Source organism: Copidosoma floridanum, unplaced genomic scaffold, assembly GCF_036245765.1.
Source record: "Copidosoma floridanum isolate Cflo_tuat_1 unplaced genomic scaffold, Cflo_Japanese_pri ptg000033l, whole genome shotgun sequence".
Taxonomy (NCBI): Eukaryota; Metazoa; Arthropoda; class Insecta; order Hymenoptera; family Encyrtidae; genus Copidosoma; species Copidosoma floridanum.
In genome coordinates, this window is record NW_028321910.1 from 1,019,415 (window position 1) to 1,091,503 (window position 72,089).

Sequence of the window (72,089 nt, forward strand, 5' to 3'; positions counted from 1 at the left end):
TTTATTATATTAAAAAACAAAGCGGCCAGTAAGCGCTTCGGGTTGTGTGGGGATTGGCGCTTCTTCTATTTTATTTATTATATAAAAAAACAAAGCAGCCAGTAAGCGCCCCGGGTTTCGTGGGGATTGGCGCTTCTAATATTTTATTTATTATATTAAAAAACGATGCCGCCAGTAAGTGCACCGGGTTGTGTGGGGATTGGCGCTTTTGTTATTTTATTCATTATATCAAAAAACAAAGCAGCCAGTAAGCGCCCCGGGTTGTGTGGGGATTGGCGCTTCTGTTATTTTATTTATTATATTAAAAAACGATGCCGCCAGTAAGTGCCCCGGGTTGTGTGAGGATTAGCGCTTTTGTTATTTTATTCATTATATTAAAAAACAAAGCAGCCAGTAAGCGCCCTGGGTTGTGTGGGGATTGGCGCTTTTGTTATTTTATTCATTATATTAAAAAACAAAGCAGCCAGTAAGCGCCCCGGGTTGTGTTGAGATTGGTGCTTCTGTTATTTTATTCATCATATTAAAAAACGAAGCGGCCAGTGAGTGCCATGGGTTGTGTGGGGATTGGCGCTTTTGTTATTTTATTCATTGTATTAATTAACAAAGCAAATAGTAAGCGCTCCGGATTGTGTGGTGATTGGTACTTGCGTTTACTATTTTTTTAAATAATAAACAAAGCGGCCAGTAAGCAATCCGGGTTGTGTGGTGATTGGTGCTTCTGTTATTTTATTTATTATATTAAAAAACAAAGCGGCCAGTAAGTGCCCCGGGTTGTGTGGGGATTGGCGCTTCTGTTATTTTATTTATTATATTAAAAAACAAAGCAGCCAGTAAGCGCCCCGGGTTGTGTGGGGATTGGCTCTTCTGTTATTTTATTTATTATATTAATAAACAAAGCGGCCAGTAAGCGCCCCGGGTTGTGTGGGGATTGGCGCTTCTGTTATTTTATTTATTATATTAAAAAACAACGCAGCCAGTAGGCGCCTCGGGGTGTGTGGGGATTGGTGCTTTTGTTATTTTATTTATTATATTAAAAAACAAAGCGGCCAGTAAGTGCCCTGGGTTGTGTGGGGATTGGCGCTTCTGTTATTCTATTTATTATATTAATTAACAAAGCAAATAGTAAGCGCTCCGGGTTGTGTGGTGATTGGTACTTGCGTTAATTATTTTTTTAAATAATAAACAAAGCGGCCAGTAAGCACTCCGGGTTGTGTGGTGATTGGCGCTTTATTTATTTTATTTATTATATTAATTAACAAAGCCGCCAGTAAGCGCCCCAGGTTGTGTGGGGATTGGCGCTTCTGTTGTTTTATTTATAATATTAAAAAACAAAGCGGCCAGTAAGCGTCCCGGGTTGTCTGGGGATTGGCGCTTTTGTTATTTTATCCATTACATTAGAAAACAGAGCAGCCAGTAAGCGCCCCGGATTGTGTGGGGATCGGCGCTACTGTTATTTTATTTATTATATTAAAAAACGAAGCGGCCAGTAAGTGCCCCGGGTTGTGTGGGGATTGGCGCTTATGTTATTTTATTCATTATATTAATTAACAAAGCAAATAGTACGCGCTCCGGGATGTGTGGTGATTGGTACTTGCGTTTATTATTTTTTTAAATAATAAACAAAGCGGCCAGTTAGCGCCCGGGGTTGTGTAGGGATTGGCGCTTCTGTCATTTTATTCATTATATTAATTAACAAAGCAAATAGTAAGCGCTCCGGGTTGTTTGGTGATTGGTACTTGCGTTTATTTTTTTTTTAAATAATGAACAAAGCGGCCAGTAAGCGCCCCGGGTTGTGTAGAGATTGGCGCTTCTATTATTTTATTTATAATATTAATTAACAAAGCGGTCAGTAAGCGCCCCGGGTTGTGTGGGGATTGGCGCTTCTGTTATTTTATTTATTATATTAAAAAACAAAGTGGCCAGTAAGCGCTTCGGGTTGTGTGGGGATTGGCGCTTCTTCTATTTTATTTATTATATAAAAAAACAAAGCAGCCAGTAAGCGCCCCGGGTTTCGTGGGGATTGGCGCTTCTGTTATTTTATTTATTATATTAGAAAACGATGCCGCCAGTAAGTGCCCCGGGTTGTGTGGGGATTGGCGCTTTTGTTATTTTATTCATTATATTAAAAAACAAAGCAGCCAGTAAGCGCCCCGGGTTGTGTGGGGTTTGGCGCTTCTGTTATTTTATTTATGATATTAAAAAACGATGCCGCCAGTAAGTGCCCCGGGTTGTGTGGGGATTGGCGCTTCTGTTATTTTATTTATTATATTAAAAAACGATGCCGCCAGTAAGTGCCCCGGGTTGTGTGGGGATTAGCGCTTTTGTTATTTTATTCATTATATTAAAAAACAAAGCAGCCAGTAAGCGCCCTGGGTTGTGTGGGGATTGGCGCTTTTGTTATTTTATTCATTATATTAAAAAACAAAGCAGCCAGTAAGCGCCCCGGGTTGTGCGGGGATTGGCGCTTCTGTTATTTTATTTATTATATTGAAAAACGAAGCGGCCAGTAAGCGCCCCGGGGTGTGTTGAGATTGGTGCTTCTGTTATTTTATTTATCATATCAAAAAACGAAGCGGCCAGTGAGTGCCATGGGTTGTGTGGGGATTGGCACTTTTGTTATTTTATTCATTGTATTAATTAACAAAGCAAATAGTAAGCGGTCCGGATTGTGTGGTGATTGGTACTTGCGTTTACTATTTTTTTAAATAATAAACAAAGCGGCCAGTAAGCACTCCGGGTTGTGTGGTGATTGGTGCTTCTGTTATTTTATTTATTATATTAAAAAACAAAGCGGCCAGTAAGTGCCCCGGGTTGTGTGGGGATTGGCGCTTCTGTTATTTTATTTATTATATTAAAAAACAAAGCAGCCAGTAAGCGCCCCGGGTTGTGTGGGGATTGGCTCTTCTGTTATTTTATTTATTATATTAATAAACAAAGCGGCCAGTAAGCGCCCCGGGTTGTGTGGGGATTGGCGCTTCTGTTATTTTATTTATTATATTAAAAAACAACGCAGCCAGTAGGCGCCTCGGGGTGTGTGGGGATTGGTGCTTTTGTTATTTTATTTATTATATTAAAAAACAAAGCGGCCAGTAAGTGCCCTGGGTTGTGTGGGGATTGGCGCTTCTGTTATTTTATTTATTATATTAATTAACAAAGCAAATAGTAAGCGCTCCGGGTTGTGTGGTGATTGGTACTTGCGTTAATTATTTTTTTAAATAATAAACAAAGCGGCCAGCAAGCACTCCGGGTTGTGTGGTGATTGGCAATTTATTTATTTTATTTATTATATTAATTAACAAAGCCGCCAGTAAGCGCCCCAGGTTGTGTGGGGATTGGCGCTTCTGTTGTTTTATTTATAATATTAAAAAACAAAGCGGCCAGTAAGCGTCCCGGGTTGTCTGGGGATTGGCGCTTTTGTTATTTTATCCATTATATTAGAAAACAGAGCAGCCAGTAAGCGCCCCGGATTGTGTGGGGATCGGCGCTACTGTTATTTTATTTATTATATTAAAAAACGAAGCGGCCAGTAAGTGCCCCGGGTTGTGTGGGGATTGGCGCTTATGTTATTTTATTCATTATATTAATTAACAAAGCAAATAGTACGCGCTCCGGGATGTGTGGTGATTGGTACTTGCGTTTATTATTTTTTTAAATAATAAACAAAGCGGCCAGTTAGCGCCCGGGGTTGTGTAGGGATTGGCGCTTCTGTCATTTTATTCATTATATTAATTAACAAAGCAAATAGTAAGCGCTCCGGGTTGTTTGGTGATTGGTACTTGCGTTTATTTTTTTTTTAAATAATGAACAAAGCGGCCAGTAAGCGCCCCGGGTTGTGTAGGGATTGGCGCTTCTATTATTTTATTTATAATATTAATTAACAAAGCGGTCAGTAAGCGCCCCGGGTTGTGTGGGGATTGGCGCTTCTGTTATTTTATTTATTATATTAAAAAACAAAGCGGCCAGTAAGCGTTTCGGGTTGTGTGGGGATTGGCGCTTCTTCTATTTTATTTATTATATAAAAAAACAAAGCAGCCAGTAAGCGCCCCGGGTTTCGTGGGGATTGGCGCTTCTGTTATTTTATTTATTATATTAGAAAACGATGCCGCCAGTAAGTGCCCCGGGTTGTGTGGGGATTGGCGCTTTTGTTATTTTATTCATTATATTAAAAAACAAAGCAGCCAGTAAGCGCCCCGGGTTGTGTGGGGATTGGCGCTTCTGTTATTTTATTTATGATATTAAAAAACGATGCCGCCAGTAAGTGCCCTGGGTTGTGTGGGGATTAGCGCTTTTGTTATTTTATTCATTATATTAAAAAACAAAGCAGCCAGTAAGCGCCCTGGGTTGTGTGGGGATTGGCGCTTTTGTTATTTTATTCATTATATTAAAAAACAAAGCAGCCAGTAAGCGCCCCGGGTTGTGTGGGGATTGGCGCTTCTGTTATTTTATTTATTATATTGAAAAACGAAGCGGCCAGTAAGCGCCCCGGGGTGTGTTGAGATTGGTGCTTCTGTTATTTTATTTATCATATTAAAAAACGAAGCGGCCAGTGAGTGCCATGGGTTGTGTGGGGATTGGCGCTTTTGTTATTTTATTCATTGTATTAATTAACAAAGCAAATAGTAAGCGCTCCGGATTGTGTGGTGATTGGTACTTGCGTTTACTATTTTTTTAAATAATAAACAAAGCGGCCAGTAAGCACTCCGGGTTGTGTGGTGATTGGTGCTTCTGTTATTTTATTTATTATATTAAAAAACAAAGCGGCCAGTAAGTGCCCCGGGTTGTGTGGGGATTGGCGCTTCTGTTATTTTATTTATTATATTAAAAAACAAAGCAGCCAGTAAGCGCCCTGGGTTGTGTGGGGATTGGCTCTTCTGTTATTTTATTTATTATATTAATAAACAAAGCGGCCAGTAAGCGCCCTGGGTTGTGTGGGGATTGGCGCTTCTGTTATTTTATTTATTATATTAAAAAACAACGCAGCCAGTAGGCGCCTCGGGGTGTGTGGGGATTGGTGCTTTAGTTATTTTATTTATTATATTAAAAAACAAAGCGGCCAGTAAGTGCCCTGGGTTGTGTGGGGATTGGCGCTTCTGTTATTTTATTTATTATATTAATTAACAAAGCAAATAGTAAGCGCTCCGGGTTGTGTGGTGATTGGTACTTGCGTTAATTATTTTTTTGAATAATAAACAAAGCGGCCAGTAAGCACTCCGGGTTGTGTGGTGATTGGCGCTTTATTTATTTTATTTATTATATTAATTAACAAAGCCGCCAGTAAGCGCCCCAGGTTGTGTGGGGATTGGCGCTTCTGTTGTTTTATTTATTATATTAAAAAACAAAGCGGCCAGTAAGCGCCCCGGGTTGTGTGATGATTGGCGCTTATGTTATTTTATTTATTATATTAAAAAACAAAGCAGCCAGTAAGCGTCCCGTGTTGTGTGGGGATTGGCGCTTCTGTCATTTTATTTATTTTATTAAAAAACAAAGCGGCCAGTAAGCGCCCCGGGTTGTGAGGGGATTGGCGCTTCTGTTATTTTATTTATTATATTAAAAAACGAAGCTGCCAGTAAGTGCCCCGGGTTGTGTGGGGATTGGCGCTTCTGTTATTTTATTTATTATATTAAAAAACAAAGCAGCCAGTAAGCGCCCCGGGTTGTGTGGGGATTGGTGCTTCTGTTATTTTATTTATTATATTAATTAACAAAGCAAATAGTAAGCGCTCCAGGTTGTGTGGAAATTGGTACTTAAGTTTATTATTTATTTAAATAATAAACAAAGCGGCCAGTAAGCACCCTGGGTTGTGTAGGTTTTGGCGCTTCTGTTATTTTATTTATAATATTAATTAACAAAGCGGCCAGTAAGCACTCCGGGTTGTGTGGTGATTGGTGCTTCTGTTATTTTATTTATTATATTAAAAAACAAAGCGGCCAGTAAGTGCCCCGGGTTGTGTGGGGATTGGCGCTTCTGTTATTTTATTTATTATATTAAAAAACAAAGCAGCCAGTAAGCGCCCCGGGTTGTGTGGGGATTGGCTCTTCTGTTATTTTATTTATTATATTAATAAACAAAGCGGCCAGTAAGCGCCCCGGGTTGTGTGGGGATTGGCGCTTCTGTTATTTTATTTATTATATTAAAAAACAACGCAGCCAGTAGGCGCCTCGGGGTGTGTGGGGATTGGTGCTTTTGTTATTTTATTTATTATATTAAAAAACAAAGCGGCCAGTAAGTGCCCTGGGTTGTGTGGGGATTGGCGCTTCTGTTATTTTATTTATTATATTAATTAACAAAGCAAATAGTAAGCGCTCCGGGTTGTGTGGTGATTGGTACTTGCGTTAATTATTTTTTTAAATAATAAACAAAGTGGCCAGTAAGAGCCCCAGGTTGTGTAGGGATTGGCGATTCTGTTATTTCATTTATAATATTAAAAAACAAAGCGGCCAGTGAGCGCCCCGGGTTGTGTGGGGATTGGCGCTTCTGTTATTTTATTTATTATATTAAAAAACAAAGCGGCCAGTAAGTGCCCCGGGTTGTGTGGGGATTGTCGCTTCTGTCATTTCGTTCATTATATTAATTAACAAAGCAAATAGTAAGCGCTCCGGGTTGTTTGGTGATTGGTACTTGCGTTTATTATTTTTTTAAATAATAAACAAAGCGGCCAGTAAGAGCCCCAGGTTGTGTAGGGATTGGCGCTTCTGTTATTTTATTTATAATATTAATTAACAAAGCGGTCAGTAAGCGCCCCGGGTTGTGGGGGGATTGGCGGTTCTGTTATTTTATTTATTATATAAAAAAACAAAGCAGCCAGTAAGCGCCCCGGGTTGTGTTGGGATTGGCGCTTCTGTTATTTATTTAATATATTAAAAAACGATGCCGCCAGTAAGTGCCCCGGAATGTGTGGGGATTGGCGCTTTTGTTATTTTATTCATTATATTAAAAAACAAAGCAGCCAGTAAGCGCCCCGGGTTGTGTGGGGATGGCGCTTCTGTTATTTTATTTATTATATTAAAAAACGATGCCGCCAGTAAGTGCCCCGGGTTGTGTGGGGATTGGCGCTTTTGTTATTTTATTCATTATATTAAAAACAAAGCAGCCAGTAAGCGCCCCGGGTTGTGTGGGGATTAGCGCTTCTGTTATTTTATTTATTATATTAAAAAACGAAGCGGCCAGTAAGTGCCCCGGGTTGTGTGGGGATTGGCGCTTTTGTCATTTTATTTATTATATTAATCAACAAAGCAAATAGTAAGCGCTCCAGGTTGTTTGGTAATTAGTACTTGCGTTTATTATTTTTTTAAATAATAAACAAAGCAGCCAGTAAGCGCCCCAGGTTGTGTAGGGATTGGCGCTTCTGTTATTTTAATTATGATATTAATTAACAAAGCGACCAGTAAGCGCCCCGGGTTGTGTGAGGATTGGCACTTTTCTTATTTTATTTATTATATTAAAAAACAAAGCAGCCAGTAAGCGCCCCGGGTTGTGTGGGGATTGGCGCTTCTGTTATGTCATTTATCATATTAAAAAACAAAGCGGCCAGTAAGCGCCCCGGGTTTCGTGGGGATTGGCGCTTCTGTTATTTTATTTATTATATAAGAAAACGATGCCGCCAGTAAGTGCCCCGGGTTGTGTGGGGATTGGCGCTTTTGTTATTTTTTTCATTATATTAAAAAACAAAGCAGCCAGTAAGCGCCCCGGGTTGTGTGGGGATTGGCGCTTCTGTTATTTTATTTATGATATTAAAAAACGATGCCGCCAGTAAGTGCCCCGGGTTGTGTGGGGATTAGCGCTTTTGTTATTTTATTCATTATATCAAAAAACAAAGCAGCCAGTAAGCGCCCCGGGTTGTGTGGGGATTGGCGCTTCTGTTATTTTATTTATTATATTGAAAAACGAAGCGGCCAGTAAGCGCCCCGGGGTGTGTTGAGATTGGTACTTCTGTTATTTTATTTATCATATTAAAAAACAAAGCGGCCAGTAAGTGCCCCGGGTTGTGTGGGGATTGGCGCTTTTGTTATTTTATCCATTATATTAAAAAACAAAGCAGCCAGTAAGCGCCCTGGGTTGTATGGGGATTGGCGCTTTTGTTATTTTATTCATTATATTAAAAAACAAAGCAGCCAGTAAGCGCCCCGGGTTGTGTGGGGATTGGCGCTTCTGTTATTTTATTTATTATATTGAAAAACGAAGCGGCCAGTAAGCGCCCCGGGGTGTGTTGAGATTGGTGCTTCTGTTATTTTATTTATCATATTAAAAAACAAAGCGGCCAGTAAGTGCCCCGGGTTGTGTGGGGATTGGCGCTTTTGTTATTTTATTTATTATATTAAAAAATAACGCAGCCAGTAGGCGCCTCGGGATGTGTGGGGATTGGCTCTTCTGTTATTTTATTTATTATATTAATAAACAAAGCGGCCAGTAAGCGCCCCGGGTTGTGTGGGGATTGGTGCTTCTGTTATTTTATTTATTATATTAAAAAACAACGCAGCCAGTAGGCGCCTCGGGATGTGTGGGGATTGGCTCTTCTGTTATTTTATTTATTATATTAATAAACAAAGCGGCCAGTAAGCGCCCCGGGTTGTGTGGGGATTGGCGCTTTTGTTATTTTATTTATTATATTAAAAAATAACGCAGCCAGTAGGCGCCTCGGGATGTGTGGGGATTGGCTCTTCTGTTATTTTATTTATTATATTAATAAACAAAGCGGCCAGTAAGCACTCCGGGTGGTGTGGTGATTGGCGCTTTATTTATTTTATTTATTATATTAATTAACAAAGCCGCCAGTAAGCGCCCCGGGTTGTGTGGGGATTGGCGCTTTTGTTATTTTATTTATTATATTAAAAAATAACGCAGCCAGTAGGCGCCTCGGGATGTGTGGGGATTGGCTCTTCTGTTATTTTATTTATTATATTAATAAACAAAGCGGCCAGTAAGCGCCCCGGGTTGTGTGGGGATTGGTGCTTCTGTTATTTTATTTATTATATTAAAAAACAACGCAGCCAGTAGGCGCCTCGGGATGTGTGGGGATTGGCTCTTCTGTTATTTTATTTATTATATTAATAAACAAAGCGGCCAGTAAGCGCCCCGGGTTGTGTGGGGATTGGCGCTTTTGTTATTTTATTTATTATATTAAAAAATAACGCAGCCAGTAGGCGCCTCGGGATGTGTGGGGATTGGCTCTTCTGTTGTTTTATTTATTATATTAAAAAACAAAGCGGCCAGTAAGCACCCCGGGTTGTGTGGGGATTGGCGCTTCTGTTATTTCATTTATTATATTAAAAAACAAAGCAGCCAGTAAGCGTTCCGGGTTGTGTGGGGATTGGCGATTCTGTTATTTTATTCATTGTATTAATTAACAAAGCAAATAGTAAGCGCTCCGGATTGTGTGGTGATTGGTACTTGCGTTTACTATTTTTTTAAATAATAAACAAAGCGGCCAGTAAGCACTCCGGGTTGTGTGGTGATTGGTGCTTCTGTTATTTTATTTATTATATTAAAAAACAAAGCGGCCAGTAAGTGCCCCGGGTTGTGTGGGGATTGGCGCTTCTGTTATTTTATTTATTATATTAAAAAACAAAGCAGCCAGTAAGCGCCCCGGGTTGTGTGGGGATTGGCTCTTCTGTTATTTTATTTATTATATTAATAAACAAAGCGGCCAGTAAGCGCCCCGGGTTGTGTGGGGATTGGCGCTTCTGTTATTTTATTTATTATATTAAAAAACAACGCAGCCAGTAGGCGCCTCGGGGTGTGTGGGGATTGGTGCTTTTGTTATTTTATTTATTATATTAAAAAACAAAGCGGCCAGTAAGTGCCCTGGGTTGTGTGGGGATTGGCGCTTCTGTTATTTTATTTATTATATTAATTAACAAAGCAAATAGTAAGCGCTCCGGGTTGTGTGGTGATTGGTACTTGCGTTAATTATTTTTTTAAATAATAAACAAAGCGGCCAGTAAGCACTCCGGGTTGTGTGGTGATTGGCGCTTTATTTATTTTATTTATTATATTAATTAACAAAGCCGCCAGTAAGCGCCCCAGGTTGTGTGGGGATTGGCGCTTCTGTTGTTTTATTTATAATATTAAAAACAAAGCGGCCAGTAAGCGTCCCGGGTTGTCTGGGGATTGGCGCTTTTGTTATTTTATCCATTATATTAGAAAACAGAGCAGCCAGTAAGCGCCCCGGATTGTGTGGGGATCGGCGCTACTGTTATTTTATTTATTATATTAAAAAACGAAGCGGCCAGTAAGTGCCCCGGGTTGTGTGGGGATTGGCGCTTATGTTATTTTATTCATTATATTAATTAACAAAGCAAATAGAACGCGCTCCGGGATGTGTGGTGATTGGTACTTGCGTTTATTATTTTTTTAAATAATAAACAAAGCGGCCAGTTAGCGCCCGGGGTTGTGTAGGGATTGGCGCTTCTGTCATTTTATTCATTATATTAATTAACAAAGCAAATAGTAAGCGCTCCGGGTTGTTTGGTGATTGGTACTTGCGTTTATTTTCTTTTTAAATAATGAACAAAGCGGCCAGTAAGCGCCCCGGGTTGTGTAGGGATTGGCGCTTCTATTATTTTATTTATAATATTAATTAACAAAGCGGTCAGTAAGCGCCCCGGGTTGTGTGGGGATTGGCGCTTCTGTTATTTTATTTATTATATTAAAAAACAAATTGGCCAGTAAGCGCTTCGGGTTGTGTGGGGATTGGCGCTTCTTCTATTTTATTTATTATATAAAAAAACAAAGCAGCCAGTAAGCGCCCCGGGTTTCGTGGGGATTGGCGCTTCTGTTATTTTATTTATTATATTAGAAAACGATGCCGCCAGTAAGTTCCCCGGGTTGTGTGGGGATTGGCGCTTTTGTTATTTTATTCATTATATTAAAAAACAAAGCAGCCAGTAAGCGCCCCGGGTTGTGTGGGGATTGGCGCTTCTGTTATTTTATTTATGATATTAAAAAACGATGCCGCCAGTAAGTGCCCCGGGTTGTGTGGGGATTAGCGCTTTTGTTATTTTATTCATTATATTAAAAAACAAAGCAGCCAGTAAGCGCCCTGGGTTGTGTGGGGATTGGCGCTTTTGTTATTTTAATCATTATATTAAAAAACAAAGCAGCCAGTAAGCGCCCCGGGTTGTGTGGGGATATGCGCTTCTGTTATTTTATTTATTATATTGAAAAACGAAGCGGCCAGTAAGCGCCCCGGGGTGTGTTGAGATTGGTGCTTCTGTTATATTATTTATCATATTAAAAAACGAAGCGGCCAGTGAGTGCCATGGGTTGTGTGGGGATTGGCGCTTTTGTTATTTTATTCATTGTATTAATTAACAAAGCAAATAGTAAGCGCTCCGGATTGTGTGGTAATTGGTACTTGCGTTTACTATTTTTTTAAATAATAAACAAAGCGGCCAGTAAGCACTCCGGGTTGTGTGGTGATTGGTGCTTCTGTTATTTTATTTATTATATTAAAAAACAAAGCGGCCAGTAAGTGCCCCGGGTTGTGTGGGGATTGGCGCTTCTGTTATTTTATTTATTATATTAAAAAACAAAGCAGCCAGTAAGCGCCCCGGGTTGTGTGGGGATTGGCTCTTCTGTTATTTTATTTATTATATTAATAAACAAAGCGGCCAGTAAGCGCCCTGGGTTGTGTGGGGATTGGCGCTTCTGTTATTTTATTTATTATATTAAAAAACAACGCAGCCAGTAGGCGCCTCGGGGTGTGTGGGGATTGGTGCTTTAGTTATTTTATTTATTATATTAAAAAACAAAGCAGCCAGTAAGTGCCCTGGGTTGTGTGGGGATTGGCGCTTCTGTTATTTTATTTATTATATTAATTAACAAAGCAAATAGTAAGCGCTTCGGGTTGTGTGGTGATTGGTACTTGCGTTAATTATTTTTTTGAATAATAAACAAAGCGGCCAGTAAGCACTCCGGGTTGTGTGGTGATTGGCGCTTTATTTATTTTATTTATTATATTAATTAACAAAGCCGCCAGTAAGCGCCCCAGGTTGTGTGGGGATTGGCGCTTCTGTTGTTTTATTTATTATATTAAAAAACAAAGCGGCCAGTAAGCGCCCCGGGTTGTGTGATGATTGGCGCTTATGTTATTTTATTTATTATATTAAAAAACAAAGCAGCCAGTAAGTGTCCCGGGTTGTGTGGGGATTGGCGCTTCTGTCATTTTATTTATTTTATTAAAAAACAAAGCGGCCAGTAAGCGCCCCGGGTTGTGAGGGGATTGGCGCTTCTGTTATTTTATTTATTATATTAAAAAACGAAGCTGCCAGTAAGTGCCCCGGGTTGTGTGGGGATTGGCGCTTCTGTTATTTTATTTATTATATTAAAAAACAAAGCAGCCAGTAAGCGCCCCGGGTTGTGTGGGGATTGGTGCTTCTGTTATTTTATTTATTATATTAATTAACAAAGCAAATAGTAAGCGCTCCAGGTTGTGTGGAAATTGGTACTTAAGTTTATTATTTATTTAAATAATAAACAAAGCGGCCAGTAAGCACCCTGGGTTGTGTAGGTTTTGGCGCTTCTGTTATTTTATTTATAATATTAATTAACAAAGCGGCCAGTAAGCACTCCGGGTTGTGTGGTGATTGGTGCTTCTGTTATTTTATTTATTATATTAAAAAACAAAGCGGCCAGTAAGTGCCCCGGGTTGTGTGGGGATTGGCGCTTCTGTTATTTTATTTATTATATTAAAAAACAAAGCAGCCAGTAAGCGCCCCGGGTTGTGTGGGGATTGGCTCTTCTGTTATTTTATTTATTATATTAATAAACAAAGCGGCCAGTAAGCGCCCCGGGTTGTGTGGAGATTGGCGCTTCTGTTATTTTTTTTATTATATTAAAAAACAACGCAGCCAGTAGGCGCCTCGGGGTGTGTGGGGATTGGTGCTTTTGTTATTTTATTTATTATATTAAAAAACAAAGCGGCCAGTAAGTGCCCTGGGTTGTGTGGGGATTGGCGCTTCTGTTATTTTATTTATTATATTAATTAACAAAGCAAATAGTAAGCGCTCCGGGTTGTGTGGTGATTGGCGCTTTATTTAGTTTATTTATTATATTAATTAACAAAGCCGCCAGTAAGCGCCCCAGGTTGTGTGGGGATTGGCGCTTCTGTTGTTTTATTTATTATATTAAAAAACAAAGCGGCCAGTAAGCGCCCCGAATTGTGTGATTATTGGCACTTCTGTTATTTTATTTATTATATTAAAAAACAAAGCAGCCAGTAAGCGCCCCGGGTTGTGTGGAGATTGGCGCTTCTGTCATTTTATTTATTGTATTAAAAAACAAAGCGGCCAGTAAGCGCCCCGGGTTGTGTGGGGATTGTCGCTTCTGTTATTTTATTTATTATATTAAAAAACGAAGCTGCCAGTAAGTGCCCCGGGTTGTGTGGGGATTAGCGCTTTTGTTATTTTATTCATTATATTAATTAACAAAGCAAATAGTAAGCGCTCCAGGTTGTGTGGAAATTGGTACTTGAGTTTATTATTTATTTAAATAATAAACAAAGCGGCCAGTAAGCACCCTGGGTTGTGTAGGTTTTGGCGCTTCTGTTATTTATTTATAATATTAATTAACAAAGCGGCCAGTAAGCGTTCCGGGTTGTGTGGGGATTGGCGATTCTGTTATTTCATTTATAATATTAAAAAACAAAGCGGCCAGTGAGCGCCCCGGGTTGTGTGGGGATTGGCGCTTCTGTTATTTTATTTATTATATTAAAAAACAAAGCGGCCAGTAAGTGCCCCGGGTTGTGTGGGGATTGTCGCTTCTGTCATTTCGTTCATTATATTAATTAACAAAGCAAATAGTAAGCGCTCCGAGTTGTTTGGTGATTGGTACTTGCGTTTATTATTTTTTTAAATAATAAACAAAGCGGCCAGTAAGAGCCCCAGGTTGTGTAGGGATTGGCGCTTCTGTTATTTTATTTATAATATTAATTAACAAAGCGGTCAGTAAGCGCCCCGGGTTGTGGGGGGATTGGCGGTTCTGTTATTTTATTTATTATATAAAAAAACAAAGCAGCCAGTAAGCGCCCCGGGTTGTGTGGGGATTGGCGCTTCTGTTATTTATTTAATATATTAAAAAACGATGCCGCCAGTAAGTGCCCCGGAATGTGTGGGGATTGGCGCTTTTGTTATTTTATTCATTATATTAAAAAACAAAGCAGCCAGTAAGCGCCCCGGGTTGTGTGGGGATGGCGCTTTTGTTATTTTATTTATTATATTAAAAAACGATGCCGCCAGTAAGTGCCCCGGGTTGTGTGGGGATTGGCGCTTTTGTTATTTTATTCATTATATTAAAAACAAAGCAGCCAGTAAGCGCCCCGGGTTGTGTGGGGATTGGCGCTTCTGTTATTTTATTTATTATATTAAAAAACGAAGCGGCCAGTAAGTGCCCCGGGTTGTGTGGGGATTGGCGCTTTTGTCATTTTATTTATTATATTAATCAACAAAGCAAATAGTAAGCGCTCCAGGTTGTTTGGTAATTGGTACTTGCGTTTATTATTTTTTTAAATAATAAACAAAGCAGCCAGTAAGCGCCCCAGGTTGTGTAGGGATTGGCGCTTCTGTTATTTTAATTATGATATTAATTAACAAAGCGACCAGTAAGCGCCCCGGGTTGTGTGAGGATTGGCACTTTTTTTATTTTATTTATTATATTAAAAAACAAAGCAGCCAGTAAGCGCCCCGGGTTGTGTGGGGATTGGCGCTTCTGTTATGTCATTTATCATATTAAAAAACAAAGCGGCCAGTAAGCGCCCCGGGTTTCGTGGGGATTGGCGCTTCTGTTATTTTATTTATTATATAAGAAAACGATGCCGCCAGTAAGTGCCCCGGGTTGTGTGGGGATTGGCGCTTTTGTTATTTTTTTCATTATATTAAAAAACAAAGCAGCCAGTAAGCGCCCCGGGTTGTGTGGGGATTGGCGCTTCTGTTATTTTATTTATGATATTAAAAAACGATGCCGCCAGTAAGTGCCCCGGGTTGTGTGGGGATTGGCGCTTTTGTTATTTTATTCATTATATCAAAAAACAAAGCAGCCAGTAAGCGCCCCGGGTTGTGTGGGGATTGGCGCTTCTGTTATTTTATTTATTATATTAAAAAACGAAGCCGCCAGTAAGTGCCCCGGGTTGTGTGGGGATTAGCGCTTTTGTTATTTTATTCATTATAATAAAAAACAAAGCAGCCAGTAAGCGCCCTGGGTTGTATGGGGATTGGCGCTTTTGTTATTTTATTCATTATATTAAAAAACAAAGCAGCCAGTAAGCGCCCCGGGTTGTGTGGGGATTGGCGCTTCTGTTATTTTATTTATTATATTGAAAAACGAAGCGGCCAGTAAGTGCCCCGGGGTGTGTTGAGATTGGTGCTTCTGTTATTTTATTTATCATATTAAAAAACAAAGCGGCCAGTAAGTGCCCCGGGTTGTGTGGGGATTGGCGCTTTTGTTATTTTATTTATTATATTAAAAAATAACGCAGCCAGTAGGCGCCTCGGGATGTGTGGGGATTGGCTCTTCTGTTATTTTATTTATTATATTAATAAACAAAGCGGCCAGTAAGCGCCCCGGGTTGTGTGGGGATTGGTGCTTCTGTTATTTTATTTATTATATTAAAAAACAACGCAGCCAGTAGGCGCCTCGGGATGTGTGGGGATTGGTGCTTTTGTTATTTTATTTATTATATTAAAAAACAAAGCGGCCAGTAAGCGCCCCGGGTTGTGTGGGTATTGGTGCTTCTGTTATTTTATTTATTATATTAAAAAACAACGCAGCCAGTAGGCGCCTCGGGGTGTGTGGGGATTGGTGCTTTAGTTATTTTATTTATTATATTAAAAAACAAAGCAGCCAGTAAGTGCCCTGGGTTGTGTGGGGATTGGCGCTTCTGTTATTTTATTTATTATATTAATTAACAAAGCAAATAGTAAGCGCTTCGGGTTGTGTGGTGATTGGTACTTGCGTTAATTATTTTTTTGAATAATAAACAAAGCGGCCAGTAAGCACTCCGGGTTGTGTGGTGATTGGCGCTTTATTTATTTTATTTATTATATTAATTAACAAAGCCGCCAGTAAGCGCGCTAGGTTGTGTGGGGATTGGCGCTTCTGTTGTTTTATTTATTATATTAAAAAACAAAGCGGCCAGTAAGCGCCCCGGGTTGTGTGATGATTGGCGCTTATGTTATTTTATTTATTATATTAAAAAACAAAGCAGCCAGTAAGCGTCCCGGGTTGTGTGGGGATTGGCGCTTCTGTCATTTTATTTATTTTATTAAAAAACAAAGCGGCCAGTAAGCGCCCCGGGTTGTGAGGGGATTGGCGCTTCTGTTATTTTATTTATTATATTAAAAAACGAAGCTGCCAGTAAGTGCCCCGGGTTGTGTGGGGATTGGCGCTTCTGTTATTTTATTTATTATATTAAAAAACAAAGCAGCCAGTAAGCGCCCCGGGTTGTGTGGGGATTGGTGCTTCTGTTATTTTATTTATTATATTAATTAACAAAGCAAATAGTAAGCGCTCCAGGTTGTGTGGAAATTGGTACTTAAGTTTATTATTTATTTAAATAATAAACAAAGCGGCCAGTAAGCACCCTGGGTTGTGTAGGTTTTGGCGCTTCTGTTATTTTATTTATAATATTAATTAACAAAGCGGCCAGTAAGCACTCCGGGTTGTGTGGTGATTGGTGCTTCTGTTATTTTATTTATTATATTAAAAAACAAAGCGGCCAGTAAGTGCCCCGGGTTGTGTGGGGATTGGCGCTTCTGTTATTTTATTTATTATATTAAAAAACAAAGCAGCCAGTAAGCGCCCCGGGTTGTGTGGGGATTGGCTCTTCTGTTATTTTATTTATTATATTAATAAACAAAGCGGCCAGTAAGCGCCCCGGGTTGTGTGGAGATTGGCGCTTCTGTTATTTTATTTATTATATTAAAAAACAACGCAGCCAGTAGGCGCCTCGGGGTGTGTGGGGATTGGTGCTTTTGTTATTTTATTTATTATATTAAAAAACAAAGCGGCCAGTAAGTGCCCTGGGTTGTGTGGGGATTGGCGCTTCTGTTATTTTATTTATTATATTAATTAACAAAGCAAATAGTAAGCGCTCCGGGTTGTGTGGTGATTGGTACTTGCGTTAATTATTTTTTTAAATAATAAACAAAGCGGCCAGTAAGCACTCCGGGTTGTGTGGTGATTGGCGCTTTATTTAGTTTATTTATTATATTAATTAACAAAGCCGCCAGTAAGCGCCCCAGGTTGTGTGGGGATTGGCGCTTCTGTTGTTTTATTTATTATATTAAAAAACAAAGCGGCCAGTAAGCGCCCCGAATTGTGTGATGATTGGCACTTCTGTTATTTTATTTATTATATTAAAAAACAAAGCAGCCAGTAAGCGCCCTGGGTTGTGTGGAGATTGGCGCTTCTGTCATTTTATTTATTGTATTAAAAAACAAAGCGGCCAGTAAGCGCCCCGGGTTGTGTGGGGATTGTCGCTTCTGTTATTTTATTTATTATATTAAAAAACGAAGCTGCCAGTAAGTGCCCCGGGTTGTGTGGGGATTAGCGCTTTTGTTATTTTATTCATTATATTAATTAACAAAGCAAATAGTAAGCGCTCCAGGTTGTGTGGAAATTGGTACTTGAGTTTATTATTTATTTAAATAATAAACAAAGCGGCCAGTAAGCACCCTGGGTTGTGTAGGTTTTGGCGCTTCTGTTATTTATTTATAATATTAATTAACAAAGCGGCCAGTAAGCGTTCCGGGTTGTGTGGGGATTGGCGATTCTGTTATTTCATTTATAATATTAAAAAACAAAGCGGCCAGTGAGCGCCCCGGGTTGTGTGGGGATTGGCGCTTCTGTTATTTTATTTATTATATTAAAAAACAAAGCGGCCAGTAAGTGCCCCGGGTTGTGTGGGGATTGTCGCTTCTGTCATTTCGTTCATTATATTAATTAACAAAGCAAATAGTAAGCGCTCCGAGTTGTTTGGTGATTGGTACTTGCGTTTATTATTTTTTTAAATAATAAACAAAGCGGCCAGTAAGAGCCCCAGGTTGTGTAGGGATTGGCGCTTCTGTTATTTTATTTATAATATTAATTAACAAAGCGGTCAGTAAGCGCCCCGGGTTGTGGGGGGATTGGCGGTTCTGTTATTTTATTTATTATATAAAAAAACAAAGCAGCCAGTAAGCGCCCCGGGTTGTGTGGGGATTGGCGCTTCTGTTATTTATTTAATATATTAAAAAACGATGCCGCCAGTAAGTGCCCCGGAATGTGTGGGGATTGGCGCTTTTGTTATTTTATTCATTATATTAAAAAACAAAGCAGCCAGTAAGCGCCCCGGGTTGTGTGGGGATGGCGCTTTTGTTATTTTATTTATTATATTAAAAAACGATGCCGCCAGTAAGTGCCCCGGGTTGTGTGGGGATTGGCGCTTTTGTTATTTTATTCATTATATTAAAAACAAAGCAGCCAGTAAGCGCCCCGGGTTGTGTGGGGATTGGCGCTTCTGTTATTTTATTTATTATATTAAAAAACGAAGCGGCCAGTAAGTGCCCCGGGTTGTGTGGGGATTGGCGCTTTTGTCATTTTATTTATTATATTAATCAACAAAGCAAATAGTAAGCGCTCCAGGTTGTTTGGTAATTGGTACTTGCGTTTATTATTTTTTTAAATAATAAACAAAGCAGCCAGTAAGCGCCCCAGGTTGTGTAGGGATTGGCGCTTCTGTTATTTTAATTATGATATTAATTAACAAAGCGACCAGTAAGCGCCCCGGGTTGTGTGAGGATTGGCACTTTTTTTATTTTATTTATTATATTAAAAAACAAAGCAGCCAGTAAGCGCCCCGGGTTGTGTGGGGATTGGCGCTTCTGTTATGTCATTTATCATATTAAAAAACAAAGCGGCCAGTAAGCGCCCCGAATTGTGTGATGATTGGCACTTCTGTTATTTTATTTATTATATTAAAAAACAAAGCAGCCAGTAAGCGCCCCGGGTTGTGTGGAGATTGGCGCTTCTGTCATTTTATTTATTGTATTAAAAAACAAAGCGGCCAGTAAGCGCCCCGGGTTGTGTGGGGATTGTCGCTTCTGTTATTTTATTTATTATATTAAAAAACGAAGCTGCCAGTAAGTGCCCCGGGTTGTGTGGGGATTAGCGCTTTTGTTATTTTATTCATTATATTAATTAACAAAGCAAATAGTAAGCGCTCCAGGTTGTGTGGAAATTGGTACTTGAGTTTATTATTTATTTAAATAATAAACAAAGCGGCCAGTAAGCACCCTGGGTTGTGTAGGTTTTGGCGCTTCTGTTATTTATTTATAATATTAATTAACAAAGCGGCCAGTAAGCGTTCCGGGTTGTGTGGGGATTGGCGATTCTGTTATTTCATTTATAATATTAAAAAACAAAGCGGCCAGTGAGCGCCCCGGGTTGTGTGGGGATTGGCGCTTCTGTTATTTTATTTATTATATTAAAAAACAAAGCGGCCAGTAAGTGCCCCGGGTTGTGTGGGGATTGTCGCTTCTGTCATTTCGTTCATTATATTAATTAACAAAGCAAATAGTAAGCGCTCCGAGTTGTTTGGTGATTGGTACTTGCGTTTATTATTTTTTTAAATAATAAACAAAGCGGCCAGTAAGAGCCCCAGGTTGTGTAGGGATTGGCGCTTCTGTTATTTTATTTATAATATTAATTAACAAAGCGGTCAGTAAGCGCCCCGGGTTGTGGGGGGATTGGCGGTTCTGTTATTTTATTTATTATATAAAAAAACAAAGCAGCCAGTAAGCGCCCCGGGTTGTGTGGGGATTGGCGCTTCTGTTATTTATTTAATATATTAAAAAACGATGCCGCCAGTAAGTGCCCCGGAATGTGTGGGGATTGGCGCTTTTGTTATTTTATTCATTATATTAAAAAACAAAGCAGCCAGTAAGCGCCCCGGGTTGTGTGGGGATGGCGCTTTTGTTATTTTATTTATTATATTAAAAAACGATGCCGCCAGTAAGTGCCCCGGGTTGTGTGGGGATTGGCGCTTTCGTTATTTTATTCATTATATTAAAAACAAAGCAGCCAGTAAGCGCCCCGGGTTGTGTGGGGATTGGCGCTTCTGTTATTTTATTTATTATATTAAAAAACGAAGCGGCCAGTAAGTGCCCCGGGTTGTGTGGGGATTGGCGCTTTTGTCATTTTATTTATTATATTAATCAACAAAGCAAATAGTAAGCGCTCCAGGTTGTTTGGTAATTGGTACTTGCGTTTATTATTTTTTTAAATAATAAACAAAGCAGCCAGTAAGCGCCCCAGGTTGTGTAGGGATTGGCGCTTCTGTTATTTTAATTATGATATTAATTAACAAAGCGACCAGTAAGCGCCCCGGGTTGTGTGAGGATTGGCACTTTTTTTATTTTATTTATTATATTAAAAAACAAAGCAGCCAGTAAGCGCCCCGGGTTGTGTGGGGATTGGCGCTTCTGTTATGTCATTTATCATATTCAAAAACAAAGCGGCCAGTAAGCGCCCCGGGTTTCGTGGGGATTGGCGCTTCTGTTATTTTATTTATTATATAAGAAAACGATGCCGCCAGTAAGTGCCCCGGGTTGTGTGGGGATTGGCGCTTTTGTTATTTTTTTCATTATATTAAAAAACAAAGCAGCCAGTAAGCGCCCCGGGTTGTGTGGGGATTGGCGCTTCTGTTATTTTATTTATGATATTAAAAAACGATGCCGCCAGTAAGTGCCCCGGGTTGTGTGGGGATTGGCGCTTTTGTTATTTTATTCATTATATCAAAAAACAAAGCAGCCAGTAAGCGCCCCGGGTTGTGTGGGGATTGGCGCTTCTGTTATTTTATTTATTATATTAAAAAACGAAGCCGCCAGTAAGTGCCCCGGGTTGTGTGGGGATTAGCGCTTTTGTTATTTTATTCATTATAATAAAAAACAAAGCAGCCAGTAAGCGCCCTGGGTTGTATGGGGATTGGCGCTTTTGTTATTTTATTCATTATATTAAAAAACAAAGCAGCCAGTAAGCGCCCCGGGTTGTGTGGGGATTGGCGCTTCTGTTATTTTATTTATTATATTGAAAAACGAAGCGGCCAGTAAGTGCCCCGGGGTGTGTTGAGATTGGTGCTTCTGTTATTTTATTTATCATATTAAAAAACAAAGCGGCCAGTAAGTGCCCCGGGTTGTGTGGGGATTGGCGCTTTTGTTATTTTATTTATTATATTAAAAAATAACGCAGCCAGTAGGCGCCTCGGGATGTGTGGGGATTGGCTCTTCTGTTATTTTATTTATTATATTAATAAACAAAGCGGCCAGTAAGCGCCCCGGGTTGTGTGGGGATTGGTGCTTCTGTTATTTTATTTATTATATTAAAAAACAACGCAGCCAGTAGGCGCCTCGGGATGTGTGGGGATTGGTGCTTTTGTTATTTTATTTATTATATTAAAAAACAAAGCGGCCAGTAAGTGCCCTTGGTTGTGTGGGGATTGGCGCTTCTGTTATTTTATTTATTATATTAATTAACAAAGCAAATAGTAAGCGCTCCGGGTTGTGTGGTGATTGGTACTTGCGTTAATTATTTTTTTAAATAATAAACAAAGCGGCCAGTAAGCACTCCGGGTTGTGTGGTGATTGGCGCTTTATTTATTTTATTTATTATATTAATTAACAAAGCCGCCAGTAAGCGCCTCAGGTTGTGTGGGGATTGGCGCTTCTGTTGTTTTATTTATTATATTAAAAAACAAAGCGGCCAGTAAGCGCCCCGGGTTGTGTGGGGATTGGCGCTTCTGTTATTTCATTTATTATATTAAAAAACAAAGCAGCCAGTAAGCGTTCCGGGTTGTGTGGGGATTGGCGATTCTGTTATTTCATTTATAATATTAAAAAACAAAGCGGCCAGTGAGCGCCCCGAGTTGTGTGGGGATTGGCGCTTCTGTTATTTTATTTATTATATTAAAAAACAAAGCGGCCAGTAAGTGCCCCGGGTTGTGTGGGGATTGTCGCTTCTGTCATTTCATTTATTATATTAATTAACAAAGCAAATAGTAAGCGCTCCGGGTTGTTTGGTGATTGGTACTTGCGTTTATTATTTTTTTAAATAATAAACAAAGCGGCCAGTAAGAGCCCCGGGTTGTGTAGGGATTGGCGCTTCTGTTATTTTATTTATAATATTAATTAACAAAGCGGTCAGTAAGCGCCCCGGGTTGTGGGGGGATTGGCGGTTCTGTTATTTTATTTATTATATTAAAAAACAAAGCGGCCAGTAAGCGCTTCGGGTTGTGTGGGGATTGGCGCTTCTTCTATTTTATTTATTATATTAAAAAACGATGCCGCCAGTAAGTGCCCCGGGTTGTGTGGGGATTGGCGCTTTTGTTATTTTATTCATTATATTAAAAAACAAAGCAGCCAGTAAGCGCCCCGGGTTGTGTGGGGATGGCGCTTCTGTTATTTTATTTATTATATTAAAAAACGATGCCGCCAGTAAGTGCCCCGGGTTGTGTGGGGATTGGCGCTTTTGTTATTTTATTCATTATATTAAAAAACAAAGCAGCCAGTAAGCGCCCCGGGTTGTGTGGGGATTGGCGCTTCTGTTATTTTATTTATTATATTAAAAAACGAAGCTGCCAGTAAGTGCTTCGGGTTGTGTGGGGATTGGCGCTTCTGTTATTTTATTTATAATATTAATTAACAAAGCGCTCAGTAAGCGCCCCAGGTTGTGTGGGGATTGGCGCTTCTGTTATTTTATTTATTATATTAAAAAACAAAGCGGCCAGTATGCGCTCTGGGTTGTGTGGGGATTAGAACTTCTGTTATTTTATTTATTATATTAAAAAACAAAGCGGCCAGTAAGCGCCCCGGGTTGTGTAGGGATTGGCGCTTGTGTTATTTTATTTATTAAATTAAAAAACAAAGCGGCCATCAAGCGCTTCGGGTTGTGTGGGGATTGGCGCTTGCGTTATTGTTTATTGTATTTTATTAATCATTAAAGCTTGTGATACTGCTTTTAGGCGCGTTGGGTTATTGGGTTAAATAGCTTAGGATTAATTTATCAAGTTATGGTGTATGAAATGTTGTCGAGTTATCTGGGTTTTTGCGTCTTGCTCCATATAGCCAATTTGAATTTCCTGCAAGTTCGGCAGTCATTTTTGAGAGCGCTGGTCGTAAATGCACTAAGTGTCGTAAATCGATGTTTATAACACGTTACAAATAAAATATTATAAGTGTCGTGAATAGAATTTATGACATGACGTAATTGACACGCGCATTCCTGGTTCCTAACGCTACCTATTGTTTATTAGGACCTTTGCACGAAAATTTAATGTCAGCCTGATGTTTCCGAAAAAGTTTAGTGCATTTCACTACGTTGTTGCGAATATTCCTGCTGCTATTCTTTTTATTCCCGTTATTTCCTTATTCCTCACTGTTTTCACATTTCTGTAAAAAGCCCCTTTGTTAATTGTAACATTCTTGAAACGTTGTAAAAAAGTAGCCATAAGACTCTCTTCTTTAATTTAATAGTCGCCTAACCAACGCCTTTACGATTATAACTAGTGGACAGTAGTCAAGGTTAAAATAACGTTTCTGAGTGCGTGAAACACGACTTCTTCTACGCGTGAGAATAAGCGCCCGTTGTGTCCACGCTTGTTTCCCCTTATGTCTTATGTTTTTTGCTTACAACGGGCCTTATTCCTTTATTTCTGACTCTTATCATATTTAAGGGTGTGTTACCTTAGTAGAAATTGAAAATGAGCAGCTCAGCTTACACGCATGGTCCAAATAAATTAACCAAGCACCAAGCCTAGCCGTAGGTGGGTTTATATATGGCGCTGACTTGGGCGCAGCTTGGCCTAGCTTGGCATGACTATTACCCAGGGGGGGTAATCTGTAACTTCTGCCCCTCGCCACGCTACAGACTGACGGTATGTTACTATTTACTTAGACATTGTAACGTGACGTCAAGTTGTGGCGTGGCGTGGTGCAGAAGTTACAGAATACCCCCCCCCCCTGTAATCGCACACTTTCATTGGCACTGATACAGGATTATCTTATCTTACTAATATATAAAGCAAAGTCGCTTAAACCGTTGTAATCGCAAACCGCGAAAACTACTCAACCGATCTTGCTGAAATTTTGCATATTGATTCTCGACACTTCCTAGATGGTTTTAGTATAGTTTTTATCTTAAGAGAGTTAATAACAATAGCAATAAATAAGCTTAAAGTTTTGCAAAAATACGCCAGCTTTTCACCTTAGTTCAGTAGGATCCGCTAAGTGGCGTTGACATAAAATTGAAGCTACCTGAAACAGAATCAAATAAGTATATGGTTATAATATGCCGGAGCGTCCCGGAAACTTTCGCAGTCGTCAACCGTCAGTGCATCGAGCTGGATCGAGACAAATGATGTAAGTTGTGCAGCTGGATATCACGGTTACCGACAACACACTTCTTTAATGGGCAAGTGACCTAGGTCTACTTCCATCCTGAACCTTCAGGATTAGTGAGTGCCACCAATTAAAAAACATTCTAACCGATATGTGGTGAAACTTCCAGCTACCTCTTATTATTATTCTTGATGATGAAGAGCTGGCTGCAGGTAGCTTGACTCTTACCTTTGAAGTCTCTGTGTACGGAGACCGTACATGAGGAAGATACGCCGCTGACCAAAGAATATTTTGTCTTCAGGTCGTTCCCCGTATAACCAACCGATCATCGTTAGTCGGGAAAGTGGGCCTACCCTATCCAAAATATCAGTGATGAATCAATGCTGAAATCAGTCGTAAATTACATCGTTGATTCTGCTTTTATTCCATGTTGAATCAATGCTGATTCAGCGTTGAATCAACGTTGACTTATTATCAACTGGGGAACATGTTGTTGTAACAGGTTGTAAGCTTCAAAATAATCTATTTTAATTGCAAACTGCAATGCTACCATGAAAAATGCACTGTTTTGAAGTTAATTACTATTATTGTTTTCAACAAACGCTGATTCAATGCTGAATCAGCATTGATTCAACATGGAATAAACGCTGAATCAACAATGTAGTTTACGACTGATTTCAGCACTGATATTTTTTATAGGTTAGAGAATACCTTCTCTGTGGGTATGCCGTTGGAACGACTACTGAGAATGAAGCCGTTGTGGCTGCATGTACTCCTCAGACCTATCTTTCCTGGTTTGCATTTGTAGTATAAAATTATCTGACGACATCAGGCCGAATGGTGGAACGGCCATATAATTCTAAAAAGTTAGAGCAGGTTGTACTTTGGCTAGATACGTCTCCTGGTATTCTACTGGAGACGGTATCCCTGGTAGCACAGTCTTTGCAATTCTAACGTACTTCTTGCACAAGATTTACATTGACAGCGAAATTGTGTAAGTCTGCAGCATCTAGTCTGCTTCCAAGGTCTAACGTAATTCTGATGCACGACAGGTGAGCAAGACTCTTGCGTAAGAAGTGCACAAATCTGACGATCAGTCGAGTGCGTTATTTATCTTGATTTGGCACACTTCTGATTGTGGCAGATTTGCGCAAAATTTGGGTGCAGTCGAGTGCGCAAGACTCTTGCGTAAAAAGTGCGCAAATCTGATGGTCAGTCAAGTGCGTTGTCATTCTGACTTGAGGCAGTTCCGCTTGCAGCAGACTTGCGTAAGATTAGCGTGCAGGCGAGTGCACGAAATCCTTGCGCAAGAAGTGCACAAATCTGACGATCAGTCGAGTACGTTTTTTGGTCTTGACTCGACGCACTCCTGATTGCGGCAGATTTGCGCAAAATTTTCGTGCAGGTGAGTACACAAGTAAGTAAGTAAGTAAGTAAGTAAGTAAGTAAGTAAGTAAGTTAGTAAGTAAGTAAGTCAGTGAGTGAGTGTGTGAGTGAGTGAGTAAGTGAGTGTGTGAGTGAGTGAGTGAGTGAGTGAGTGAGTAAGTAAGTAAGTAAGTGAGTGAGTGAGTGAGTGAGTAAGTAAGTGAGTAAGTAAGCGAGTAAGTGAGTAAGTAAGTGAGTAAGTGAGTAAGTAAGTAAGTAAGTAACGTTTATAAGACCATGTGGTACAACCACGTTTGGTCTCAAATTTTAATTTTACAGAGTATAATATAAAATGCGCAAAAGTTACGAATTAGTTGACAAAAATAGATTTACATTTGAAATTGAGAGAAAAATTCAATAATAAATAAAAATAATGTATGAAAAATAGAAGTTGAATTAAAAATAAAGGTACAAAATTAAATACAAGTTATATAAAAACAAAAAAAAAACAGAAAAACCAAAATAAAATTAAAGAAAGTGACGGTCAAGTCGCATGTGTTAGTTTAAATTTATATGAATAAGTTTAAATTTATATGAATTAGTTTCAATTTATGTGAATCCAGTGTAGAGTTTATAGATGTAATGTGTGATTAGTTAATCAAGAAGAATAAAGGGCATAAAAACAGTTACAGCCTGGGGGATAACCTGCATTCAAAACTCCAGTCATTTTTATCAAGAATAAGGAGGATGTTGAATAATGACTGCTTGAAACTATAACCCAAGGCTTTTTAACCCAAGATTCCTGCGTAAGAAGTGCATAAATCATGGGTTTGTACTTGTTTCCTATAAAAAAATATATAACAGTATTTTTCGACTTCCTATTCTTTTTCTGCACTTTGTAGCTTAACACTTATTTGCAATATCATTATAAAAAATAAAATCCACAGGTATAATTTTTATTGATAATAATTTTTCCTATATAAATCAGAAGAAATTGTTAGCGAAAAACATACTGTTATTGTTTAGTGAAAAATGTACTGTTTGTATTGGTAAATTATTAAAAATCCTAAGCTCTCGTAACTGTCATTGTATACACGCATATTTGTTTCTCTATTTAATGATACAGTTTTCTTGGCTGGTTATTTCAACCCCCCTCTTCACGATATCTTGACCTTTCCAACCACACTGCCAAGTAAGGAACAATTTGCTTGTTTTTTTCAATAAGTTTATAGGGTGTATTTGTTATGAGAAGCACTTATACCCCCACACCAAATATTTATATTTGCACCTCACACTCCTGCCATGATACCCGCTTAATATTTTATTTTGCAATAAATTTGAATCAATTTGTTAACTAATGATTTCATTATAGTATATATTTTATTTATGTTTACAATCTACTAAATCTATTTTTTTCGTGCCACTTTATTATTTCAATCCTTTTGATCCAAATTTTATCAGAGAAAAGTGTAAATACGTTTGTTTTGTTATCTATAGTTGTTTTTCTGACACATTAACAAATCTTGAAATTTAAGTATTGTATACATTCGAAGTAAAAAAAAAAACCTTTTAAAAGGATTTAAAATATAAAATAGTGTTGATTCTATACGCAATAAATAAAAATAATTTTAAAAGCAAAAAAAAATGTTTTTAAAAACCGTGTCAATAATCGAAAATGAACAGCATCAACCTTGATACGGTGCGAAACTAAAATTTCTTTTCCGAGTCGGTAGAAGTATAGCCCTTTTCAGGGCCATTGTAAGTACCTATGTTCCTTACTTAACCATTAATCTCATCGGTTCTTTTAAGAACCACCTAAATTTAAACTACCTTGTCAACAAATATACATTTTTACTACCATTTCCGAAAACGATTCATCGACTAAAAGACTATGTTAACTAAAGACGGCCACTATTAAACCAAGAGTGTGTTCCAGTAACGCTCTCCGACAACTTAATTATATCTTACGATATCTTGTGTCATGTTTAAGTTGTCGGTAAGTTTTCGGAGAGCGCTACTGGAACACACGGCAAGTCAGTCATTCACTGGCAGTCGTCACGAGCGCAGTTATTCGTCGCAAAGCTGGGAATCCCAGTGACCGATGACCCTATATTACCCTCTCGACTCTAAGCATTCAACCAGGAATCACCGATCCTCTCCAATATCTGCGCTGGGGGAACCTATAACATCTATGAAGGAAAACCAAGTACAAGTAGCACTCCGGGAGTGCAGGCAGAAGTGAAAACTTGAACTTATGGCGCGTTGGGCACTTTTTTGGGTGAGCATTTTTAGGTACGCTCGTGACATGAGAAATCGTACATAAAAAATCAAGTTTATCAAAGCAATGTGGGCACTTTTTGAATGGACATGAAGTATAATAATATAAAAACTATATTCGAAGGAAGTGGTTTTATTTAAATGAGTAAATATTAGTAAATAGCAAATACAAAATTTATCAATTTTTTTAACACAGTACCATAGCAGCAACACAAGTCAAATGAAATATTTAAATAAAAAAAATTTCCGTTTAATATTCATTTATAAAATAAATATAAAAAACTCTCAATCTCGTCTGTCGCGAGGGCACGAACGAATGCCCATGCAAAGACTGCGTATCAGCGTTGGTCTGAGCATTATTCCACGATCACAGTTCACGCTTAATCGCACATAGCGCCGCTGACTGGATCCCACCGAGAACTACTTCGCGCGAGAATTCGAATTCAAAATCGTATGATTTTTTCAACAGACAGTAAGGTAAAAGCACCAGTACGTGAACACTTTTTCCATAAAGTCTTTGTTTTCTCATTTTTATTGAATTTCTGATTTTCATAACAACAAAACAGTCATTGCGCCAGTAAGTTTATATTTTTTCCTTTAAAAAAAAATAAAAAAGTTTTTCTTGGTTATGTGTACAATTAATAAATTAATTTCAAACTTTTTTTACCAATGACCCAGTAGATGAACAGCGTGTTCAGGTATTGGTACTGATACGTATTTTTGACCGAGTACTTGAACATCCCATGTTAATTAAATGGGAGAGAGGTTATGTTAGCTGCCTTCTACTGATTTATATTTTTATCATGTATTGCAAATAACCAAATCGAAAAATTTCTTTCTAATTTCATTGGTAACATATTATGAAAACTATAACGACTGGCTTGACATACTATTATTATTGATTTACAGTGATTTCAATCATTTTTATGTGTTCGAGTACTGGGTATAGGTAAAACCTAATGGTACCAGTACCTGAACAGTCTCACAAGCCACCTCATACAAGTTGCACGAATAAATAATTTTTTTCTCGTTGAGTATAAAGACTTACTGAAATATAAATTTTGTTTTATCTAAAAAACGATCAAAGGATATCAGAAACATTTTTTTTTTATCCACTTGAATTGAAAATAGTTTATTCAAGCTGTTCAATCTACTGGTGCAATTTTAGGAAGTGTTTACGTACTGGTGCTTTTACCTTAGGCGCGGAAATTCAAATTCGAAAGAATTCTTGGTATACTATTTATGTATGTAATCATACAACATTATCCAATATTTTTAGGCATTAATTAGCCAATACATACAAAGATTTCTTTCGAATTTGAATTTCTGCGCCTACTGTCTGCTGAAAAAATCATACGATTTTGAATTTGAATTCTCGCACCAAGTAGTTCGCGGTGAGATCCAGGCAGCGGCGCTATGTGTGATCAAGCATGAACTGTGAGTGTGGAATAATGCTCAGACCAATGCTACTGCGTATTCGTCGTGTTAACCCACTGATGGCGCCCCCTAATGGATCTTATAGGAACCCGAACCTGTGGACAGGTATTAGTTTAAAGTTGTCGCGGGAGCGTAGGCTGTCATGAGTAATTATTTTCTAAATGTTAGTGGTTTATTTAAATATGCAGGGAATGGGGTGCGAAAGTACGAAGAGGGTGAAAATATTATGAACGCTAATCACCTGATGTATTGTGGAGTCACATTGGAAAGCTTAGAAGAGACAAATTTAATTTTTTTATGTTTAAAATTCAGTGATCTGTTTGGCACACCACACGAGTTAAACGTCAATATTATGAAAAAGGACTCAGAAAATTGCATTGAATGCGTTTGTTCTTGTAAGGCTGGGCAGGGTGGACAATGCAAACACATCATTGGTTCACTTATTTATTGAACAAGGTACTTCGAGGTTAACAAAATGTAAACAAATATTTTCTAATTTTCTATTAGTAATTTAATGAACAAATGAAACGACAGGCATGAGAAAACCAATATTGGAAAAGCAACGTGAAAAATAAAAAAAGTAAAAAAATAAATAAAAATGAACATAAAAAAATCAAATTTATCTCTTCTAAGCTTTCCAATGTGACTCCACAATACATCAGGTGATTAGCGTTCATAATATTTTCACCCTCTTCGTACTTTCGCACCCCATTCCCTGCATATTTAAATAAATCACTAACATTTAAAAAATAATTACTCATGACAGCCTACGCTCCCGCGACAACTTTAAACTGATACCTGTGTCCACAGGTTCGGGTTCCTATAAGATCCATGAGGGGGGCGCCACCAAAAGAGCACGTATAGTAAACATATATTATAAATACACGCGGAGTATATCTGTGTGAAATCTCGTCTGTCGCGAGAACGGCTGAAAATGCTCACCCACAAAAGTGCCCAACGCGCCATAAGAAGTTTTCACTTCAAAAAAACTTGAGCCAACGGGACAGTCTTCAACGAGCACGTATCACGAATTAATCTCACTACCTTAGTCACCAAAACAATTGAGCCTGTAAAAAAAAGGTGTTTTAGACACTAACGTCTTCGACGTTATACCAGGAGCTGTTGGGAAAGATCCCTACAACTAGATTCAGACCTTGTAATTTTTCTTCCGATCAGTCTGGTACTACATCATCAGACTAGAGAAGACTACCCTTAGGTATCCAGGCAGTCACGTTTGCTGAAAACTGTAGTCAAGAAAGAGTTTACTTAAGAAGCTTACCAGGCCTTAGGGCCATTGAATGTTCAATTACCTTGCCAACAAATATATTAGAACTTAACGAAGTTGACAAAAAATAGCCTATAGGGCTCTTTATAAGTCTTAACCGTAAAGAAACTGACGCAGAGCATTTGTCGAAATTGAAACAGCAACGTCAAAATTTACTTATAATGAATCCATTGCGTGAGATATCAGCTTTTTAATCAGCACCCTCACAGTAATCTCTTCAATCTTCTAGATTTTTAAATACGTACAATATGTATTTGTATTTTTGTAACGATAAAAAATGTAGAGATAAAGCTCCAGGACTTTATTGCTCTGATACTTAATAAAGTTGTGAGATGTGAGAAAAGAACTTTTTTTTTTTAATATGTACTTTTGGGGAGTTTTAGATCTTTAACAGCTTTTAAAAATAGCCCTTTTCGTAGATTATACGGGAAAAACTGCAAATCAATGGCCCTTTAGGCCAACGATTATTTTATGGCATAAGGAATGCACAGTACTTTTCAGCGAAGTTATATTTTTTTCAATTTTTACAGCATATTATTTGACCAAATAAACTGTATGAATTCCGAACAAATATGTGTTTAATAAGAAGATTTTTGTTCTGAGAAGTGTCAGGAACAGATGTAAAATTTCTGACTGAAAATGTTTCGCATTACATGTTAACACACGACGGTGTTCCATTTAGTAAGTCTCGGATGAAGCCGAAACTAGGGGGGCCACTAGTTTCATATAAGCAATGCTTATATACAGGCATGCAAGTTTTTCTATACATTCATGTGTGTATCTGCGCGCGCAAGTGTACATACTATTTGTATACTTATATATAGACGTCACTGTATTATTCTGATCTGCAGACGAAAGTAAGCGATTATTGGGCGAAAGTCATGCTAACCCTGCTATAGAAGACGGATTCAAGTCGATTCAAAATTATTCGGCTTGAATCAACTTGAATGGATCCAATCGGCCCACACAATTTGGTCCATTGAAATGAAATCGTCTTTAACGGGACTTTTGGATATTTTCATTTTCAATCTACTTTAAAAGTCAAAAGTGTCATTAAAGTCAATCAATTTGAATCGGCATCTTGGACGGAAGCAAGTCTATTAGTTTCAATGGTCTAAATTGGCATTAAAGTCAATCGACTTGAATCGGCATTTTGGACGGAAGCATTCATTCATTAATTAATCGGCTTTAATAGCAGATTTTACAGTCTATTTTTATCGACTTTATATGTGAATCTTTATAATTTTAAATCAACAATTTTTTTAAGTGATTTTGATTTTTTCCATTTTTCTTACTATTATTTCATGGCAATTTTCCTACTATTATTTCATGGACATGAAAAAAAAATTTTCAATGTATTATTCATTTTAATCATCTTTCGTAACAATTTTCACTGATATAAGTCTGTTACTCAATTTTTTTTTTAACAATATTTTCAGTAACTTTGATCATTTCATCATTAAATTTTTTATCTCGATTTGGTTAAGTAACGTTTGTTTACTTAAATATGATCTACCAGCATGTTTTATTTTAGTTTGTCAGAAAATAAAGAGAAACGGAAAAAAATAAAACCACTAACAAAGATAATTAACTTAGAATTTTTAAGAGTCACATATAAAGTCGATTAAAATGGACGAAAAAATCTGCTATTAAAGCCGATTGATACGCTCCTGGCTGAAATGCCGGTGTAAGTCGATTGACTACAATGTCATTTTTGTCTATTAAAGTCGATTGACTTGCTCTCGTGTAAAATGCCGATTCAAGTCGATTGTTTTTAATGACACTTTTGACAATTAAAGTCGATTTATTAGTAAATCACAGTGCCATATATTAAGAACAAATTTTTTTTTTACGAAATATAAATAAAAATTGAATTAAATATAGTTCTAATAAACAAATATCAACTTAAGTTCCGTAAATATAAATTTCAATTTAACTACAGTGTATATACTATAAAAGTACATGATTTGTCAAAGTCAATTTTAGCTAAATCGACTTTGTGTTCTAGCCTCGATCCCGACCGAAACGAAAGGATCTGGGTTCAAATCCCCGCCCCTGCAAAATTTAAATATCTACAGTAAATTCACAATAACAAATTCCGATTTTGGACCATTCCGACTGCACTTAGTCTGCAGTCCCATGGAGTGCAATAGAGTGTGCAGGACATAGACATATAAGAGACAGATACTCACGTTCGATGTTGTGTCTCTTTTTACTCTTGCTTCAGCGCCGTACGTAAGAACTAGCAAATTTTTTATATGTCTATCGTGCAGGATAGAATTGTCCCAGCAAACATTTTGTTTGAAGATTTCTTATAAATATCTTCTAGGCGTCGAATGTCCATCTGAAAGACGTCTTTTAGATTTACATCAAAGATGCCTTTCAGGTGGACATTCGCCACCTGGAAGACATCTATATGAAATCTTCAAACAAAATGTTTGTTGGGGTCCCCGTAAGCAACTGTGTTAAGTCTCATGCGCCACGCAATAGGGCTATCCTGCAGCGCTATAGACTTCGCATATCCGCTTATTGGGACAATTCTATCCTACACGCTCTATTGCGCTCCATGTGACTGCAGCCTTAGGCCGCGAGCACATGGAACCGCGTCAAGCGTATCGCGTATCGCGTAAAAGTAGACGAAGGTTAGGTATACGCCACTTTGTGGTCACATAGAAAAGACGTAAAAGCCTCGCGTATTGCGTAAGTTCGAAGTAGAGGACAGTTAACCAATCTGCTGTCTTGTCAACAAAAATAGCTTTTGAAGTTCTCAACGCAAGTGAATTCTAACCTGTACGTGTCAAAAAAAAAGTTCGAGTATATACTTTTTTTTTTATTTTTATTTGAGAGCCGTTAATACATTTCATACAGCTTAATCATTCCACTTCTCACTTTTTCTTTGCGATATTAGGTCATTGCATAGGTCGTATAGACTTTCCACAATTTGCCTGAAGTTCTTACGATTTATTTTTCCTCCATGTCAAAAATTCGATTAATTATACAATTGATACTGTAATTGTTGTTGTTGACATTAGCTGCTGACTGTATTTACAGGTTGCGTACTTTATTTACGCTTTGCGCGAAAAAATTTGTCATCACGCACATGGGTACAAAAATACGGGCGTAACTTTATTTTTGCCTTGAGTACGAGCGAGACAGCATGTGCAAAGCCAACGAAGTACTCGCTGTGATTGGTTTTAAAACACTTACGTGCGTATTTTTTACTCTCATGTGCGCGATGATAAATTTTTCGCGTAAAGCGTACCTTACCTTATAACTTTACGCTTTACGCGGTTCCATGTGCCCGAGCCCTTACATGCGATCTTACTTTGAATTATGTTTGAATATTAGTTTTTCAAAATAATCATGTACTTAACCTATGAAAAAAATCATTCTATTGTAATAGAATTATTGCATTTGCTATTATTAAAGAAAAAATAGGAAAGATAAAACTTTTTGCCGACATCAAATGTTGTGACATCTGTAAGATTATGAGAATGACCCAACTAACAAACCATCATCTTCGATGTATAACAGTTGTAAATTGTTATTTTACAAATTATATTACGAACACAATATATTGTAACAATGCTTTCTTACTAAAATGTCGGTAAATAATTTTTTTTCTCAGTTTCACATATTTAGAGATTTTTAGAACCAAAGTAAATTCAAACTTCGCCGGGGTTTTCTGATCTTAAGTAAATAAGATTGCATTTAAGGGCAACCTTATATATTTGGGAACCGCTGGGTATGCTCGTGCTTACCCAAGGATAGGAGGGTAGCACGGGGTGCAAGAAGCTCGACCACACTTGGCTTTGTTAAACGTAAGGGTTTATTTATTCATTAAGTACAGAAGTGCGTGTGTTACTCGCGCAAGCCAAAAACCGGACTGACTAGCTGGTCGAGGAGTTGCCAGCTTAACTAGCGGCATATCCCGAGCAGCGTTGGGTTAGGCGGATTCAAGATCGGAACTTTTTCCCTAGATCGTATATATAGCTATACAATCTAGGGAAAATGTTCCGTCGAGCAGACAGCACAGCAGTGAAGGGGCATTGCCAAAGACACGCGGAAATTCAAAATTGTAATATTAATAACACAAGCGCCTATCACCCAATGACCCGGGGCGCTAACTGGCCACTCTGTTAAATAAATAATTTTTGATAACACAAGCGCCTATCACCCAATGACCCGGGACGCTAACTGGCAGCTCAGTTAAATAAATAATTTTTAATAACACAAGCGCCTATCACCGTATAACCTGGGGCGCTAACTGGCCACTCTGTTAAATAAATAATTTTAAATAACACAAGCGTCTATCACCCAATGACCCGGGGCGCTAACTGGACACACTGTTAAATAAATAGTTATTAATAACATAAGCGCCTATCACCTAATGACTTGGAGCGCTTACTGGCAACTCTGTTAAATAAATAATTTTTGATAACACAAGCGCCTATCACCCAATGACCCGGGACGCTAACTGGCAGCTCAGTTAAATAAATAATTTTTAATTACACAAGCGCCTATCACCCAATGACCCGGGGCGCTAACTGGCCACTCTGTTAAATAAATAATTTTAAATAACACAAGCGTCTATCACCCAATGACCCGGGGCGCTAACTGGACACAGTGTTAAATAAATAGTTATTAATAACATAAGCGCCTATCACCTAATGACTTGGAGCGCTTACTGGCAACTCTGTTGAATAAATAATTATTCATAACACAAGCGCCTCTCACTCAATGACCCAGGGCGCTCACTGGTCACTTTTAAGTAAATAATTATTAATAACACAAGCGCCTATTACCTCATGATCCGGGGCGCTTACTGGCTACTATTGAATAATAAATTATTAAGGAATTACAAGAGCGCCATTTTAAAAGATCTTTGTCGTACTAGATAGGCAATCAAAATTGTGATATGTTTACATATGTTATCGATTAACTTTTTATTATTTAATAGTGTTGCAAATAAGTGTCCTGGATCATCAGGAAAAAGGTGCTTGAAATATTTATTAATAACTATTTATTTACTATATTTGCAATTAGCGCCCCAGGTTATACGGTGATAGGCGCTTGTGTTATTAATAATTATTTATTTAAAAGAGTTGCCAGTTAGCGTCCCGGGTCATTGGGTGATAGGCGCTTGTGTTATTAATATTACAATTTGGAATTTCCGCATGTCTTTGGCAATGCCCCTTCACTGCTGTGCTGTCTGCTCGACGGAACATTCTCCCTAGATCGTATAGCTATATATACGATCTAGGGAAAAAGTTCCGATATTGAATCCGCCTAACCCAACGCTGGAGCCGCCACATATGTCATATACACGTCTAAAATAGTGTTTCAATTAATCGGGGATAAAAAAATTTTTTTTTCAATATTTTTTATTTAAGCATTAATTCTAATCGAGTTCAATCGACTTGAATCGGCACATTTCGATCTACTTGAATCGGCGTTCATATACTTAATCAATCAGTTTCAATGGGATTTTGTGGAATTAAGATTTACTATTGGAACCGATTGAAATTTGTTGAATTAACTTGAATCGACTTTTTATAGCAGCCTGATCAGAAATCGTACTTTCGCTGTTACGCGGGCCTAGCTATAGCTAGGCTTAATGAATGCCTAGGTTTGTAATCCGCAATCGCCGCCAGCAGTTACATATGTACGACGTGACAACGTTGCGTGGTTGGGGGCGCTACTGTCGATTTACTGGTGATGTGATCCGCAATCTCACCAGCAGTAAAGCAGACGACGTCGGTCTACTAGCTCTTTTTCGTGACATTTTCTGATTGTAAACAAAGCAAAGCAGACGGCAGAATGTCGGAAAATGTCACGAAAAAGAGCAAGTAGACGGACGTTGTCTGCTTTACTGCTGGTGAGATTGCGGATCACATCACCAGTAAATCGACAGTAGCGCCCCCAACCACGCAACGTTGTCACGTCGTACATATGTAACTGCTGGCGGCGATTGCGGATTACACCCTAGCTAGGGCTGCGTAACAGCGAAAGTACGATTTCCGATCGGGAGGGGACCCTTAGTCCTCAAAATGGCGGAGTTTATCAGTAACTTTCGGACACTTCAGCCACACTCCAGTTACCAGAGAGGTCATATTAAATGGTATAGTACTTAAATAATAATAAAAATACTCAACTGAGAAATGGCTGCGTGCTTAGAGAACGTTCAAATTGCAAGTTGCCTATGGTTTGAGGGTGGTGACAAGAGGAATGCCTTAGCTTCCATGGTTGCTGGCACTTTGGTTAGTACTAAAGTTGATACAAAAGATTGTCTGGTAGTTCATTAGTTTTTCAACTACAGTATATATCATCAACTTGTAAAAATGCGATATTTACGCATTATCATGTTTGGATGAAAAATAATTTGTTGAATAGCATAGTTTCTTTCAAAACATTTGCTCTTGAATCAAGGTAAACTATTAAAAAAGGTATTAATCAGTCTGACTTTTTTTCAGTTCTTTTTAGGATGGTGGTTCATGATTGATGCCCATGCAAAATATCCTGATGATACTTCCAATGGCTATCTCATTTGTGGCATTTGCGGTACATTATCCTTACTGATGTAAGTATTTCCTGTGTATGAATCCTACTAATTTCTTTATGTGCCCAATGAGTCCACTAAAATTATTCTTTTCTAATGTAAGGCATGTTTTTTGCATAAAGATATATAAATAATTTGAATTAAGGAATGATAACGAATTATAATGTAAACTGGAACAATAATTTAATAAAAACTAGTACATGAACTTAAGCTTAAAAAAATATCAATTTCCGACTTTTATCAAAATAGTTATCTTACAATAGATTTCAATGATACGTGAGTATTACATGCTATAAATGATTTTTAGTTGTATGGAATCTAATTGGTACACAAAATTAGTTCTAGGTTGGTACCAACATTGAAAAATTCTATTATTTTCTAGGGTCAATTCAGTAACAAACTCACAAATAAGAGGTGATGCCTATGATGGTGGGTGTCTAGGAGCCAGAGGAGCCAGAGGATGGCTCTTCATTGGTTTTGTAATGGGATTTGCTGCTGTTATTGGTTCCTGTTGGATTATGTTTGCTGATTATATTTACAATAATGGTAAATTGTTCTCGTGTTCTTGTTATGTATTCTAAATATTGCATGTTGGTTCAGCACAGTTCTAAAATTGTAAATTTATTTAAGATGCTAGACACCTTTGGCCTGGGTATGCTCTGTTCTTGCAAAATTTGTTCATCATTATTGGGTCAGTAACGTATAAATTTGGCCGCTCAGAGGACAACTGGAGTTAAACAGAATTAATTTTATTTGATTACTTATTCTACAGCATCATAAAAGAAATGCTTTCAAGCGTTTTTGTATAAAAATTTAAATCACCTGTTACTTATATGTATGTACACAGATATGTTTGAAAAACTTAGTTTTGTAAGTTCTTTTCATGACACTTACCCTGGATTGTTAATAATAATTTATTCAACATATGTCATACGCAATGCTTTGGCTAAATTGTTTATTATGATTATTTTATTTTGAATCAAAATACTCAATGTTCAGCAATCGTAGATACACCACTATAAATAAAATTAGATAGAAACAATAAAATTTAAGTTCTAAAATTCGTCAAGTTAATGCATTCATTAATTTCCATTTGTAATCTTGACAATAATTTGAGTATTCAAAACAAGATGTGTTTGGTTGCCTAAATTATTTCCTTTAAATCCATAGAATAATAATAAAGAGCAAATAAAAATTAAATTATGCTAGTGGGTTGTTATTAAATATTTAACACGCTATAAACTAAGGTTATACTAATACGAATAATTCGTTTTAATAAAAATTAAACAATCAGTAGGTCCCACTAATTAATACATGTTTTTGCTTAAAAATACTATTACAACCAATAGATTATTTAGGCGCAGATTCATTTTATTCAAATAGATGAATATGGGAACAGCTAAACAAAACACTAATTTTTCCGGATGGGTGATTCACTTTGTTGCATAAAAAGTTTTTGCTAAGGTATTTTCACTTGTGACGTCATTCCAAGATGGCGCGATCACTGGGTTTTTTTTTCAAATTTGCACCAAATGTGCAAAACCAGCTGTGAAATTCACGAGGACGTCCCAACTAATGATAATGCGTTTAAAAACTTCAGGTTTTAATAAGCTATCGAATGAACACTAAATTTTTTACATCTTTACTTGGTAAGCAATGCAAAAAAATGAATGAAATTATCGCGGGGATAAAAGTTGATTAGAAAAACATTTTATTTTTTGTGCTTACCATAATCCAGTTATAACGAATTTGAAATATAGTCGATAGCGATTCTCGATGCATTAGAGGAAATTTTTCGTTTGTTTGCCAAAAGTGTAGTTTTAATGAAAATCAGTACAGAAAAAAAAGTACTGCAATCAGGCGGATTGTACCCGTCTAGTATACATATATATGGTTGCAAGCCTCCTCGCATCCGCGATCATAACAAAGTCCTATAACCTCTGACGAGCTGTCAAAATTGAAGCAGTGTGTGGCAAAAACATGAATAAAAGTTGTTGTATAAGCGGTTGGGCGGATGTGTAGTTTACGACTCCCTCCGAGAAGTTGGCTCCGAGTGAACCACTATAACTATTGTACCAACCTTACATTTAGATAAAATATTTATAATCATACTATGTATGGATGGCGGGTAATTCAAAATTTGAAATTTTGTTCAATGTTTTCGATACATATGCGGTCAGTAATTATACTGTGGGTACTGTATAGGGATGGTTATTTTTTTCAGCGCGAGGGAGCGAGCGAAGCGAGCGAGCGAGCCATTACTGTGGATAATTTTATTTATTATTTACTTTTAAATTTTGCACTTATGCGGTCAGTAATTATACTGTGGGTACTGTATAGGGATGGTTATTTTTTTCAGCGCGAGGGAGCGAGCGAAGCGAGCGAGCGAGCCATTACTGTGGATAATTTTATTTATTATTTACTTTTAAATTTTACACTTATGCGGTCAGTAATTATACTGTGGGTACTGTATAGGGATGGTTATTATTTTCAGCGCGAGGGAGCGAGCGAAGCGAGCGAGCGAGCCATTACTGTGGAAAATTTCAAGTTCTTTTTTTTTTTTAATTTTGAATATCCCGCGAAATACTGTCGCGATCATGTGTTCTATTTGCTATTCACCGCTGTTGAGCTTTCAAGTTTCAACTTGTCATTCGTTGTTTGTTCGTTGTGCTAACGTTTGTGTCGAGACTACTTCGTGTGCCAAAATTCGTGTTTTTTTTAATAAAATGGTGAGATTACGTGATTTGTTTGCACTTGAGGGTTCGATGTCACCTCTGCAAACTATAACAGATTTTCAGAGTCGCGGATTACTTAGAGAAACTGCGATTTGTTCCAAGTGTCAAGTTGAAATGCACTTGGGTGAGAAAACTGATCTGACAGACAAGTATGTGGCGTCTCAGCCACAGCGACCAATTTCGTGCTCAAGACGAAAGCAGGCCATCGTCCCAAGGAACATCTTTTCCTGCGCACGCGCGAGCCAACTCACACACCCACTGCCGGTGCCCTACAGCTGAGGGAGAAGAGTCGCGCGGCGCTATACATACTTTCTTCTACTTAGAGCTCTCGACGTGAGCAGAGCGAAAAAGCCCTTTTGTACATAACTAAATAAAGTCTGTTGTATTCTTATGATTAAACCTGTCGCGTGTGCTTATTTCCCCTCGTGCTCCTTTTCTTGTGGAACAATAAATCCCACAAGTGGTGACCCCTCGAACTGTTTTATTTATCGTGAGTGCAAGTTCGCGATGAAAAGTTGAGCTGAGGCGAGAATAAACTCTTCGCGCACCGACATCTTTTAACGCTCTCCCGCTCGCCACGTGGGCAAGACGTCGTCGCCAAAAGGCTACGTCCCGCCGTCGAGAGGCCGGCGCTCGCCAGTGCCAACGTCTCGGGCAACAGAGCCAGTGAATAGGGCACGGCCCCGTCCTGGAACCGAACTACGACCACGCGGAAAGCCCAACGTCGTTACACGGGCCGCAACGGCACGTGCCCGCGTGAGTCCCTCTGTGCCCGCCTCGCCGCCATTACAAGAGTTGGGTGGCATCCAACCTCGCTCTCCATTAACAACGGAATTTACGTGGCAGGACACGGAAGCGACAGTCGAGCAGACGTCTCCTGTCGATCCACGGCTGCTGGGGTTCTACCTGCAGCCCGTTCCTGCCAACGAGAGCACCGCCTTGCAAGGTTTTAACCTGATGCCAGTCCCCCACTCCTGGCAAGCGCAAGCACACACCACTCCAACGCGCCCGGCCGATGCGCGTGAACCACGAGACGTGCTGCGAAGCAGGCTTTTCGCTGACCTCTACCCGGACGCGTACGCTGCCGTTGCCCTCGCTGCCGCGGCGGCCGACAGGTCAAGCGACTCTCCCGAGTCATCCCCGGACGTACACAGAGACGAAAAGAACCACGCAGCAACCGTTGCCGTCGACCACGTTCCGGCTAACGACAACATTACACACAGCAACCCGCCCGCGCCCAGCCCAGTCCTTTCAGACTCCCGCGTCAACTCCAGCGCTGGACTCATGACCACCATGGAACTACTTCCGTTTTGGCCTAAACACCCTGCCACATGGTTCACGCAGGCCGAGTTCATCTTCGCGAACAACAACACCACCTCCGAAGATGTGAAGTACGCTCAGGTCGTCAAAGCGTTGGGGCCAATCATCGTCGACGGGCTGTCGGACATCCTCGCAGCACCACCAGCAGAAAACAGGTACGAAGACCTTAAGAAACACGTCCTTGCGAGGTTCTCTGACTCCAAGGACCAACAGCTGCACAAGCTGTTCTCTGGACTGTCACTGGGCAACAAGAAGCCCTCACAGCTGTACCGCGAGATGAAAAGCCTCGCTGGCAACAGCCTCACAGACGACAGCTTGAGGGTCAAGTGGCTGGACCTGCTACCTGCAGAGGCGCAATCTTTCTTGCGCATTTTTAAATCCACGTCACTTGACGAACTACTACAGGCCGCAGATGAACTCGTCTGCAACTCTTCGTTCTTGCGAACAAATCACACCTTCGCAGGTGTCTCGCCTGTCTCCTCAGGATACGCCTCGCCTGTCCCGCCACACCAACTGCACAACGAGATACTGCTCCAGGAAATCGCCGCGCTCAAGGCGATGATCACGCAGCTCTCTACAACCAACAAACAACTGCTCGAACTGCTCAAAAACAACAAGGGCAACGGAGGTGCCAGAGGCCGGGACAGGTCGCGCAGCGGAGGACGAAACCAGCCCCCAGGTGCTCACACCTGGTGCTACTTCCACAGGAAGTTCGGCGTCAACGCCTACTCCTGCAAGAAGCCCTGCACCTTCGTGGTACAAACCACCCAACCAACGGGAAACGCTTAGGGCTGCCTCCGACGCAGACGGCGGAGGTCACCCTTCCAACAGGGGAAACCCGTCTGCTTATCAGGGACAACCACCTCAAGGTCGACTTCCTACTCGACTCCGGATCCGTAGTGTCGATCCTGCCCCGGCCGCCAAATTTCAGCCAGGCCCAACGAGAGGCATTGACCCTGTATGCGGCCAACCACTCGCCCATACACACTTACGGCAGCTGGAAGATCAACCTCAACCTGGGCCTACGTCGAAACTTCCAATGGGAGTTTATCATCGCCGACGTTGCCCAGGCTATCATCGGAGCCGACTTCCTGGCAGAACACGGTCTGCTCCCAGATCTCAAACACAAGCGGCTCATCGACCCGCTCACAGGTTTGGCTGTCCAGGGCATCCTGTGCGACACCAACCTGCACTCGATTGCGACAATCAAACAACTGGGACCAGACGACCCTGACGTTGCCAGCCTCTACTCGTCCTTGCTGCACGAATTCGCCGACGTCTTCGCGTGCAGCAGCGCACCAGCGGTTAGCGACCGCCTCCCAGTCCAACATCGGATCATCACCTGCGGCCAACCAGTCTTCGAGCGCCCCCGACGCCTCATCGGTGAGCGACTAGCAGCGGCCAAAGCTGCTATCGCCGAGCTCTAAGACCAAGGAGTCGTCAGGCCGTCCAGCAGCCAGTGGGCTAGTCCACTGCACCTCGTGCCCAAGGCCAACAACTCCTGGCGCGTCACCGGCGATTATCGCCGCCTCAACAGCATAACAGTACCAGACAGGTACCCCCTCCCGATCATCGAGGACATGCTACAAGAGAGCCAAGGTCAGGTTTTTACGGTCATCGACCTACACAAAGCTTTTTACCAGGTGCCCATCGCCAGCGGAGACGTAAAGAAGACGGCCGTCACAACCCCCTTCAGCCTCTTCGAGTTCCTCGGCACGTCACTCGGCCTCAGAAACGCCGCGCAAACAATGCAGCGCACGTTGGACCAGCTGCTGCGCAAGCTTCCCTTCGTTAAGGCCTACATCGACGACATCCTCGTCGCGTCACAGACGCACGAGGAGCACCTTCAGCACCTCCGCCAACTGTTCACCGTCTTGAAGCAGGCAGGCTTCAAGGTAAATTTGGCGAAATGCACTTTCGGCAAACCTCAGGTCATCTACTTGGGCTACCAGGTTTCGTCAGAAGGTTGCCGGCCACCAACAGCGAAGGTAGAAGCCATCAAAGTTTTTCCCAAGCCAACCACAGCGTCCGAACTTCGACGGTTCCTGGGAGTAATAAATTACTACCGCAGGTGTGTCCCCCACGCCGCGGAACTGCAGGCGCCTCTCAACGAGCTGCTCAAGGGACTGCCCAAAAAAAGCTAAGCCTAAATGGACCACACCAGCATCCCAGGCGTTCGACAAATGCAAGGCCAGCGTCATTGACGCCGCTTGCACAACATTCCTGGCCCCAGACGCCCCCTTGGCGCTCCGCACGGACGCCTCGAGCACAGCCATCGGCGCGGCTTTGGAGCAGCTTCAACCGGATGAGTCGTGGCGCCCTCTGGGATTCTTCTCACACAAGCTAGACCCCACGCAGGCCAGGTACAGCACGTACGACAGAGAGCTTCTAGCAATCTACGCCTCTGTCAAACATTTCGAGAGGATACTAGAGGGCCGCCCATTCACCATCTTCACGGATCACCGGCCCATCACCTTCGCTGCCTTTCAACCAGCAACCAAGGCTTCACCTAGACAAGCGCGTTACCTTGAATATATTCTCAGGTTTAACTCACGCCTGGTCTACGCTAAAGGTGAAGACAATGTCGTGGCTGATGCTCTCTCCCGGCCGCAAGACGACCCCGAGACACCGCCCCCCGAAGCTTCAACACTAGCTGCAAAACCAATCGAAGTAGCGACCACCGACGTCGCCCCAACGACTCAGCTGCAGACACCAGTCGCCACCGTCGCAATGCCCTCGATCCTCAGCCCAGCCGTCATCGCCCAAGAGCAGGCGGACGATGCAGAGCTCCTCGACCTGCTAGGCAACCCAACGAACAACCTGGTACTCCAACAACTCAACATTGAGGGCCACTACGTCTACGGAGACATCACGCAAGGCGTGGTGCGGCCGTACCTACCGGCGTCTCTCCGGCGCACAGCCTTCGACGTTGTGCACGCTCTCGCACACCCCAGCGGCAAAGCCACGGCCCGCACCCTGAGTCAGAAATTTGTCTGGCCAGGAGTGCGCAAAAACGCCTTAGCCTGGGCTAAAACTTGCGAAGCCTGCCAGCGCTCCAAAATTAGTCGCCACAACCGATCAGCGCTAGGCAGATTCACCGAGCCCGACAACCGCCTGGAACATGTCCACATTGACATCATCAAGATGCCTCTCGTCGCAGGCATGCAGTACTGCCTTACGATCATTGATCGGTTTACTCGCTGGCCACAAGCGATCCCGCTGTCCAACATCCAGGCACCCACCATCGCCAAAGCCTTTTTCGATCACTGGATCAGTTTCTTCGGAACCCCGCTCCTCATCACCTCAGACCGTGGCGCCCAATTTGAGTCGAGCCTCTTCAAGGAACTGGCCCAGATAATCGGCACAAAGCTGTGCCACACAACCTCGTATCACCCGCAGTCCAATGGCATGGTGGAGAGGTTCCACAGGACCCTTAAAGCAGCCCTGCGCTGCTGCCCGCAGTCTTGGCTAGACTGCCTCCCGACTGTGCTCCTGGGACTCCGCACAGCATACAAAGAGGACCTGCAAGCCTCCCCAGCGGAAATGCTCCTCGGATTCTCACCTAGAATCCCAGGGGAGTTCTTCACCACCGAGGCAGTCCAGGCCAACCAGTCTACGTTCGCGCGGAGCTTGCGACAACTCCTCAGAGCCATCAGACCAGTGCCTACCTCGAATCACTCAGCCCAGCACCCGTTCTGCTTCAAAGATCTGTCTACCTGCTCGCATGTCTTCAAGCGTGTCGACAGAATCCGAAAGCCGCTGGAACCACCCTACACCGGCCCACATCGCGTTATTCGCCGTCTCGATGAGCGCAACTACGTCCTCGACACCAACGGCAAAGAAGAGGTGGTGTCCACGGACACGCTCAAGCCGGCATACATGGAACAAGCTGACTCCTTCCTCGAGCAGCCCACAGCGCCAAGCACAGCTGCTCAGCCGTCACCGCAACCCCTGCCGCCTGCACCCAACACCGCAGCTCAGCTGGAAGCGCCCAGCGCCGCTGATCAGCCCTCGCCGCAACCGACGTCCACCCCAACTGCCCAAGCCGCCCAGTCTTCAGCAACTCGCCATGTCTCGTTCCCGGCTCTTACGCCGGTCACTGGGGAGGGAGTGGATGTGGCGTCTCAGCCACAGCGACCAGTTTCGTGCTCAAGACGAAAGCAGGCCATCGTCCCAAGGAACATCTTTTCCTGCGCACGCGCGAGCCAACTCACACACCCACTGCCGGTGCCCTACAGCTGAGGGAGAAGAGTTGCGCGGCGCTATACATTCTTTCTTCTACTTAGAGCTCTCGATGTGAGCAGAGCGAAAAAGCCCTTTTGTACATAACTAAATAAAGTCTGTTGTATTCTTATGATTAAACCTGTCGCGTGTGCTTATTTCCCCTCGTGCTCCTTTTCTTGTGGAACAATAAATCCCACAAGTATACATGGAGGTGCAGAAAGTGTAAGACCTTGAGATCAGTCCGTAAAGGGTCCTGGTTTGATGGTTCACACTTATCTATGCATAAAATACTTCAGTTGACGTACATGTGGTCTTATCAGTTCTCTCAACAGCATATAATGAGAGAATTAGAGATTTCCAACAAAACATGTGTGGATTGGTGCAATTTCTGCAGAGAAATCTGTATAGAAATTGTTGCTTCTCTCACGGCTGATCAACAAATTGGAGGTGCTGGTAAAATTGTCGAAATTGACGAGTCTAAGTTTGGCAAGCGAAAGTATAATCGCGGAAAACGAGTGGAAGGGCAATGGGTTTTTGGTGGAGTAGAACGTGATAGTAACAGGTGTTTTTTATTTTCCGTGGACGATAGATCGTCAGCTACTCTCGTGCCTCTTATTAAAAAGTTTGTCAAGCCTGGTACAACAATTATAACCGATTGCTGGAAAGCTTACGATTGTTTGGACGAAGAGGGCTACAAACACTTGACTGTGAATCACTCTGTAACATTCAAAGATCCCGAAACTGAAGCTTGCACGAACACCATCGAGGGTATGTGGACTGCTGTTAAACGTACTTTTCCAGCGGCAAATAGAAGTAAAAATCATTTTGATTCGTACTTGGCAGTATTCATGTACCTTCGATTGCGAGCGGAGGCTTCGTGTATCTTTGATGCCTTTTTAAATGATGTTGCTACGATCTACTCCACTCATTCCTGAGTCCTTTTACGCCTATTGTGCGAGTTTTTTCAATCAGTCCTTTTCAGGACTAATCAAATAATTCAAACGTAATACTACAGGTTCTACAAATTCAAATATCCCGCCACTTACTTTTTAAATTTAGCGCGCTACGCTTAGTTGGCAGCACTGTTACAATCGCGGCTAACTTCTCAGAGGGAGTCGTAAACTACACTTTTACCAGCGGTTGTTACGATAAATCTGCGAAATCTTTTTTTCGTATTCCATCTGTGATTTCTCCGGATAATAAAAAATACAAAAGTATCAGTGCAGAGGATCGAAATGAAATCATTTCTTTATCTATGAAAAGACAATAACATTTCGCAGATTTATCGTGACAACCAGTTATACAACAATTTTTATTCATGTTTTTGCCAGACGATAGATTTGTTCACCTTACAATCCAGGGACGGTCGAGGACAGTCTGGGCGAGTCGGAGACGAAAGTGAACAAGTGCTCTTCTCCGATCGTCCCCGATCGTCCCTGACCGTACACGATACGCAGTTGTACACGTTAGGTTAGGTTAATGCAAAAAGTAAACAAACTTTTTTGTATTTGCACTTCTTTATCTACAAACTATTGTTTACATACAGCATTAACCTAACCCAACATGTACAACTGCGCCTCGTGTATGGTCAGGGACGATCGGGGATGATCGGAGAAGAGCACTTGGCACTTGTTCACTTTTGTCTCTGACTCGCCCAGACTGTCCCCGACCGTCCCTGGATTGTAAGGTGAACAAATCTACTGCTTCAATTTTGACAGCTCGTCATAGGTTATGGGACTTTGTTATGATCGCGGAGGCGAGGAGGCTTGCAACCATATATATGTATACTAGACGGGTACAATCCGCCTGATTGCAGTACTTTTTTTCTGTACTGATTTTCATTAAAACTAAACTTTTGGCAAACAAACAAAAAATTTCCTCTAATGCATCGGGAATCGCTATTGACTATATTTCAAATTCGTTATAACTGGGTCATGGTAAGCACAAAAAATAAAATGTTTTTCTAATCAACTTTATGTTCGCGATAATTTCGTTCGTTTTTTTGCATTGCTTACCAAGTGAAGATATAAAATTTAGTGTTCATTCGATAGCTTATTAAAACCTGAAGTTTTTAAACGCATTATCATTAGTTGGGACGTCCTCGTGAGTTTCACAGCTGGTTTAGCACATTTGGTGCAAATTTGAAAAAAAACAAAGTGATCGCGCCATCTTGGAATGTCACAAGTGAAAATACCTTAATACCGCGATCTCAGGAGTCGGTGTGACGGTGTACCAGAGATGAGTAGAGAGTTAGAGACAGAGACAGAGACGAGTAGAGTAGACTCATCTCTAGTATTCTACGACCTGGTCGGCTGGTCCTTAAGTGTAGCAGGTAGAGCACGAAGTTGTTGGTAGCGTTCTTTGTCCAACAGATGGCGTTGTTTGGGTGGGTTCGTTACGTTACCTGGTGATGCACGAAAGTGCCAGGCCACGGTCAGGAAGGTCTCTACTGCTATCAAAGTTGGTCTCTGGGTGCTTGTGAGCTCCTGATACTTGGCTGTTGTTGGGTCCTTTGATGGGAAGCTCTTCTCCAAGAACTTGTGGAGATGATGTCTAGGTTATCAACCTGGGTCTAGGAAATCGTTTTTTGACGTTCGGACTACCCTGGCTAAGCGTAGAACGTATACAGAGGCGTACGTGCCTTTTGGTTTGTAGGGGAGCGCCAAACTGAGCGTCTAAAGCTCTACAGCAGTCTGACCTCAAAGTTCGACTGTCTCTCTGCCTCCCAGTGTTCGTAATGTCAGTAGAATTCCATCGTCATAGGTTTGGAGATAAAGTTGGCAACTCTTACAAAATGCGTAGAGACCTTACAACGCGACTCTACTCACTCCACGCAATTTGTTAGGGTTGCCAACTTTATCTCCAAACCCATGTAGATGGAATTCTACTGACAATACGAACACTGCTGCCTCCTGGTGTCCGTCCCTTTTATACGCTTCTCCGCCTCCGGGACCTCCGGGTCCGGTAATGTGGGTCTCGTGTGTTGGCTCTTCAGATTGTATGGGTCCTGTGGACTATGCGTCAGCTTGCAAGTTTGCGTGATTGCATTGGGGTGCGGGCCGCACCTTCTTGACCTGGATAGGCTGACTGGGTGCGAAGCTGAGTCAACCTGTATACAAATTCTAAGGGTGCGGCTTCTTGGAAGGAACGTTAAGGAATGTGACTGAGTCAAAGTTTGCATGAGGGCTTCCAGGAAAGTACGTGCAGAACTGCAAGTGTGTCAGAGCTCGCATGAGGGTTTATGGCTTTGGGAAGGTTGCACGTGCTGGAGTCAAAGCATGTGTGAGGGTTTATGGCTTCGTGCAAAAATGCGAATGAGTCAGAGCTTGCATGAGAGCTTATGACCTTGTTGGAAAGCGTGTGCAGGAAGGTGAATGAGTCAGAGCTTTATATATGCATTGATTGTTCCTTTTAAAACAAATAGATTAAATATCGTCTCCCAAAGATTCAAAATAATTGTAATAATAAGGGAGTTTTCTTGTAGTTCGTTTTTTATTACTTAATATGTACTAAAGTCGTCTAGTATTATTTGATATTATTTATTGTTACTATTTTATCATCATCATTGCTGTCGTTGTCATTGTTATTGCTATTCTGTAATAAAACAGCATTTTAATTTTGGTGCACATTGCTCGACTCTTGAGGTCAGTACGGTCGGTAGCGCTATTATCGTGAAAAGCCCGTATATCTATATATATTGGAAAAATACACCCTTCGATCGATAATACACAGAGCTGCATGGCTCCTTACCTACACTAGAAGAGAGATTGCTATCGCAGTTATACTTCTATATGTATATATTCGCTACGTGCACAAGCTGAAGAAGCGATCGCAGCAATACCTGTGCTAATATGTGAAACTAAACGATATGTTTGTCTTCTGTTAGCAGACTGCTAAGCATTACTATCATTAGAAAGTTTTGTGTTTATATATCGACAACCATTCTAAGGGTTAAATTTTTGATAAAATAATGAGTAGTATGTACATATTTTACTCATGCATGTTCATTAAAAAACGCAATAAAATACATTGGATACTGTGTATTTCTTAGAGTTTTTTAGCTGGGGCCTGATCCTCTAAGCGTACACTGAAAAAAATTCTCTACGATTTTGGCTGAAAACACCACCGCCGTTTCAGCGGTTCGGCCAGTGGTAGTTGGCTGCAATACTAAAACAGCAGTGTGCCAGGCCGTTATGGCTTGGCTCCTGGCTCGTCTGCTATAGTTACACTGCCGCCACATACAGTCTGCTACATAGCCGAAAGTACAGTGTAAACAATCCATTCAGGAAGTGCATGCTCCAGGAAGTTATTATCATTATATAGCTTTAGTTTATCTGTATATGTATAAATATGTCATAAGAATTAATATCGTTTTGATGCATATACAACTGGCCTGTGGGGTATATAAATCAAAATTAAGCCATAAACACTTTTACTTTTTGTATATTTCTAATATGTTATGTTGTTTTGTTTAGATACTACGAAACTGAACTTAAAATAGTTATTTAATACATATATATTTTGTACAGTTCATTGAATGACAAATGAAACTTCCTGGAGCATGCACTTCCTGAATGGCTTGTTTACACTGCACTTTCGGCTGTGTATAGCAGATTGTATGTGGCGGCAGTGTAACTATAGCAAACGAGCCAAGCCAAAACGGCCTGGCACACTGCTGTTTTAGTATTGCAGCAACTATACCTCTGAAACGGCGGTGGTGTGTTTAGCCAAAATCGTAGAGAATTTTTTTCAGTGTATCGTATGAACGTGTGTACATACTGTGTGAACACGCCGGTATAGGGCTAAAAGAGCTCTCTAATTGGTCAGAGGAGGTCTGTGTTGACTACATTGCAAACTAATAAAACATATCTCGTATCACACTGTACACGGACTTGTGTTAAAGTAATACTCAAGCGCTTATAGTGCTTGCAGTACAAATTTTGTCCTTAGTTATTCACATAGGATATTGTACCGCTTGAGACATTGTATTAGTTCGTGATATAATAAACACAGAACCTTTCGTATATCTATCGAGGTACTGTGTTCCTATAGGTATCAAGCACATATCGCGAATATTGCCTTCTGCTGTGCCAGACCAATAGTTCTCGTTTTTCCCTTGGTGGCGCTGCTTCGAAATTGTGCACGTAGCGAATAGGCGCGTTGTGCATAAGGATAAATCAATGATTTCAGAATTTTCAGATTTTGGCCTTGAAAAAAAGTGTGACGGAAGTGACACGGATTTTCCATGTTACTCCTCCTTTGTGCGGAGCCAGGTCTGTCTCATAGAGATATTTAAATAGAGTACGCTAGAGGCCAAATCATGCAATACACGCAAAGAGAGAGAAGGCTGCCAGTGAGTCCCCCTGTGTCCTTGTCTAACAAGTGTACAGTGTACAGTGGAAAAGAGTCAATATCTCTATGGTCTGTCTATTATCGATCCAAGGGTGTATTGTTCTGATATATATGGATATATGCCATATGGGCTTCTTACGATAATAGCACTACCGACTGTACCGACCTTAGGAGTTGTGCAACGTGCACCAAAATTAAAATGCTGTTTTATTATAGAATAGCAATTACAATGGCAACGACAATGCAATAATGATAATAATAACAACAAACAATATCGAATGATACTAGACGACTTCAATACATATTAATTAAGAGAAATCGAGCTGTACAAAAACTCCCTTATCATATCACAAACATTTTGAGACATAGACATATTAAAAATAGACTGCTCGTTCTTGTGTACGGCGGTGATGCACAAGTAGAAAAAGACACAATATCGAATGTGTGTATCTGTCTCTCTTGCATGTTGCCAACGGTGGGGAGGTTGCATCAGCTACTAACCCCCACCGTTGACAACTTGCGAGAGAGACATATAAACACGTTCGATGTTGTATCTCTTTCTACCTGTGCTTGAGTGCCGTACACAAGAACGAGTAGTCTATTTTTTGGATGTCTATGTTTTGAGATCTTTGGGAGATGATATTTTTTCTCTTTCAGATGGAATCATTAATACATAAGCTTTCATGCAAGCTCTGAATTATTCGCAATCTTGCACGGAGCTATAACCCTCACATAAGCTTTGACTTTTGCACCTACTTTCCCAAAGCCATAAACCCTCATGCGAGCTCTGACTCACTTGCATTTATGCCCATACTTTTCTAGAAGCCCTCATGCAAACTTTGACTCAGTTACATTCCTTAACGTTCCTTCCAAGAAGCCGCAAAGCCCTCGCACCAACTCTAACTCATTCGCATTTCCTCCGCCATACCCATACCCCTAGAAACTGCACGCCGGTTGACTCAACTCAATAGTCCATCCAGGTCAACAAGGTGCGGCCCGCACCGCAAAGCAATCACGCAAGCTCTCAAGCTGATGCATAGTCCCGAGGACCCATAGGATCTACAGAGCCAACACGCGAGATCCACATTACCGGACCCAGAGCAGCGCATTAAAAGGACGGACACCAGGAGGCAGAGAGATATTCGAACTTTGAGGCCCGACTGCTGTAGAGCTTGCGACGTTCAGTTTGGCGCTCCCCTACAAACCAAAAGGCACGTACGCCTCTGTATACGTTCTACGCTTAGCCAAGGTAGTCCGAAAGCCAAAAACGATTTTCTAGGCCAAGGTTGATAACCTAGACGTCATCTCTACACGTTCTTGGAGAAGAGCTTCCCATCAAGAGACCCAACACCAGCCCGAGTACCAGGAGCTTACAAGCACCTAGATACCAACTTCCAGAGCAGTAGAGACCTTCCTGACCGCGGCCTGGCACTTTCGTGCCTCACCGGGCAATGAACCCACCCGAACAACCCCATCTGTTGGACGAAGAACGCTACCAACAACTTCGTGCTCTACCCTCTACGCCCAAGGACCAGGTCATTGGTCATAACACCTTCACACCACTCTATTCCTCGTGACGTAGTTCAAGTTCAAGTCCCTTCCAAGCTACCGCGTCAAATTTTATTTCTTTTTCTTTAACCCTAATTTTTGCATCTTATCGTGTGATTCGTATCAAATTTTTAGTGTATATTTGTATTTACTTCATTATCGTTTACTTGCTTTCATTATAAATTAAATTAATAAATATACTTTAATAAACAAACTTGAGTCATATAAATAATACACTAACTTTTTTAGTTAAAAGTTTTTTTCGAAAACTTACAAGTTCGTATGTTTTAGCAGCACAGCTTTCCAATGTATTAATGAATATTTAGTCCAATGTAATTAATTTGTTACTTTTACGATAAATAAATCATTGTTCGTACAATTTTTCATATTTTTCCAAAATTTTCAAAAATTAAAGAATAATTTATTTATACTGTATACAGTACAAAATACAAGAATCAAGTTTTATCGTGTTTTATTCTTTTACAATTTTTTTAGTCGTAATTCGTAATTGAAGTGATTTTGTGACTTATGGACGTTCTTTACATAGTTAGTGGGGAAAACGTTTCAGACCAAGAGTTGAGGCCAAACGGTGGTAAAAATTTTATCCAGCCGCTACTTTTACCAGAATTGAGGAACTATATAATTCGTGGAGATCCAAAGTATTGCGGTCATATTTAATAGTGGTAAAGAGTTATGTGGTAATTATAGTTGTGCCATTTGATCTTTTTTATTAACCAGCCGCAACTTACCCCACCTGAAAAAAAAAGACGGAATTCTATGTGTAATTACTTTTGTAATACCTTCAGGCAAGCCACGTGGCATTACATATGGTTTTACGTATGGCATCACATAATGGGTTTTAGCTTGGTAATGCCATATGTAATTCCATTTGAAAAAACACATAGAATTACAAATTGGAAGAAGAAAAAGAATTTTGTCATCTAGAAATAACTGTAGAATACTGTAATGCGTCATTTACTGTTAACAATTAGTTTTACCATCAGGATGATAACTCTAAAACAAGGGGATTCAAGTTATATTTCGGGAATAAAAAAAAAAAATTGAAAAATTAAATTTTTTTACATAGAAGTAAAATCAGCTGGCCCCCTTGTTTTGGAGTTATCATCCCGATGGTAAGAAAAATTGTTAACTGCAAATAACTTATTATGGTATTTTGCAGTTATTTCTAGATGATAGAAATTTCTTCTTTTTCCAATTAGTAATTCCATGAGTTTTTCCATATGAAATTACATAAGGCATCACCAAGCTAAAACCCTTTATGTAATGCCATATGTAAAACCATGTGTAATGCCATATGGCTTTCCTGAAAGTATTACAAAAATAATTCTACATAGAATTCCGACATTTTTTTCAGGTGGGACACTAATGGATAAAAATTTAAAAGTTGTCTCCTACAAGTGCCATTTGCGGCAAAATTAGAATGCATCTTGTACCCGAAAATTGACCTTTTAAAATATAGATATTGTATTCTTATCTATAATGACTCATCTATTATCTTAGATGAATGTTATAGATACGATCAAGTAGGGAGTCTATATTTTTGAAGGTCGATTTTCAGGTACAAGATGCATAATAATATTGCCGCAAATGGCACTTCTTCGCGGCTACTTTTTATTTTCTATCCATTGGTGTAAGTTGCGGCTGTTTAATAAAAAAGATCATGTGTCACAACTATAATTACCATACAAATCCTTACCACAATGAAATATGACCGATATATTTCGGATCTTCATGTATTATGAGGTTCCCCAATTCTGATGAATGTGGCGGCTGGTTAAAATTTTGACCACCCTCGGGCCTCAACTCTTGGTCCATTTAGAGAAGTAAGAGGAACGCGAATGTGAGCAGTAAAGCTAGCAACTGTTTATCTCATGTGGATGTACTCATAGACATATAAGAAAAGTAGACTGCTCGTTCTTATGTACGGCGCTGAAGCAAAAGCAGAAAGAGACACAACATCGAACGTGAGGATCTGTCTTTCTCGTACATTGCCGAAGGTGGGAATGTTCGACAGAGTTAGGTGTCCACGTTCGACGTTGTATCTTCTTTTTCTTGTGCTTTAGCGCCGTACGTAAGAACGAGCAGTCTATTTTTTTTTTTATTTATGAATGTACTCACATACATGCTTTTACACATACTTACTCCCCTCTTTCTACATTCATTTAAAAGCCAACTAGTGAGTTTATTTGAAAATTCAATAGGTTCATCTAAAAGAAATATATCTTTTGTACCCAAAAAATTAGGAGATTCCTACAAATTATAAAGACCCTATTTAACGTCATTTGGCCATAAGGTCATATGTTAAATATCGATTTTTTTTCAATTAAACATATATAAAATAATGGTACAGTCAAACGAGCTGCAATTTTTGCGGGCATTTTTTATGCTATTTCAAATATCATAGAGGTATAAGAATATAGGAAAAAAGGGGGCATGATATACTAGATTTGTTCAAGCCCCTTTTGGTTCGGTTCGGTTCTATTAACAAAATATACCTATATATACAGAACCAGTGTTGCTTAGTTCTCTATATATAGGTATATATGGATAAGAGAACCGAACTGAACCAAAAGGGGCTTGAACGAACCTATTTAAATGCGACAGCAGAATTTTCCACGAAACGGGGCATCTGTCTTTGCCTGCCAATTATGTTATTGGTCAAGTCCTACATGAGATTGAATCAACTGTAGGATTCAGCACAAAGAAGTAGCCAATAACGTGGCTTTGGCAACAAGGACAGATGCCCCGTTACACTTAATTATGCTGTCGCTGCCGCTAATGGGCTAGCCAGTAAAGCGCTTTTTTCCTCTATTCTTATACCTCTATGTCCAATTGGTTAGAGCAATGATGCGTAATTATAGCATCAGCAAAATAACCGGATGACACTTGGTAACATTGCAGTAGAAGCGATTTCCAACAGAGATGAGTAGAGAAATTGCTAATGCTAACGCCAATGCTACGCTACGATGCAAGATGACTTTTTGGCACTGATCGGAGCGCCCCGCTGCGGCCAGCCGTCGAACTGGGCACACATCTTGCTACTCGTATCGGACAGCGTACGCCTACGAGAAAAGGAGTGGATTCACGTGGAAATGGTCATATAAGCGCATATTTTGGAGAGACTTGGAAGGGGTATACCGAATGTGTGTCTACGAGGAGAGGAGTGAAAATGTTGACTATAGCTATGTATCTGAGCGCACAGCCAAAGCAAGCGACGACACGAGTTTTTCTCTTTTGACTGCAACCGACTATTTGCTGTATATATTTCACTGATTTTTGCTCCTGCTCATTGTTCTTTATTTTCATCTTTTTCTTAATTTTGAAAAAAAAATTCAGCTATTTTTTTAAGGATGGCAGCTCAGTTATAATCCCTTATTTATTTTTTTTCCTCATAATTGTTATGAACTGTAGGACAAGCTCCGGAGGTTATTGATGAACATAAGTGGCTTTCAGGTACATAGTGCCCGAAGTTTCGGTAGCCAAGTTGATCGATGCTTATGCCGCCGCTCAAATTGTTTTGCTATCACGGGATCGATTCCAACTTTCTGCGAATTTTTTTTAAATGCATATCATCGTTCTGGTCAAATTTCTTTTATTTGTGATGTATTTAAATTTATAAATAACGTTGCCAACTATTTTTTTTTCGATACGGTGAAATAAATATATTTCTTATACTTAATCTATTCAATAATTTAGTTAGTTGATACTTCTCGTTGGCAAGGCCATTTTGCAATTTCATAATAGTAAAATAAATTTCTTAAGATGTAAGTATAATTTGTACATTTTAAAACTCACAAGAAATTATAAACATCTAATATATTAAGAGAGAACAAATCCGAAGGCACAAAAAAACTCACTTTTATTATAATAGCATCAAATATGATTATTATCAGCAAAATTTATGATATATTTATTTCAACGTGTCAAAAAAAAAAAAAAAAAAAAGTTGGCAACATTATTTTTAAATTTAATTAAAACGTAAATAAAAGAAATTTTATCAGAACGATGAACTGCATTAAAAAAAAATCTGCAGAAAGTTAGAATCGATCCCTTGATAGCAAAACAATTCGAGCGGCGGCATAAGCATCGATCAACTTGGCTACCGAAATTTCAGGCATTATGTACCTGAAAGCCACTTATGTTCAGCAATAACCTCCGGAGCTTGTCCTACAGTTCATAACAATTATAAGGAAAAATAATAAATTAGGGATTATAACTGAACTGCCATCCTTAAAAAAATAGCTGAATTTTTTTTTCAAAATAAAAAAAAAAGATAAAAATAAAGAACATTGAGCAGGAGCAAAAATCAGTGAAATATAAACAGCATATAGTTGGTTGCAGTCAAAAGAGAAAAACTCGTGTCGTCGCTTGCTTTGGCTGTGCGCTCAGATATATAGTTGTAGTCAACATTTCCACTCCTCTCCTCGTAGATACACATTCGGTATACCCCTTCCACGTCTCTCCAAAATGTGCGCCTATATGACCATTTCCACGCAAATCCACTCCTTTTCTCGTAGGCGCACGCTGTCCAATACGAGTAGTAAGATGTGCGTCCGGTTCGACGGTTGGCCGCGGCGGGCGCTCCGATCAGTGCCAAAAAGTCGTCTTGCATCGTAGCATTGGCGTGAGCAATCTCTCTACTCATCTCTGATTTCCAACCTTTCGTCCATTTAAACTAATGCTCCCCATTCATCGAGAACCGAGATATGGGGCGATGAAAAAAATTTTTTTTTTGCTTGTTAACCGAACCAAACAACGGTTAACAGAAAGGTTACACCTAACGTATTGATTTCGAGTAACACAATTTTTGCCAGCCGAAAAGTACGGGCTGATTTGAAACACGGAATTATTTAAAAAAAAATTTTTTTTAATTTTAAAAAATTTATAACTAAATATACGTTTGACATTTAAATAAAATCTGTTTAAAAAACCTACATGTGTGATGAACGTCCTGAAGCAACATGCACTGTACTGTCACGTACTACTGTGTTATTAAAGACAGCGGTACTACAGGATGGTTTTTCTTAATTTTCGAGATACAATCACATTACCGAAATTGAATATAAACAAGCGATAAATGTGAGCGTTACGTTACAGATGTAGTCAGTGCAGGCAGTAGAAAGTTGTTTTGAAACCATCGGAAGATTTGATGAAACTGCTTAGTCTTCCACTGGCCACCCTAGGATAGCATACATTATTTTTATTGTATTGTGCCGTGTTGTTTTGTTAATAATTGTTAACTTAATAAATAATAATTGAAATTATACCCAATTAACGTAGGTATACTTATTCCCACGATAATTGCACCATCTTTGTACACAATATTGTTTCATAGAAGGTATTTTTATGCTCATAATTATATTATTTGGCATATACCAAGCACCCACTGTCCACTAGTTTTTTTTATAATTCAAACTTCAAGTTTTCCGTAGATACTATTATTTTTATGTAGTGTGTGTTATACACACTGCATACGTCTTAAAATACTTCCAATCTTAAGTCTACGAGCATAAATAATTCTGTCTAAAATTTTTAAATACATAAGAATGAGGTTCACGATTATTTTTTTCTGTTATACAGCATAGTACATTTCATATTGTTATAACGGCCAAAACTCGAAAACTTTAATGATCGTGATCGACCTGAAATCTTGTACTCGGGGGTTTTTGGGGTCACTGATAACGAATCCATTGTCAGAATTACGAAATTCAAGATGGCGGGATATCGCCACACCTAATACAGCTTAAAATGGAGAAATTAAAAAAACGATCTGTATGTATACCTTGTAGAATGTAAAATATGTATTTTTGTTTATAGTAAATAAAAGTTGATTGTAAAATAGGGATTTTGTAAATTCACAACATTTACAGTTACAAGAATAAATATTTTAAAAATTATATTCCGAAATATTTTGTGCCAATGCTTTGAAGAAAAAATTGTGATCGAAAAAAATTCGTGGTTTGAGTTTTTATGTTATAAGGAAAGAAATATTTTTGAATATTTGTTCACGAGGGAAGGGGTTTTATGCTGCTCCCAATCCAGTTCAGTCGTGTGGAGGTGGAAGTGGTTTACGGCAAAATAAATGTAACGCAAATGTGCAATAAAAATTAATATAATATATTTACAGTGCTTAAATTAGGAAAATGTGCTCAAGTGAAGGCAAGCGGAGAGAAGCTTTCTCTGCCGCCGCGGCGCGCTAACTAACTTACTATGCTCGCAGAGCAATATTTATAGAGACAAAAGTTAAAGTAGAAACTTCTAGTACATTGATAAATAAAGGTACAAGAGTAAAGGTAAAACGGTCTCTTGGGCATTGCAAATGTACGCGATGATAAAGGCGTATGATCGGAAAATTACTTCAACTTTAATATAAGAATAACGAACGTGACGCAATTTAAATTTAGAAATGGTTTGTCGGCAAATATTCAGGTACAAAACTGAACAATATTGTTATAACAATCTTTATTTCTATTGAGCATAAAAATATACAAAAAATTCTTAATTACAAATAATTGGTAGGTCAATTATGTTATAATAAAAAATTGGTTTTGTAGGAATCCACATCTACGTCTGCTTCTGACTCTGAGGCAGAGGAACTGTTTAAACTTTCCGGCTCTTGTTCTTCGTTATGTACAGATCGAGCTGATAATAAATCGATTGTATCAGGTGATAAAGACTTAAGTGGTTTTACTGGTAATTTTCGGCAAGTAGAAATGTAAGGATCGGATGAAATCAGAAATCTTTTGAAAACGTCCTCCATCATTTTTTGCCGATAGTTTTTTCTTGCATAAGCAACGCGGTAAATGTTAAAAAATTTATGACACGCCTCTTGGGCATCCTCGGACATTTGGCCTATGGGTAGTATTGATTGTTTAACGATGTCTGAGCCGTGAATTAGAAGTCTCAGATAAAAGAGAAACGCACCATGTGTATATTTTGTTTCTCTCTCTCTCTCTCTCTCGCTCTCTATCAATTAGATTTCGAAAAAAGGGCATAAAAGATGAATAGGCAGCTCTTGGCAGCTGAATCTTGTTTTATTTGGTAGATAATATATTTAATTATCATTTTAATAAGGCTTCAAAGCAGCATTTTGCAGCGTTTTAATGCAGTATCGTTTGAAAAGTCTAATTTTCGGAAAAATTATGTAAAAAATGACACTATTGTTTATGTTTTCTCTAATTCACTACTTAAAAATTGATAATAAGAACTTTTTTTACATGTTCTACTCACCTTCAGAAGTAAATTCTATTTGGTCTTATTTGATTTTCTTTATTAGATACAATTTTTCACCTGTACAACCGTTCTCAGTGTATTAAGGGGGCTCCGTCGCGAAAGTCCCCAAACAGAGATATACTATTTCTTGTAAATAAAAGTCTACTGAATTTAATGGTGGTCTAAATTATATTTCGAATGGGTCAAAATTTTGAGAAATCCGAGCTCAAAGTTGTAACTACTAGCACGTGTTCCTATAGGGCAGCGTGAAAAACAATTTGTTTTCGTTTATAATAAAACTAAATTAAATGTCCCAGCAGACTGAATATGTACGTTTTGTAGATGAAGTCTTCCTCTGTAATATGTTGTATTAAAAATTGTGTATAAAGGACCATTTTAGCGAGATATTTGTGATGGAAATAAATAAGTAGTGTCCGGGAGGTCAGGAGGTCACGTGGGTAGCAGACGTACTTGTTCACGACATATATATACCATATACCTATATATTACATCGTTACACTACACCAACAAAGGTGGTCTGGTCTGGTGGTGTACCCTCGTATGCACTAGACTGGTCAAAACAATAATTAATTTTTCGTACAAAGTTAAACTACACACATAAATATCATTTTTCCCACTTCATACGTTATTAAAAATATCATAATGATTTTCAGACACATTTGTTTATTGAAAAACAAAACTTTATTTTTTGTTTGTCTTTGACCTCAGCAGTAGTCGTAGGAGCCCCCTTAACTGTAGAGTGACGCTCGAGCGAAGGCCACATTCCAACTGAACCTAAGGAAGGGGCATGACGAATTGGTCATTACTATGAACGATTTAGTTTCATAGAGGATCATTGCAGCCAACTCAAGGGTGAAATAACCCTAAATATAAACTAATTTTTTTGGACTTTTGGCCGCACTGTGCACTGCCGAAAGGCCTCCATTAATACATGTTAACCGGGGGGCTCTTCGGAAGCTTTCTATTTCACTGGTCGGCGACATTGTGCACAAAACTAGATTGGTAACTTTTTGCTGCAAGGTTGGCTACAAGCAGGCTCTGCAGTGGAAATACATAGATAAGGGGCGCGGGCGTATGATGAAAATGGTGTGGTGGTTGCCTTATGTAGTCAAGAGGTTGCGCTGGATGTAGTACTTTTAATGCATGAACGTTTTGCGTATGCAGTGTAATATTATAGAGGGTTGAGATGAGCAGCTATAATAAAACTTGCGTGCGCAGTCCTAAAATCCATTATTTTATACGTTCACACTTTAAATGATGCGTACGCTATCGGCAAGTAATTTTTAGCATGCGTACGCGTTACGTTGCGTACGCAGAATTAGCAGTATTTGGGCAAAGAAGCAAAAGGACAAAGAAGAGTCCAGTTCATAATCTTGTATAATATAAGAGCTGATCTTTGCGCACGCAATTACGTTGCCTGCGCAACTTTAATACCATTATTACTGCGATTTGTTTTCACTGTTGCCTATACGGCGAGTTTATGCATGCGCAAACAACCATCAGTACCGTGTTGTTTCAGCTAAATTCGCGATACGTTGCGTACGCGAGGTTTTCAGTCTTTGCGTACGCAAAAGGACAACAGAGTCTAGTCCATTTCCATGATTTGCATAATCTGATCCTTGCGCACGCAATAATCTTGCCTGCACATTTCAATTCAGTTAATACTCAATAGTTTTTACTATTGCATACTTACATGACCTTATGCGTGCGCAACCCATGATTGTTGATAAGTGTATGTATATATAATGAAATTGTTTAAATTTAAGGTACGGGAAGTATATTAAATATACACGCAATCATTGTAACAAAAATTAACATACTTATTTGTTCTAAAAAAAAAATGTAATTTTTTATTTCTGATTAATTACAACAGGCTCATGCTACAGTAAATATCTCCTTCGAATGTACATAACAGCTTCACAAAATTTGTCCTCATCAGACTCATCAAGCTTTAGAAAAACTGTTGGAGTAATTTTACTGATACGGCAGTTATTTGCATTATTAATTCTCATTTTTTTGATCCATTTGACAGCGTTTTTTTTTTCCTGCGATAATAATTTTTGTACAGCAGATAATAGAGTAAGATAGTTTAATGCACTGCCAAGAAAAACTTTGTCATCTGCTGTTACGTTTTCATTTAGCATTTCCCAAAAACATCGTATATTCCTGATTGACTTTACGAGTTTTCCTTTTTTTTCTCGCAATCTGAAAGTTCCTTGTTTTATAGCATCTTTCTCAACTCTGGAAGTTTCTAATAAAACCTTCAAGTTTTCTGCATAAAGTAGAGTTTACAGATACCTACTTTTTTCTTTTTTTTAGTGAATGTAGTTAGAAAAAAAAGTATAAGGAAATAGCCACGTATACTTTTGTAAAGTAGACTTCTACAAATCCTGTGTAAAAAAAATGCGAAAAGATCCGTTCATGTTTTCATGATTATAATTGCAAAAAAATGTTGGAAAAAAATAGAAATAAATCGAGCTATGTATAGTCCCAATCGGTCCATAACTTGTTGCAAAAACAATAATCAAAACTGCTGAAAATGCAATTTTGTGACATTTAAGTACTGGACTGTGATGGTCCTGGCAAATTTTTCGTGGCTTAAATTTTAGGTATTAGTGTGATCTCAAATTTAAGCCACGAAAAATTTGCGAGGACCAAACAGATTAAATGCAAGCAATAATTACGTGATATTAATCATTTTATACTTTTGAATTGATATAAGTATGACATTTTAGATCAAGAAATTGAATTTAAAAAAATCAATAGCAGATATTTTTGCGAAATTGAGGTAAATACAAAATATAAGTAGATTATTATCGTCATATCTACGGTTTTATGGTGATTTATATGTCACCTTACTTAATAATAGATATTAATAATTCTTTATTTGTATTTCTCTTATCTCCATTGTTTTATAAATATTTGTAAGAATTTCCAACTTCAAGTACTTTTGTGTAATTACAATACAGAACCTTTTTTACGAAATGATACACAAATTTTGAAATTTAACTAATAATAAAGTCCGAAGCTTTGGGGCTAGTTGTAGTGCTCTTTCCCAACGTCTCCCGGTATAACGTCGAAGACGTTGGTGTCTAAAGCACCTTTTTTATTTGCAGATTCAGTTGTTTTGGTGATCTTAGATGGGGAGATTGGTTAGTGATACTTGTCCAGTGGAGGCTGTCCCGTTGGCTCAAGTTTTTTTTCCTTTATAGCTGTTATAGGTTTGCCCAGCGCAGACCTTGGAGAGGATCAGTGATTCCTGGTTGAATGCTTAGAGTCGAGAGGGTAATATAGAGTCGTCGGTCACCGGGTTTTCTAGCCTTGCGAAGAACAACTCCGCAGGTGACGTCTGCCAGTGAATAGCTGACTTGGTTTAATAGTGCCCGTCTTTAGTTAATATAGTCTTTTAGTTGACGAATCGCTTCCGGAAATGGTAATAAAAATGTATTTGTTGGCAAGGTAGTTTACACTAAGGTGGCCCCTAAAAAGAACTGATGAAATTGATGGTTAAGTAGGGAACGTAAATACTTATAATGGCCCTAAAAAGCGCCATTGGTGAAACTTCCAGGCTATTCTTTATTATTATTCCTGATGATGAAGAGCTGGCTACGGGTTGCTTGATTCTTACCCTGGGAGACTCGATGTACGGAGACTGTGATGGAGGGAGGTACGCCACTGACCAAAGAATATCTCGTCTCGGGTCGTTCCCCGGATAACCAACTGCTCAATTGCTCATCTTTAGACGGGAACATGTGGGTAAGCGCGTTGGGGACGCGACGACCAAGAAGGTAGCCGTTGTGGCTCCCCGTGCCCCTCAGAGCTGTTTTTCCTTGCTTGCATTTGTAGCCACAAATTCTCTAACTACACCAGGTGGGATGGTGGGACTGCCACACAACTCTGAAGAGTTGGTGCAGATTGTGCTCTGGCTAGATATGTCTCCTGGTATTCTGGCAGAGACGGCATCGGTTGGAATTAATTTATTTTTCTTTGATCGCACTCGTCGAGATTCAGGGTGAAGGGACACTTAGGTCCCTTCCCCGTTAGAGAAGAGTGTCGTCCGTAACCGGGATACCCAGCTGCAGGACTATCACGAGCATTCTCTGAACAGCTTGATGAGCTGCCGAAGCTGGACTATACAGCTATCAATACGCTCCGGCCTATTATAACCACACTTATTTAATTATGTTGCAGGTAGCTTCGATTTTATGTCGACGCCACCTAGCGGATTTTACTGAACTAAAGTGAAAAGCTGGCGTATTTTTGCAAAACTTTGAGCTCATTTATTGCTATTGTTATTAAATTTTTCTAAGATAAAAACTACACTAAAACCATCTAGGAAGTATCATGAATCAGTGTGCAAAAATTTCAGCAAAATCGGTTCAATAGTTTTCGCGGTTAGCGATTACAACGGTTTTAGCGACTTTGCTTTATATATTAGTAAGACGAATAAAATAGCCCTCGGGGGCGAGCAAGCAGGATTAGCGACCCAACTGTTTTTAAGTAAAGTTAATTATGTTTAAAAATGCCTGCTATGCATAATCAATGATCCCCTGTAGCAAATAGTTATTTGTTCAAAGGTGCTAGTTAAATTATTCATCAATATACTTATGAATAAATACTCTTTTAAAAGCGATCGATCATGAAACGAAAAATATTATTGTTTTGGAATATCAAGAACAGACGAACCTTTTTGCTATTCCCATTTTCTACTCTGAACATAATAGTTGCGAATTGATACGCTCCATCCAAAGCAGGAACTGTTTGAAACGTTGCATCAAAAAAGATCTTTTCTTCAAATGGCATAAAATCTTGAACATATTGTTCATCATAAATGTATACGTTAACAGCTGTAAAAAGCCTACTTTCAATTATGACATCGAATTGATCTACGTCCACTGTGAGAGAGTAATCTTTTTGAGAGCCATACTTTAATTAAGTAGCAGTCCTTTTTTCCTCTCCAGACGATAAAGACAACCCAAATGATAACAAAGAATCTTGTTGCAATTGTATTTTAGTTGTGTTGTAGTTTAATGTATTAATGTATCGCTGAATAGTACGTCTCATACATGGGTATGGCACATACAATGCAACGTTCTTGTTACTGTAACATATATTTTATATTGTTATAAGAAGTTATATTTTCAAAAACTTAATTTAACGAATATGGCATATTATAGTAATAAGAACAATAACAAGAGGTAGCAGTATACAACAATTTTTTTTATACATCGAGTAACCATTATAAATCATTTTACGACTGCTAATAATTTATTCTATACTGCAGATTAAATAACAATAAAAAAAGGTTAGGTCAAAATATATATTTGAATGAGATTATTTTAATTGTACCGCAATAAAGACGTCTCAGTCAAAAATTATTAGCTATTATTTTAACTATAAATTATAGCTGTATTTACAGCTATAATCAGCTACAATAATAGCTATAATTGACTGCAAAGTAGCTATAATCATGTACAAATAACAATTATAAAAAGTAGCTGTTTACAGCTATAAATTTCTGGCAAATTTTAATTAACAGAATTTATTCAATAATCTTTTTTTATGTAAGGTATATCAGCCATAGAAGGTGATATTATCCATATAACAACACTAAAAGCGGGGGGTTCAAGTATTTTTGAACAATAAACAAAAAAAATTTTAACAGTAACATTTTTTTGTTTCTTTGTTTATTGTTTAAAAATACTTAAACCCCCCACTTTTAGTATTATTATACGGATAATATCACCTTCTATGGCTGATATACCTTACATAAAAAAAGATTATTGAATAAATTCTGTTAATTAAAATTCGCCAGAAATTTATCGCTGTAAACAGCTACTTTTTATAATTGTTATTTGTACATGATTATAGCTACTTTGTAGTCAATTATAGCTATTATTGTAGCTGATTATAGCTGTAAATACAGCTATAATTTATAGTTAAAATAATAGCTAATAATTTTTGACTGAGGTAGTATACAGCTGCTTTGGTTTTACTTGATGGATTTCACTAAGCGATCGAATTTTAAAAAAAAATTCTCCTTTTTCTTTCAGCAACGGATCAGCAATGTGATTATGACATACTGATAATGTGAATTTGTCTTTGCTTTCATCATGTTTACCGTATCCAGGGCAATTTTTTTTTATACAACGTAGGTAACTGCAATATAGAAAATAACAATTAAAATATTTTTATTACAACAATAAATAATGAAATACTATACAATAAAAACATAATTCATTATGCTGACATTCCTGACTATAAAAAAGGAGCTCTTTTTTTGTGTGCATAATATTTGACCAAATAATAGTTTTTTCTACTATTTCAAATTTGCAAATATTATGCAGGTTACATTACTTATCGCATGTAATAAACATTATATCACTATATAATCAGTATTAGCCACATAATATTCTACTTTATACCTAGATGCTAGGATAATTCGCATTATTCAAAATATTGTTTTTTAAGTTGCGTAAGCAATTCTCTTTGTTCACTACGTGAGATCGTTTTTAAGATGGATGCTTTTTTTCATGACAAATACAAATTCACGCACCCGTAATCAAAATTGTTAATTATCCTTACATGAAACATAACTGTATATCACGAGAAAAAACATACAACTTATTCGTACATGAACCCACGACTTATTAATAGCTAATATGCACATATTTTTAATAGAGTTGTCAACTTATCCCACATAAAAACACTTACGCGCATTTAACCATAAATAATGTATAAAATACCTGTTCGCTTGAGCAGAGAATTTCGGTACGATTGTCTGGTATTGTAATTGCGCTGGAGTGGGAGTCGATAGCGGCAGTAACCATTTGGTGGGAGTCACATACACTTACACCGTAATTATCGATCATGAAACAAATAATAGATGAATCTTGAAAAGTCTCTTATCATGTGTGTGTGTGTCTCCCCGTCCTAGTACTCTTTTGAATTTTTCTAGTCTTGCACGCTTCCCGTACGAGGTGCCTAGCTTTCTTCTCGCATCGGCGATCGAATCGACAGGACGCTCCCGCGAAGCCGTCGCTGCTCGACCTGTACGTCTCGCCGTAGACGCTAGTTTTGCACTGCTGCGCATTTCTTATACTGTTGTGAAGTTTAAATCTTATACTTTTCGCTATTATTCGCTAGGCAATCGTCGCTCAAAAACTCCGCTCTAGCAATTTGTCGTAAGTCGCCTTTTTCATTTTGCAACTAAAATTTGGTTAATCGTTTTTCAACGATTCTGTGTTGAATTAAATATTGAAGCCTTTTCGAATACTTTGATTTCCCTAAATAGTCGTTAAATAATTATTATCTTCATTTATCATTGTTTTATTATTATCAGCTTATTATAATTCCCTTAAATAAATATTAATATTTTTGTTTCATTTAATTCATAGTTCGGTCGTATTTATTTCTCCCTTGTTTCTCGCCTACATAAAATTTGTTTTATCATATTGCTCCAAGTGTAAGATTGAGTCGAAAGATATTTATCATTTGAAGCTATATTTGTCCTTATATCATTAAATTTTGTCCTTGATGTACGGGTTCGTTTCTTGGATTGGCTCTAATCTACCCAAGAGAACACACATCATAAACAGTACCGTATTTCTGTTATCCATATAACCAAGTATGAAAAGCAATTACCGCATAATTTAAATAAATTGACTTGAATGTGAAGTGCAACGTTGTTTACTTACGTTACATCTTTATGTGAATTCGTTTTGTGGTATAAAAAAACATAAAAATTCCATGGATTTCCTCCTTTTTTATGAGCCATATCATTTGTGATGATATTACTTTGTTGAGCGACGAAATTTTATAATCAATAATTCAAAAAGGAAATTGACACTAAAATTTATGGACTACTATGAATAAATTAAACAGTCTAAAATCACAAAGGATGGATTTGTTTGAAAAAATTTCAGCAGCAGAATGCACTTGCCAACGTAGCATTATAATGTAACACGTGTGAAGAGAGATATAATATTGTTACTTTTGCGTATGCAATGTTTTTTACTTACCTTTATCACTATCTTCCTCTATCTTTCTGTATAGGGTGTGACATAATATATACATAGAGCGTATAGTGTAGCACTCGTAGGTAGCACACTTACTCGCTGAATAATCTCACCCCCTCGTTCTATACTTAAATATGCTATAATTTGGTTTTATACATGGAACGTTTTTTTTACAAACTTTACAGATTTTGACAAGAATTAACCTTTATCACATAGTCGATTCGGCTAATATTTGTTTTATATGTTTAATTTTTTTTTAAATGGGTACATAGTTGTTTTTTTTTATGTACGTCTGATCGTTTATGACCGTTTATGAAATAGAGTGATGAACAAAGGTGCCGTTAGTAATTTTTGGCCATTTTTTCCCCATTATCAAAAAGGTCAAATTCGCATAACACATCATCAAAAAACCCTTCCTTGATCATAATTTCTAAACCAGAAGCTGAACTATATATACATGGTCCTACGCATTGAGGAAGGTGAAAGATAAATCCCGAGGGCGCTGGAGACACTCCATCCTGATTTATGGATGTATTAGTGTATCCGTGTAAGTGTGTGTTATTTAGTGTGTAGGGCGACACTATTGATGAACTTGACGATCCACCTTATCGATGAATAGTATGTATAGTATGACACACTTACACGTATTCACTAATACATCCATAAATCAGGACAGAGTGGCCCTGGCGCCCTCTGAGCTTAGCTTTCACCATACATTCCTCTCTCTCATATGGGTTCACTCTCTCTCTCCCTCTCTTTCTGCGAGCTTCTGCCCTCCGGCCAGTCTCGTGCGCCTCTCCTGCTGCTGGCAAAATATTGCTTAGTTTCGCTTTGTGTGTGATGGTTCCAGAGAGATCGCGGTTCTTCCGGCCGGTGAATTTTTATCTTTTCGAGCGGCCATACGTGAAAAAAAAGTTTATTTCTCTCGTGATATAAGAACGTGCACGTGTTCTATAATTGTTTTTATCACGAACGCAAAGCCATGAAGCCCGTATTGGATTTCAGTATCACGTTCACGTCAAAAGCTCAGCTAGATGAATGGATTCAGAAGCAAAAAGAAGTGAACAACGTGAAATTAAGTAAGGTACATGGCGTTACTAAGAGCCAAAAAAATAATCAGTTATTTTATGCGTACGTAGAGCTTCAATGCAAGAGAGGAGGAACTTACACTCCCCGAGCTCAAATTCAGAAAACCAAAACAAAAAAAATGGGTTGCACTTTCAAACTAATCGTAGTTCCAAATGCAAGCAACGATCGCTTAAAATTTAAACTGGATAAGTGCGTGTTAGGACACATTAAGGAGTGTAATAAAATCTGCAAACAACTACACGATGATGATGAAATAGAGACAAAAGCACCGAAAGAGGAATGTGCTGCGGCTCTCAAAAGACGTGCGTGTCTTTTGTTGTACAAACTCACTTCATACACAAACATCATCTTGATAGTAGTCATACAGTTGGAATATGTGTATGTAAACTTGTGGGAACATGCAAATTATTTGTTTTTGTATATTTCAGCTCTAAACACTCAAGAGTATCAGGCATCAGAGGCTAGGGGTACGGAAGCATCATCACCTATCATCGCACCAGCGGTAATCACAGATACTCCTATAACAACAGCAGCTCAAATAACCGAAAATAGAAGTCTTGATGGATGCACTGATATGTTTTCTGAAAATCTCAGCTCCTTATCCTATGGTAAGTACGCTGTAATCCAATTTATTGCATGTTTATTTAAAAATTAGTTGTCACGCTGGAAAATTTTTATCTATTTTTTTTATTTGACTAGAGTACATCAAATGGATGAATTTTGTGCGATTAGAGACCGTATTATTACAGTTAATTATTAATTTATGTTAATAATAGTGTAAATGCCGCAATGAAAAAAAAAAAATTTTATTGCAGCTCTAGCCAAAATTCCCACAGAAAACTCAAACTTATTGAATATCTTAGTGTCATCAAACAATTACTCCCAACCAATTCAGGACACTCTTCCTGGAAGGAAATCCGGAGGTAGTATAAGTGTTCTTGATTCAACTTCTTAGAACCTGCTAATTTTTCACCTTTACGACTGATGGCTAATGATGACATGGAGGCGAAAAATACTGGTAAAAACGTTTTCAGTCCCCAGCAATGAGCTCATATTTTCAGTTTTCAGCAGTTTGATGCATAGCCTAGTTTTTCATATGCAGTAAAATTATACTTGACCAATTTATATTTACCCAATCTTTAACAGTGTTAACTATATAACAGATTTGAAGATAATAATCTTAATTATTATTCAGTCTCATTCTCGCTCATTCCATCTGTGGAAGTGAATGCATCCACTGGGACAAATTCTAGCTTCGCAACTACCTTTGGGTAGAGTGTTTGCCCCATAAAAATTTGCCCCGGCATCAAAATAAGATGTTGAATTGTATTTAAGACATTACTGTGGTCAATTTATGCTTTTAACCCATGTCAAAGTATTTTCAATAAAGTAAGAAATAGTAGAAAATTTTATATCCTTGTAACATGCTGAATTATTATACATAGGTTTTTATAGTTAACATATTATTTAAGCTTGAGTATATCTTTCTAGTAACTGATAAATATGAAATTTTATACTTAATCTGGATTTTTTGAAGATGCTATATTATAAAGCAAAATTTTACTGTATAGGAAAAGAAGCTACCCATAACATAGCTGAAAAGTAAAAAAAAAAATTAAAATTAACTAAAACGAAGACAGTTTAAGAAAAAACTCGGTGTCTTGTTTGTTCACACCAGAACCTGCACTTTATTCATAAAACTCTTTTTTTTGCTCTGTCAAGAGTAATTTATTATAAAATATATGATTTTATAGATCATTGTTTGAAGATTGGAACGGGCATAAAACAAGGAAAGGAAAATAAATTTTCTAAGTTTGACTCACGGCCACATGATGATGAAAAAGAACGGTGAGAAAGTAATTCGAAGGTAATTAGACATAATCTATTACTTACTATAAGTTTACTCGTAGATGCACTAATTTAATATCCCTTTCCGGAGCATTAGAAGTATGTATGCATTGAGTTCTTTGTAGAATGATTGCGCGTACTATTGAACTTCTCACTCGATAAATATCATGATAAACTATCAAGAAATTAAAATAACGATTAAACAAGAAAAATAATTTTTATCACTGCAAATCTCTAAACAGAGTGATTCTTTTATATTTTTATACTTTACTTTTATTTAAGTAATACAATTTTTTGCGAATCGCAACATGAAAAAAATATATTCTTCAAATAATTAATTTAAAGGAAAAATATGCTATTTCTTTGCAGTGGCCAGGGTGCAAAGTTATTACTGATGGTACCAAAATTACCCAAAATAGCCTCTGATGTTATGGTAGAAAAACAATGTGACGCAGTCACAGAAAACCTCTCCGTACAACCACAATCATCTACTAGCAGTGCATCGAATGAGCAAAATCAAAATATTGGTAACACGTCGATATCATCTAAAAGCTCATAACGGTCATTTGATACACTGGAAGAGGATGAAAAAGTAATTATTTTATTAACATTAATGGGTTTTGATAAAGAGAAAGTAACGCGAATTATTTGCAAAACGTACACCATAACAATTAGAGACATTTATGAGATTACAAGCATTCAAGATATATTTTATGATCATATTGCTAATGCTGCTGCCAGGCTACGTTCGTACTGTTCCCCTTCCGCAATAAAATTTTTGAAGAAAAAAATATTAGAACAAGAAAAAATTTTTTTTTGTGTTTTAAATGCAAAAAAAAAGTCAACAGTGATAGGATGCGATCTTTGTAGAGTTTGGTTACATGGACCTTCCGCAAAAGTCAACCTCAAAAGCAAAAAAGTCCAAAAATCAAATTGGTTTTGCGATACATGTATTACAAATTTCTCCGATAAAAAAGTAGTTGACAAAAAACTTTTAAAAAACAAACAATTGCTTGATTGGATTTCAAATACGATTAAGTATTTTAACTAAAAAATAAAAAAGTAGAATTTATTAATTAAAATTTTGGCTAAATACTTTAGGTTCCTAGTTTTAGTGTTCCATACAAATAATAATATTAATGTTGGCGTATTATATATTTATGTTTAATCATTTGTAGGTAAAAATAATCTTTTGAAATAAATTCACTATGTATATCCACATGGACATAGTTTTGATTGGTTGATTGCCATAAACGACGATTTCTGTTTAACTGTATGTTGTAAGATAATTATATTTGTATTGAATGGATCAAAAAAATGAGAATTAATAATGCAAATAACTGCCGTATCAGTAAAATTACTCCAACAGTTTTTCTAAAGCTTGATGAGTCTGATGAGGACAAATTTTGTGAAGCT

General features: G+C 38.8%; 1 protein-coding gene across 2 annotated transcripts; it reads left to right on the forward strand.

The window, feature by feature from the left end:
* Positions 1 to 36,718: 36,718 nt before the first annotated feature.
* On the forward strand, positions 36,719 to 38,465 carry LOC106641873 (transmembrane protein 50A). Of its 2 annotated transcripts, none has more exons than XM_089597557.1 (4): positions 36,719 to 36,986; positions 37,200 to 37,306; positions 37,668 to 37,838; positions 37,923 to 38,465. In XM_089597557.1, exons 1-4 carry the CDS (start codon positions 36,888 to 36,890, stop codon positions 38,020 to 38,022), a joined length of 477 nt encoding a protein of 158 aa, XP_089453683.1. In that variant the 5' UTR covers positions 36,719 to 36,887; the 3' UTR covers positions 38,023 to 38,465. The 2 variants fall into 2 exon arrangements, with proteins under 2 accessions (XP_089453683.1, XP_014211935.2); XM_014356449.2 differs by having other exon boundaries at positions 36,722 to 36,986; positions 37,668 to 37,831; positions 37,916 to 38,465.
* Positions 38,466 to 72,089: the final 33,624 nt, after the last annotated feature.

Excerpts from the sequence above, each read along its gene's own strand:
- LOC106641873 (XM_089597557.1), top strand. The coding sequence starts at position 36,888 with ATGGCTGCGTGCTTAGAGAACGTTCAAATTGCAAGTTGCCTATGGTTT. Across the intron at positions 37,307-37,667 it reads GGTACATTATCCTTACTGAT|GGTCAATTCAGTAACAAACT; the intron begins GTAAGTATTTCC and ends ATTATTTTCTAG. Across the intron at positions 37,839-37,922 it reads ATTTACAATAATGGTAAATT|ACACCTTTGGCCTGGGTATG; the intron begins GTTCTCGTGTTC and ends TTAAGATGCTAG.